This window comes from Vigna angularis, chromosome 6, assembly GCF_016808095.1.
Source record: "Vigna angularis cultivar LongXiaoDou No.4 chromosome 6, ASM1680809v1, whole genome shotgun sequence".
NCBI lineage: Eukaryota > Viridiplantae > Streptophyta > Magnoliopsida > Fabales > Fabaceae > Vigna > Vigna angularis.
Genome location: NC_068975.1, coordinates 9,657,165 through 9,729,253, shown reverse-complemented (window position 1 = coordinate 9,729,253; position 72,089 = coordinate 9,657,165). Strand labels below are relative to the sequence as shown.

The 72,089-nt window shown below is 34.5% G+C and overlaps 1 protein-coding gene across 1 annotated transcript; it reads left to right on the top strand.

Moving 5' to 3' along the window:
* The first annotated feature begins 28,466 nt into the window (after nucleotides 1-28,466).
* Nucleotides 28,467-29,111, top strand: LOC108341395 (uncharacterized). Its single transcript, XM_052879543.1, has 2 exons — nucleotides 28,467-28,862; nucleotides 28,956-29,111. Exons 1-2 carry the CDS (start codon nucleotides 28,467-28,469, stop codon nucleotides 29,109-29,111), a joined length of 552 nt encoding a protein of 183 aa, XP_052735503.1.
* Nucleotides 29,112-72,089: the final 42,978 nt, after the last annotated feature.

Here is a 72,089-nt window from a genome sequence, read left to right as displayed (position 1 = left end):
ACCTATACTATAAACTTCACTCCCCGCCTTCAGCTGCGTCAACTGAAAAAACTACATCCCTAAGCTCACACCATTAAGGTGATCATCGTGAAAGAGAAGCAACATAGAAAGACAAACCATAGAAAAACAATGGTAAGCTAGAGTATCAAAAGATTTTAAATACTATTTTGATCAATAACAACATACATGCATATGATGAATCAAACAACACAACAACTTGTCCAATCCACTTGAAACACTTTTTACTATCCGAATAGATGCATTGATATCGAACTCATAAGGAACCTGCACTCTTGTATTGTGGAGCAACCTAGCTCAGAAATAATAACAATAACCACATCCTTAACCACCATTGATAATACCATACACCAAGGTTAATCCGTCAAACATCTATGGCCCTAACCAGTGACCATAGACTAGGACCTCCTGCTACTCTCCACGACATAATTACCCCTCTCTACATGAAATGGAGTTATTGAGAGTGTCAGGATCATTCCCCAATCTAGGAGCCCCTACATCAATACATAACACCACATAACCAACTTAGGATATTCCTCCTTGGAATTCCTTTCTCACATGATACTTGAACAACATCATCACATCACATCCACAATCATTTTTATAACTTTATTTTCATACCACATTTGCATACTATCACTGCTCATATAATCTCATGAATACTTATACATCACCCATAATGAATTAGAACATAACTCAATTCTAATCAAAGACTAAGAAAGAAAACGTGAACTAAAACCTGGACCATTCGCTCAACGCCTACACTCGCTGAGCGACAATAGAGTTCTTTCGCTCAGCAAGCTGGGTCGCTGAGCGAATCCAAAGACAACACTCCCAAACTTCAACCATTTGTTGAGCGCACCCTCTCATTGAGCGAACGTCCTCAAACAGAAACCCCTTTCTACAACCACTCGCTAAGTGAATCCAAGTCTACATAATCTACAACACCAATTATGCAGAATTACGCAACCTATACTAATTTTTACCAATTCTAATTATTTTTCCCAAATTCTAACTCTCCTAGATTGTTTTATATACTTAATTATACTTAACTAAGTGTGTTTAAACCCTTCTAACATCAATCTAAACAAGTAGCCTCAAGATCTCACCCAAAAACTTACAAAAACTCAACTTATAGACCCAAATTGAATTCTACCATTTTTGACACAATTCAAATTAACTTAGGGACTCTAATAAGTCCCAAATGACTTACCAAACCTATTCAAACTGACCATTTGCACCCAGAACTCCCAACTCAAGTTTTCACCATTCCACTTCCTAAAAAAAAAAGCTCTAAACCAAACTGAAATCTACATATTCACCACCACACACTCCTAACTCAACTCTCTCATAATTAAAATGTTGAACATGTCCTAAATCAGTTCATAACCAACCCCAACTGCAACCAGCAAGTTCACCAAATTCTTTTTCACCATTTCACCATTTAAGACCTCATCTTTTAGACCAAAATGACCTACAACTAATGGTAACCCTTTCTCCACAATTAAATCAACACAATTAACTTCATCAATACACAATTCAACATCAAAAGCACACACAAGCAGATTTTACATGTTCTAAACCATTCATCCTCACACAAATGATCAATTAACTCATTACCACAAAATACAATCAAATTCTCATTTTTTCAACCTCTTCATACATACACACCTATGCATTCTCACTTCATTCAACATAATCACAATTAAAAGTAAAGATTCTAGCTTCCCTTACCTCGACTCAACAGCTCCAAAACCTCTAAACGCTCCACAAATTTCTTGCGGCACAAGGAACTTCTAGAAAACCTACAAATCACCGATTGGTGATTGGAGACCAACCTTAGAACCATAAACAGACTAAGAATCAAGGGAGAGAGATTCTTGATCCATGCAAAACAAAACCATTTTTCATGATCAAGAACCCTAAACATTAATGAAAAAGGGGTTTAACACTTACTTGTTCAAATCAACCAATTGATCAATCAAATAGGTAGCCTTCGACACAAGGATCGCCTAGACACTTTTTGATCGTCGAACAAATGATCCAAGAATAAGAAATTGTAGAGAGAAGCGAGAGAAAACAAAGAGAACGAATTCTAGAGAGATAAATTGTATTTTAGATAATGAGACGAGCTTAAAAAATTTTATTTATATTATAAGGTTATTTTATAATAAAATACTCGGTCTCATTATTTTAATATATCTATCAACTCTATTATTCTATTTTTTAGACTTTTACATAAAACTCGTCTTGAATTATTATTGGAATTCAAATAAAGTTTATAAATTTAAATTGTTTTATTAAAATTATAATTTGTTTTATACTAAAACAAAAATATCAAATACTAAATTATTTATTATTATCATTATTTTTTTTATATTATTATAATTATAATGGGTAACACTCGTAACAACCTAACACCATTTAACACTCATACACTTTCACGTTTATCAGCACTCAAAAGAAGTTTAGTTGTGAAGACTTGGTCCCAATCACCACAATTTAGAATAAATGTATGATTGGACAATTTTTTTTTCCAACTAGACTTTTAAGTTAATTTGTAAGAGATCTCTCGCATACTTTTTATGAACTTTTGTTTTTAATTTATATATAAATTAGCCCAAAAAATTAATCTAGACTAATTAATATAGACAACCTTGTTTTTTTTAAAAAGATTTAGTTTAATATTTTGTGTTATTGTCATAATTATTTTTTAATTTTGGTTTACTATTTTAAATATTTTCAGTTTAATGATACATCTTTTCATTAAAGACTGAGTCAATATAATATATTTTTTTTGTTAAATTGATAATAGTGATTTTATAACAGCTACACGAATGACACATTATTGGTTACGATTGACTTGCTGATAGAATTGAAGTGTATCACGTGTTATTGAAGTGAAAGTGTAACTCTGAATTTCACAAACGAAGCTACATTACTTCATTTTAAAAACAATAGAATAAACTTAAAATATTTCAAACCGAGGAAATAAAATTAAAAATATAATAATAAATGACAAAAGAATATTAAACCTAAAAGAAGTTACCTTTTTATATAAAAATATTTGCATAGAAACTTATATAAATAAATAATAATAATAATAATAATAATAATAATAATAATAATAATGATAATGATAATGATGCAATGTCCTTTTGTGAATACTTTATCTTCAAGATTTTTTCTGACAGCTCTGCGCATAATCGCAGAATTGGTACGAATTGATTATGGCATTTGTCAATCAACTCTTACCAAAACCATCTAATCAATTGTTTTTACGAAGAAACACTTTATATAATTTGATTTTATATTATTTAGTTTATATTAAAGCAATGGTAACAAATAGATATATATTATTTATTTTTTATTTTGAAATACATATGTACTTTTTATTTTAGAAAATTATTTTGGTATCATTTAGTTTTAATTTCTCTTATAATTTTTTAGTTGTTTTAAAGATCATAAATGATGGTGTTTTTAATCTTGTACTTTTATTTCGTGTATTGGAATTACTAGAATTGATTTCGGATTTAAAAAATCATATTCTTTATTACTCAAATATACTAGAGAACATTATCATCACTATCAATGAGATATTTTCTTAAACAAGTATATGTTTAACTATCTGATAGTTTTACAATATACTCAAATATTCTTTTAGAATAACTACTTTTTTTTATATGAAATAATTGATTGACGTTCGTAATTACTTATTTCTTTTCTATACATATATTTTATTATAATGGTTTAAAATATTAAAAAGATATGAGTTTCTAAAAAATTGTATTTTAGAATTTGTAACAGTGAGGTTTAATCATTTTAATATTAAGTATAAATAGTATTTTTATAAAAAAAGTTTTATCTTTTTAAAAACATACTACTTTAGAATTTTTTTTAATCTTTCTTCTTTTTGTCTATATTTTCTAATTTTTTGTCTATTTGTTTAAAGATTGGATACCATTTGAGTGATTTATATACCGAACTCTCCATTTTTTGTTGATGAATTTTTTAATTTGATTAAGTTGGTTTTCTATAGGTTCAAGTTGGTTCTTCCTTTACATGTGAAAAAAATCTTACTTATATGTTTCTTTAGAATTATTTATAAGATTTTTTGGGATAATTCTAATGACATACATTGACGATGTTTATGTTGTTCGTAGGAAAAAATAAGGTTTCTTGTGAGTTTGAGAGCGTTATAAGGATTTTTGAATTGCTATAAGAGGTAAGGGAAGTTAGTTAATTTCTTATGTGTGAGTTTGGTAAATCAAATATTTTGCATATTAAATGAATCTAACTAATGTGTATGACTAAATTGATTTATAAGGTTTGGATGATTGTTTCATGTTTGACTATTGTTTGAGTTTGTGTGATTGAGAGAACATAAAATTTAAGATATTGAGTAAATTGATATGAGTCTTAATGTGTAAAAAATGGTTTCAACCAACTCATTGAGAAAGATGTACTAATTTGAGCAATTGGCTAGGTCAAAATTCACTTGAAATTATAAAATGTGTTTGATGTCAACTAGTATAGCACTAAGCGCCAACTACATATGGGAGCATTTTAGATCCTGTATCCTAAGCGCCAAAAAGTATTATTGATCACCCATTTTGTTACTGGTTTGACATTGAGTATCACTAGGGTATTGTGGAGCATCATTTTTGTATTGCAAGTCTGGAGCGTTTTAGCTTTAGGACATTGAGTTCCTTTTTGCAGGAAGAACGATGTTGAACGTTAGGACTATCGTTGAGCGCAAATTTTTGTGAAAGGTTTGGCGTTGAGCGCCACCTCTAAAGCGCTAGTTTGAATGTTGGATTTTGTTTTTCCTATTTGGCTATTTGAGATCGATTTTAATGGAATATATTTATATTTATGAGTATTATAGCGTTTTATTAATTAAAGTAAGAGAAGGATATGTTGTGTAGAAGTGAAGTGTATCACAAATGGTTAGAGTTCCTTTTTATAAGTTGATGACCATGAGTTCGATTCTTGTTGGGTACATTATGCATGTTTTATTTTCTTTTATTAATTTTTTTCTATGAACGTGTGTGTTCAAGCGTTGGCTAGATCAAAAGTATATTGTTTTTGAATTTAGGAAATAAACCCAACGAGACTAGGTATGCCTCTTATTTATATTATGCTAAGATAGACCTTGGCCATCAAGAAAAGAGGCCCGAAATTTGAGTGTGCTGTGAAAGTAAGAGGTTGATTGTGTGAAGGCCCGTGAGAGCTCGGGAGTGCAGTAGAAGGTCATTGTTTATTATAGGCTTACTGGAAAACCAAGGTAAGGGATGTTGACCTTTTTTCTTATTCTTGGTAAAATTCTATTGGCATGTGTGGTTTCTTGAACGAGAATTTTATAGTACTGTATGGTAGTATTTTGTCATGCGTATTATCTTCAGAAGAAAATACATTGGTGTAGAGTGGAATATTTCCAGAGTTGTTGGGTGTAGGTCTTCACGCTATATTTGGTTTTTATTAAGTAATATTCTTTTGTTTTCTTATTCTATGCAGTGTAGTGCAACCAATGACCATTTGTTAAGAAGGGAAGTTTAAACCTAACTCAACCTCACAAAATTGGCTTGTATGGTGAGGTTTGCACCCACTTATATACTCTAAATTGGCCTAATCTCTAGTCTATGTATGGCTTTCAACACACCTGTTGATAGGGGGAGCACATGTGATAGTTGAACCCAATCTTTGTTATGTTGGTTTTTGATGATGACAACACACTAATAATAACAACACATGAATGTTTTCAAGTCACAAACAGAAAGGAGTTTCTGTGTGTTATATCAATGCATATGTTGATTTGAAACTGCATAAAATGTGTGATGAATGCATATGTTGAACATACTATTATGACTGCATACTATGATACTATCAAGTTTATGATGTGATTATATCTGTGTATGCACAATGTATGATTCTGTGTTATGAATACCACATGCACAAAAAGCATATCTGAATGACAAAATCGATTACAGTGTTGTAGTAATCAACTAAGGTCATTAGATAACTTATGGCTTTGAATTGTGGCAAAACAACTAGTTTGAATCGATTACATTAGTTGTTGAATCGATTAAAGTTCGTGTGTTTGCATATATCATTTTCAAATGTGCTATGATGAGTCTTTGGAAAGAAAAGTTTTCAAAATTTTGTTAAGTGTTGAAGCTTAATCGATTATATGCTTTTTGTATTCAATTAAGTTTGTTATGTTTGAAAACTGATTTCTCGCTAGTCATAACTACTATAACGGTCCTATTTTTAAATGTGTTTGACCAGCATTTAATGAGAATCGATTACTTTAATTGTGTATTCAATTAAGAGCTAAGTTTGTTATAATTTTATTACATATGTTTAAATGTAACCGATTAAATAAGTTTAGTAATCAGTTGTTTTGCGTCAGGTCTAATATAAAATATATATTGACACACTGTTTGAAAATATGTAAATATAGATCATAGTTACATTTTTCATATCTGATTGAATTCATTTGAGAGGTTTTACAGATTACCCAAAAACTCCAAGAATCAAGAACGTGAAGAATTGGATCATCTTGAAGCATTCTTGAGAAGCTACTGACTAGACTACATTGACTGATCGCTTTAGCACATCTGAAGGTTCATCTTGATTGATCAGGAGAGAAGACTTAAAATCTTTAATTTGTTGTTTCCCTAGACGTGCGTGTCAAGAAGAAGAGTGAGGAGCTCTTGACTTTGAGAGGGGATTCTCAAAGGGGTTTTCTTGAATAGGGACAGGTGGTTTTGTGTTTGCAGGTGTTATTGTTTCTATATTTGATTAAGAGTTTGCGGGGTGTTTACATTTGAGAGTTGCTCTGTAAAGCCTTGACTATAATACTCTGATCACTATAGTGAATTACTCACCAATCTAAGGTTGATTGGGAGGGTGACTGGTGTTAAGACTACGACAAGTGTACCGAATCGTATCAAGCAATAATAAAATGGTAAGACCAAGTATCGTTTCCCAAAGGACTCACGACACTAAACAGTTATGTGATTACTCAACTAATAAATACTTAAGAAAAACAATTTTTGGGGTTTTGAATGCAAATGCAATAAAAGTAAACATGAATGCAATTTGATCAATTGAGGCTAAACACTAGAATGGATGGATGAAGTAGATAATATGAGATGAATATGTTGTTGGAGTTTAGATTTCACCAAGTTTACTCTCATGTATATATGAATTCTACTTCTTCATTAATGTCAATGTCACTATCTAAAATACTTAAAACCCGATTCCTCGGAAAAGAAAGTTTATCCTTAATTATTAGTTCATACGATTCCTAACATTCCTAATAATTAATTCTGAAGATCAGAAGCTTAAGACAACCAGAACTCATACCCCAATTCCTGACCAATACTGCTTTTGGGAATAATTCTCCAGAACAAGAATTGTAAGATACCTTCCGGTACTCATGCAAATCATAAATCATGCTAATGAATGAGTTAAACAAAAGCAAGCAATAAGCGAAGAACAATTACCCTAACAATTAATGAAAGAAGCATAAATAATCAAGAATCAATTCAATACATGAGAGTTTACAAATGTTACATCTTTCCCCAAGAACAAATAAGGTTTAGTTCCCCATCATCATCGAGAACCTAGATGAACAATGAAAGAATGAAAGAGATAGAAAAATCCTAGCAAGAGAAGATGAGAGTTGTCACACCCCCAAATCTACCCTCAAGGAAAAGGAGAGCTATCACATCCCCAAATCTACCCCCAAGGGGTGAAAAATGTGTTTATGTGCTTAAGCCATCAAAAGATACAATCCCTAGGACGTCCAAGTCCTTAAATAGAACATAAAAATAATAGAAAACAGGTCCAAGCCCACGAAACTGGCGCTCAACGCCCTAAGTGGGGCGCCTAGGCATGCTACGGGTCAAAACTGACACTCAGCGGCCCTGAAAGGGGGCTCGGGCGTGGTACGATGTAGAATGGTACTCATCAAATGTACAGGACCGATCAGTTTCACTTTGTTGACCGATCGGCCTGACTCTTTAACCATTCGACCAATCTTCTACCACATCACTCGACTTCTCCTTTCACAAATCGTTCGGTTTGTCTATCTTTTTCTCCAACAATTCGGCCATCGTTGCACCGTTCGGCCTAGTTTCACCACCTTCACACCGTTTGGTCTGTCTTCTTAACCGTTCGGTCTGGTTTCTCCTCCATCATACCGTTCGGTCTGGTGCTTTTTCTGTCCTTTATGGGTTCCAACTCCTTGGTACTTTTGCTCTTCTTCTAAATCATATCAATAACCTATAAAATTAAGGGAATTTAGTGATAAAATCCTTAAGTATATCCTCTACTCACTTATTCACAAAAAAAAAAACTAAAAACATGAGTTCAAGCAAGCTTCTAAGTAACAAGGGTGGAGTTAATATCAAAATTGAATCATAGATGACGATATTTTCAACCGTTATCACAACCCCAAACTTGAAACTTTGCTTGTCCTTAAGCAAACTATAACTTGGCTTAAACAAAATAATCATACTACAATGGTCCAACATATAAAAAGCATTTTCTTTTTAGACAATAAATCACTCATGAATGCTCATCATAGAAAGATATAATGATGCTTTATCCAATCAAGCTTCAACTATGGTGCTCGCATAATCAAGACATACACAACATATGCAAACCTCATGATTAATCAACAATCAAGGAAGAATGTTACCCTATATGCATTGAACTATTCCTCACCAAAGATATTGTTTCGCTCAAGCACTCAAAAGTAATTCACTCAAACTCAAAGGTGAATAGTGAGGTGACACACTTACACTTTACCATCACAATGTCACATGAATAAACTTTGCCTTTCATTTAACCATATACCAAACACATTCACAAGCAAGTTATCATCACAAGGGCTTTTCAAGGCTTGTATTGAGGCTAGACTAAGAAGAAAATTGGATTTTCTAGACAACAAAATCCTTGAGTTAAGAGAGTCCACAATTCATTTATTCTCATTAAAAATCTCTCTTTCTCCTTTTATGTGAGAAACCAAATCTTCAATTTAGTCCCAACTTTCCTTTCATTGAGGTTAACCTTTCTTTTCTTTCTTTTTTTTTTTTACTTTTGCTCTTTCTTTTGCCCAATGCTCTTTAATGAATTTCACAAAGTTCTTTTCGGTTTCTCACCACCCCAAACTTGAACCATTCTCCATTACCACAAAAACATACTCTACTTAACTCAAGGTAAGGATATCAAAAAGGGTTTTTTCACTTTCAACTTTAAGCTCAAGGTTCAAAGGGTAAAGAGAAACATTGTTCTTTGTTGGGTTCACCTATTGGCATTAGCTCTAAGGGAGAAGAAAACATGGCCTTGATCATATGTAACAAGCAAGCAAGTGGTTCAGTGATAGAAAATTAGGCAAAATCAATCATGCTTCCAAAGCAATAGCATTCAATCAATCAAAAACTCTAGAGCCCAACCTCTCACAGGTTAACTCAAGTTCCGTAATTTGATAAACATCTTGCCTAGCATATTAATCACAATTGAAATCATGCATCTGTTTCAAATAATTATGAGCAACAACCATATGTGATTAAGAGCTAAACAAGCATTATCTCAACATGAATCATAGAACAATAGAGCAAACACAAGAATATTACTCATCACAAAACAGTTTATCACCAAACCATTGCAACAACTATTCATTCAACCAAGTAGTTAAGCAACTAAAATTAAAAACAAAATAAAATAACCAAAGTTCAAACAATCATAAAGTAAAACAAATCCTGATCTAATAGTATCCATCAGTAGATGCTTTCACCTATCGTCAGCCTCTGCTATAACAACATCCATCAGTAAATACTGTCATCTCAATCTTCATCATCATAGCATCCATTAGTAGATGCTTTCAGTAACATCTATTAGTAGATGTCTAATCACATAGCATCCATTAGTAGATGTTAATCTTTCTCATCTTTATCAATATCCATCAGTATATGTCTAATCATAGGGCATCCCTCAGTAGATGCTATCATTCTCATCTTCATCGGCATCCATTAGTAGATGTTGATCTTTCTCATCTTCATCGGCATCCATCAGTAGATGTCTACTCACATAACATTCATAAGTAGATGTTGTCCAACATCTATCAGTAGATGTTGTCATTACTGCAACACAAAATCAAATCCAAACCACACAAATAATCAATTTAAAAAGAAAAATCAGAAATTGGGTTGCCTCCCAATAAGCGCTTGTTTAACGTCAAGAGCCTAACACCATTAAGCACAATCTGCATCTATGATGTTGGCGTTCCTTTTTCTTTCATCACACCAACTTATCTGCAACATCTTCCTGTTGACCATCTTTACCCTCCTTGAATAAGGAGCCTCAATCTCAATAACTCCATTCTCTTTGATATCTTTAACCACTTCATGCACAGAGTCTTGGTGAACACGACATTTGAAGGCTGGCGCTCAATGCCCTGAATGGGGAGCCCAAGCGGCGATACGTGACTCTTGCGCTAAGGGCCCTTAAAGGGGCAGTTAGGCGCCCTGCGACCTTCTTCAACCTTCTTCTCTTGATGATCTTGTGCTCCTAGTAAAGATTTTCGGATTTTATCCTGCAAACACTAAAGAACACTACACTAGAGCACCCAATTAACACAAAAAGAAAAAAAAAAGATAAAAAGATACAAATATAAAGAGATAAAGACATAAAAAGATAAAAAGATAAAAAGATAAAAAGATAAAAAGATTAAAAGAAAAAAAGATAAAAAGATAAAAAGATAAAAAGATAAAAAGATAAAAAGATAAAAAGATAAAAAGATAAAAAGATAAAAAGATAAAAAGATAAAAAGATAAAAAGATAAAAAGATAAAAAGATAAAAAGATAAAAAGATAAAAAGATAAAAAGATAAAAAGATAAAAAGATAAAAAGATAAAAAGATAAAAAGATAAAAAGATAAAAAGATAAAAAGATAAAAAGATAAAAAGATAAAAAGATAAAAAGATAAAAAGATAAAAAGATAAAAAGATAAAAAGATAAAAAGATAAAAAGATAAAAAGATAAAAAGATAAAAAGATAAAAAGAAAAAAAGATAAAAAGATAAAAAGATAAAAAGATAAAAAAAAGATAAAAGGATAAAAGGATAAAAAAGAAGATAAAAAGATAAAAAGATAAAAGGATAAAAAGATACAAAGGTAAAAAGATAAAAAGATAAAAAGATAAAAAGATCAAAATTAGAGATAAAGTATAATCAGTTAAGAATCACACAAATAGAATAGTTTAAACCACGAGTCCCCGACAACGGCGCCAAAAACTTGTTAAGACTCCGGCAAGTGTACCGAATCGTACCAAGTAATAATAAAATGGTAAGACCAAGTATCGTTTCCCAAAGGACTCACGACACTAAACAATTATGTGATTACTCAATTAATTAAGACTTAAGAAAAACAATTTTTGGGGTTTTGAATGCAAATGCAATAAAAATAAACATGAATACAATTTGATCAATTGAGGCTAAACACTAGAATGGATGGATGAAGTTGATAATATGAGATGAATTTGTTGTTGGAGTTTAGATTTTCACCAAGTTTACTCTCATGTATATACGAATTCTACTTCTTCATTAATGTCAATATCACTATCTAAAATACTTAAAACCCGATTCCTCGACGAAGAAAGCCTATCCTTAATTATTAGTTCATACGACTCCTAGCATTTCTAATAATTAATTTTGAAGATCAGAAGCTTAAGACAACTAGAACTCATATCACCATTCTTGAGCAATACTGCTTCTGAGAATAATTCTCGAGAATTGTAAGATGCCTTTCAGTACTCATGCAATTCATAAATCATGCTAATGAATGAGTTAACAAAAGCAAGCAATAGGCGAAGAAGAATTACCCTAACAATTAATGAAAGAAGCATAAATAATCAAGAATCAATTCAATACATGAGAGTTTACAAAGTTTACATCTTTCCCCAAGAACAAATTAGGTTTAGTTCTCCATCATCATGGAGAAACTAGATGAACAATGAAAAAATGAAAAAGATAGAAAAACCCTAGAAGGAGAAGAGGAGAGTTATCACAGCCCCAAATCTACCCCTAAGGGGTGAGAAAAGTGTTTTTGTGCTTAAGACATCAAAAAATATAATCACTAAGATGTCCAAGTCCTTAAATAGAACATAAACATAACAGAAAACAGATCCAAGCCCACAAAACTGGCGTTCAGCGCCCTAAGTGGGGCGCCTAGGTGTGGTACTTGATAATAGTTGAAAAAATATTATTTTTATAGTTAATTTTGACATAAAAAACAACCTTTATGACTTAGAAACTAGCTTGTAATCATGTTTTTGCTTATGTTTTGGAAATAAGAGAGTTAGATGGGTTTTATGCTTGGTTTTCCTTGTTTTTGCAGATTTTAAGATGAATTGAATCGAAGAAGTGAAGTAGCCATAAGTTGGAGTCAGAAAAGGAAGAAAAAGGGCATAAAAAAAGAGCCGCAAGTACCGCTCAACGGAAATTACCGCTGAGCGGCACTCTGAAGTCTTACAGTCACCGTTGAGAAGCGAAACTGTAGCTGAGCGTCAAATAGAAGAACCACACTTACCGTTGAGCGGTAATTACCGCTGAGCGCCATTTTAATAGGCCTCGGGCCACTTTTCTGTAATATTTAGGAGTCTATATAAGGTTTTAGTCAACCTAGGGTTAGTATCTTTTGGCAGAACGAAGCAAAATCACACTTTCTTCACCCCTTGGAGGAGGATTTTGGATGCTCAAGCTCCACTCTTCAAATTCTAGGGTTCTATCTTTCATTCTTTCATTATTTTTCATCTAGTTTCACCATGATTATGGTGAACTAAACCTTCATTGTTGTTGGGGAATCAATGTAATCCTTTGAAACTCTCATGTATTGAAATGGTTCTTTAATCCATATGCTTGCTTTCGTTAATTGTTAGGGTTTTTCTTCTATACTCTATGCATGTTTTCGTTAACTCATTCAATTGCATGATCATTGATTTTATTTGTATGGACACATATAGATAAATCTAGACATGAAGAAATTCTCCCAATAGTAATACTGCCTAGACATAGGGATAGGAGGATTGGTTGCCTTTAAGCTTTTGTGCGAGTGTAATGCATGAATAATTGCTAGGGAGACAAGACATTGTAAACTAGTGATTAGGATTCATATTTACTTTTTAGTATTTGCATTTAAATCTACAAGACTTCATTCACAAGTCTAATTGAATCAAAAAATCGCATAACTATTTAGGTCGTAAGTTCTTTGGGAAACAATACTTGGTCTTACCATTTTATTATTACTTGATACGATTCGGTTACACTTGCCGAGGGTTAATAGTACCACTAGTACAAAAACAGCGTATTACATCGGTTATTTTTGGCTTTTAACGACGTATTCGAGACTGACGTCATAGCGGGTGACGTAAATTTTACGTCAAATATCACTGGGTGACGTTAATAGGACAATTTGACGTCAAGTGGATCGAGAATTAATGTAAGTCTAACGTCAATTTTGAGCAATGACGTAAGGTTACGTCCATTAGTAAAGAGAATGACGTCCAATATTTGAATAAATATTTATATTTATAGTAAGATTTTTCGTCTTATGTACGAGAGAAGCGACGTAAAGTTAACGTCGTTATGGAAGATAACGAACGTAATGTTCATGTTGAAGTTCAAAGAGGACGTCAATTTTTGAGTAATATTTGAATAAATATTTATATTTAAAGGAATACTTGACGTCAAGTACAAGGGGATGGACGTAAGGTTAATGTTAACGGTTGAAAATATCGTTATTTATGATGTAATTTTGATACTAAATACACCCTTTTCACTTGGCAACTTGCTTGGACTCATGCTTTTTCATTAAGTTGTGTGAATAAGAGACTTGAGGTTGAATTTGATGATTTTATGACTAATTTCCTTTGTTTTAATAGGTAATGAGAGAATGCGGAAAGCAGAGATGAATTGCTAAGGAGTTAGAGCTTAGAAAGACCTGGAAAAGAACCAAAAAGATGAACCGCACGAAGCTTGGACGCCTTATCTAGAGTCTTGAGCCTTGGAAAAACTACGTCCACTGCCCGGGCGCCCTCCTAGGCCGCCTGAGCGGCGGAACCGAAAGCCTGGGCGACCAATTGAAGGCTCAAACCCTACATGAGAACCGTTCATCGCCCGGGCGCCCTAAATGGGGGGCCCGAGCGTCGTGTGTCGCATATCCAACCCAGTTTTTGCTCTCTTTCGACTCTTTTGGACCGGGCCTGTTTCTACTCTTTTCCGACTTTATTTAAAGGAGCCAGGCGCTATAGGTTTTGTATCTCTGGCTGGAGCAACACAAAAACACACTATTCTACTCTCTGAAGGTGGATTTGGAGGCGGGACCTTCCTCTTGTACTTTTAGGGTTTCACTATCTCATGCTTTTCCATTATTCATCTAGTTTCTCCATGTCTACGGGGAACTAAACTCTATTTTTTGTTGGGGGATGATGTAACCTTGTGAACTCTCATGTATTTGAATTGATTCTTAGTTTATATGTTTTTTCATTAATTGTTAGGGAATTCATTTGTTTCAATGCTTGCACTATTTAACTCATTTAGTAGCATAATTTATGAATTGCATGAGTGTCGGGAGGTTCCTTACATTTCAGGTTCTTGTTGAATTCTCCCAAGGGTAATATTTCTCAAGGATGAGGGTATGAGTACTTGGTCGTCTTAAGCTCTTGATCTTTAAACTTAATTTTCTAAGAACGCTAGAAATTGCACAAACTAGGAATTAAGGCATGCTTGTTCTAGGTAATTTAGTGAGCGACGTTAACGTTAATGTAAAATGAAGAATTCTTATATACATGAGAGTAAACTTGGTGAAATTAAACCCTAACAACATATTCATCTCATATTAAACAACATCCATTCATCTTTGTCATATTAAACAACATTCGTTCATCTTTGTGTTACTCTACTATTGATCAATTTGCATTCATATTTAATTTTATGTCTTTGTATTTGAAACCAACAATCTCATTTTATTTAAGTCTTAATTAATTGAGTTATCACACAACTATCTAGTGCCGAGAGTCTTCAAGGATACAATACTTGGTCTTACCATTTTATATTACTTGTGTGATTTGGTACACTTGCCAATCCATCAAGTTTTTGGCGCCGTTGCCGAGGACTCACGGTTTAAATTATTCTATTTGTGTGATTGTCAATTAATTTCGACTTTATTTTTATCCTTGTTATATTTTTATTTTTTTTTTATTTTTTTTATTTCATGTTTTTGTGTTGTTTATTTTTGTTTTTGTGCTAACAATATTTTCTAGGGTTTTGTGTTTAATGCTTGCAGGATGCAATTCGGACAAGAAAATAATTATATGGTCACTCAATTCCACCAAGGTAATCTCAACCATTAGTGGGAACCTCACTCAAACATGGGATCAGGTCAATTTGGACAAGCTACCGGACAACAACAATGGCAGCAACAACCCTCTCTATCAGAAAGATGGGCTAAGATGGATGACACACTTTAACAGTTAATACAGATGTTTGATTCTCATCATAAAAGAAATCAGGCGGCATTCAGAAGGATAGGAAGCCAGCTTGATCACATGATTTAGAAGTTGGACGATCTTGGGAGTAACATGAAAGCTAACTCCTAAAAGGAATGCAAAGTTGTTATTACTAGAAGTGGCAAGATTTTAGATGAGGGAAAAATAGAGATAAAAGAAAAAGAGAGATTGAATGAAAATGATGAAAAAGAGAGTGAGAAAAAAGAAAATAAGAGAGAAAAAGAAGAGAGAGAAAAGCAAAAGAGAGAGAGGAAGAAGAGAGGAAAAAGAAAGAATCTTATGAAAAACCCCTTCCTTACCCAAAGAATTATTCCAGGAAGGAAAAAGAAAAACAGTTTGACCGTTTCATGGAAATCTTCAAGAAATTGGAGATTAATATACCCTTCTTTGGGGCTCTGCAACAAATGCCTTCATATGCTAAATTTTTGAAGGAGCTCCTCACAAAGAAAAGGAAGTACATTGAAGAAGAAACCATTGAAGTTCAAGGAAACTGCAGTGCTATCATACAAAAGCTCTTACCCCCCAAGTTTAAAGATTCAGGAAGCTTCACTATTCCTTGCACTATAGGGAATATCTCTGTTGGGAAAGCACTTATTGATCTAGGAGCCAATATTAATCTCATGCTGCTATCCATGTTTGAAACGATTGAAGGGTTGGAACTTAAGCCTACTTGGATGACTCTTTAACTTGTAGACAGATCTTTGAAATACCCTTATGGGGTAGTTGAAGATGTGCTTGTGAAGGTAGACAAATTTTTTTTCCTGTGGACTTTGTCATCATGGAGATGGAGGAGGACGTGAATGTGCCTCTTATTCTTGGGAGACCTTTTATGAAGACAACAAGAGTTTTGATTGATGTGGAAAATGGCAAACTGAAGGTGAGAGTACAAGATGAAGAAGTAAATTTTGATGTCTTTAAAGCCATGTCTCATCCAAAAGATGATAATGAATGTTTTCATCTTGATTCTCCTGATGAAATTTGCATGATACAAGAAAACAACACAAGTGATACTCTTTCTTTGGAGGAGATACTAGTTGACACTTGTGAAGAGTTAAATGAAAAAAGAGAGGAACTAATGGATTAGTGCTTGACTAATTTGGAAGAATTACGAAAGGTTCCTTTGCAAAACACAGAAGAAAAAGTCAAAGGAAGCAAAGTGGAGCTGAAGATGTTACCGCCACACTTAAAGTATGTGTTTCTAGAAGAAGGTGGAAACAAACCAGTTATCATCAGCAACTCTCTCTCTCTCTCCCAAAGAAGAAGAAAAATTGGTAGAAATACTCAAAGCCAACAAAGGAGCTATTGGATGGTCAATTTCAGATCTCAAAGGCATAAGTCCAACATATTGCATGCACAAAATATTTATGGAAGATGACTACAAACTTGTTGCTCAACCATAGAGAAGGTTAAATCTAGTGATAAAGGAGGAGGTGAGAAAGGAAGTGCTAAAGTTACTTGAGGCTGGCATTATTTACCCTATTTCTAATAGTGCATGGGTAAGCCCAATATAGGTGGTACCAAAGAAAGGTGGGATGACAGTTATTTATAATGAAAAAAATGAGCTCATACCCACAAGGACTTTTACTGGATGGAGGATGTGTATCAACTAAAAAATTTGAACAATGCTACTAGGAAGGATCACTTTCCCCTTTCTTTCATGGATCAGATGCTGGAGAGATTAGCAGGTCAGGCTTTCTATTGTTTTCTAGATGGATACTCTGGATATAATCAAATTGTGGTGGATCCAAAAGACCAAGAAAAGACGGCTTTCACTTGCCCATTTGGAGTTTTTGCTTATAGAAAAATGTCGTTTGGGTTATGTAATGCTCTAGCTACTTTTCAGAGATGTATGCAAGCAATCTTTGCAGACTTGATAGAAAAATGCATTGAAGTTTTTATGGATGATTTTTTAGTGTTTGGTAGTTCCTTCCATGAGTGTTTGTCTAACCTGGATGTTGTACTTAAAAGATGCACCCAATCCAATCTTGTTCTTAATTGGGAAAAATGTCACTATATGGTAAAGGAAGGCATTTTTTTGGGTCATAAAATTTCATCCAAGGGAATTGAGGTTGATAGAGCCAAAGTGGAGGTTATTGAAAAACTTCCACCACCAACCAATGTGAAGGGAATCAGAAGCTTTTTGGGTCATGCTGATTTTTACAGAAGATTCATCAAAGACTTTTCAAAGATTGCCAAACCACTGAGCAATCTCCTTGTTAAAGACGCACCATTTGTGATGGATGATGAGTGCCTTAAGGCATTTGATGTCTTGAAGAAAAAGTTGATTTCTGCCCCAGTAATTGTACCTCCTGATTGGAGCCAAGATTTTGAGATGATGTGTGATGCCAGCAATTATGCTATAAAAGTTGTTCTTGGCCAGAGAAGAGAAAAGGTATTTCACACTATTTATTATGCAAGCATGGTTTTGAATAAAGCCAGTTGAATTATGCCACCACAGAAAAAGAATTTCTTGCTATTGTGTATGCCTTGAAGAAATTTAGACCTTATCTCATTTGGTCTAAAGTGATTATCTACAGAGACCATGCAGCTATAAAGTATTTGCTGACCAAGCCGGATTCTAAGCTACGGTTGATTAGATGGGTTCTTCTGCTACAAGAGTTTGATGTGGAAATCCGTGACAAAAAGGGAAGTGAAAATGTAATTGGGGATCACTTATCTTGGTTGGTTAACAATGAAGTTACAAGCAAGGAAGCAGAAAAATCTAGGAATCCTTCTTGGATGAAACACTCATGTATATTCAACAAAGGTCGTGGTTTGCTGATATGGCCAATTTAAAAGCTGTAGGAGTAATCCCAGAGGATCTCAATTGGCAACAAAGAAAAAAGTTTTTACATGATGCCAAACAGTTTATTTGGGATGATCCTTACTTGTTCAAAATTGAGGCAGATAATCTTCTAAGGCGTTGTGTTACTAAGGAAGAAGTGAAAGGAATTTTATGGCACTGTCATGACTCAGCTTATAGGAAGCATTTTAGTGGAGAGAGAACAGTTGCAAAAGTACTTCAGTCAGGATTTTTTCAAGTTCGGGTGCTATATCAAGAAAGAATTCTACTTTTTTCTTTGAAAATAACGCGATGACCATGGATTAAGTTCGGGAATGGTAGTTAGTGCTATCGAGAATAAGAGAAACAAGGGAGATATAAGGGTTTTTATTGGGAAGTAACTGTAAGTAGCTTGGTGCAGTAGTTTTAAGGGTTTATGTTTGCTCCATAGCTATGACATAAAGGCAAAGAAAAAACAAGAATAGAGATAAAGAAAAAACAAAAGATAAGAAGACAAGAAGAAGGAGAATAATCAGAGTGAGGCGTAACAAAGCTCTTCTAGAAGAACAACTCGAATACCATGTTAAGAAGTGAACTTTAAGCCTAATTCAATGCCACAAAATCAGTTCGTAAGGTAAGGTTTGCACCCACTTATATACTTTAAATTAACCTTATCTCTAATTGATGTGAGACTTCCAACACCATTATTTGATTTTGCTTGATGTAGCATTCAAATAAATATGTCATTTCTCCTATATCTTTGAGTTATGTAGCGCAATATTTTATTTTATATATTGTTTGGTCATTGTAGTTTTTGTTTTTGTTTTTGAAAAAAAAAATGGTGTATTATTTTAAATCATTGACACTAAAAATATATGATTTCATTCATTCAAATTATCCTTGTGTTGCCATGCTTACCATTGACCTCCGTAGTGAAATTTTTTTCATTGTTAGGTCATGGGAATATTTTTTTTGTGTGTGGGGTAGCCATGACAAGTTCATCCATCACGTTAATTATTGTGTTATGGCTGTATAATAATTGGATAAACAAGAATTATAAGTGGCATTAGTTGGTGCAGTCACGTTTCTAAATTTTGAACGAATAGCAATTTTGATTGGATGCCTTTAGTATGTGTAATTCGGTGATCGGTGGTTGGCATAATTAATTGTATGAGAATGTTAGTTAAGTATAAAAAGGGAATAAGTCTTGGTGTATACGTGAATCATAGGTTTAAGTTAGAATTGGTGCAGTAATGGTCATGTCACATTTTATTATGGTTTAGTATTGGAAATTTATTGATTGTTTAAATGGTTAAGTTATAGTGGCTTTTTGTTTGAACAAATTATTTTAGTAATTATTATGGGTATTGGTATATAATAGTTTAAGTTAAGCATGCGAAAATCACTTTGAGTTTAAGCGTGAATTTGGTGCATGTGCAGACTTAAAATCTAATGTTAATGGTTATTAAGTTGTCAGAATATTTTTGTGTTGTTTATTAAGTTTCAAAATCTATTTTGAATAGTATTATTTTGTTTTTTTAGTATGGGTAAAATTGTTTATGATAACTACGATGTTTAGGATGGTTTAATTGTTTTATAATTTTATTATGTTGAGTTGATGTTAATGTTGTTGAAATTTAATTTTGTTGTTTGTATTTTAAATTGAGTTCTCAGATTATATTGTTTTGTTGAATACAATTGATGTGTTATTGTTGTAGTTGGTTGAGTTCTTTGTGACTTGGATGGATTAATTATGTCATTTGATTAAGATATGCCTATTGATTCGAAGTTATGCATGTTGTGCAAGTTATATTTGTTGCTTATGAGTTGAGCATGATTGTTTTCTAAGTTGTGTAACTTGATGGTTGAATTTTATTAAAGTATGACTCAATTGTTGCTGGATGAGATGGTTGAGTTGTTTGGTGTGGTTAGGTGTGTTATGTCTTTTATTGCCAAAACGGTAAAGTCGGGTTTTGTTTCTTTCACCTGTGTGAGGTTAGGAAATGGGTCTTTTTTCCCTATGTGAGGCAATGGAAAAGGGAGGGTATGGTGTTGTTTCTCTATGTGAGGTAGTGGAAAGGGTTTTTTTTCGCCTATGTGAGGCAGTGCCAAAGGGTTCCTTTTCGCCTATGTGAGGCAATGGAAACGAGAGGTTATGGTGTTGTTTCTTTTGCTTGTGTGAGGTAGTCAAAATGGGTTCTTTTTGCCTGTGAGACAGTGGAAAATGGGAGGTTATGATGCAGTTCATTTCGCTTGTGTGAGACATGGGAAAGGGGTCTTTGGTGTGATAGTAGGTTACAAAAGAATGACATATTATTGATATTTCTTGATAGTAATGTGTGTTCGTGTAATGTAAATGTGATTTGAATTCATGAATGAAATTGTTGGTCTAAGCAATGTGGGTAAGTATGGTTATATTGTTTATTATCTTGCATTGTTTTATGAGTATCTCACCCTTAGTTGTTTGTGTTCGTGCGATGATCGTATAACTTGTGTTGTTACACGAGAGCATATGATATTATAAGATGATGTTGATGTCTAAAGTGAGGAGACACATGAGGAAATCTTATGGGAAATTTTGAAATGTATTTTCAATAGTGATTTGACTAATTTGTAATTTTCGAACAATATGACATTGGAATAATGATCACTTCCACATGGTTTTCTTTTCGTCACAATAAATGAAGGAAGTTTTTTTATTTCATTATTTTGTGATGGTATTTGATGTTTTATATCTTAATTTAATGAAGATTTTATAAACTACATGTCGCATCCTAAAAGAGGTGCTACAACTAACATATGGGAGATAAGTACATAGGTATCATGATATTTTACCAACAATTTAACACATAAAGAGAATTGTAGGAGGTCCTAACCACTATATTATTTTGGTCCTATGCGCGAAGGTGAGTAGTAGAGTGATAACCTTTATATTTATGACTGTGCAAAGTGTAAATACTACAAAAACTACATGCCTAAAGTGAAGTCCAATGTCAAAGACATATATTCGAATAATTGAGATAATGTCAATTCTTTGGGTGAATATATGACTTATTTGACGTTTATACATGTTTATTTTATAATTGATATATTTTTGACTAATTTTGGATAATTCTTTTTCACATTAGATTACTTTTATTTTTTTATTTAGAATTAGTGTTAATTTTTCTAAATATACACTTTACTAAATAAAGGTACACCTTTCTTTATTTTGAAATTTGGTCATATTTTATTATTTAAAAATTCTTCTGCTGAACAATAAATAATAATTAATTTTACTTACGTATAATCTTAATCTTTAATTTTCTAAGATAAGATAAATTAACTTTTCTTTTTTCTCTTGCATACTACAGTACCTAAACATTGTACGAGTGAAAGAAAATATAAAACGACTACATTTTTTTATAAATAATTAACAATTACATTATATTAAAAGAAAAAATATTAGATGTGATGAATGAGACTCAGACTCTTCATCCCTAAGATAAATAATATAATAAGATTTCTTTTTATTTTTTACTGAATGATTATTTGGTCAGTCACAAATTGGATAGTCAACTTTGACTTAAATCATCGAATGAACTACTAACGAGAATGGTTGACCTCGAAACAAATTGATCCGTTAAAAGTTAGCACAATTAACTTTAATGTTAATCAACTTAAAGTAAAGTTTGATTACTCACAATTGAGTCGTGATTAAGTCGTTGTTTATACTCTGAAACCTATAAATACAGATATAAGGTAAGATCATTGTTAACACTCTAAAACCTATAAATATATATTTAAAGTAAGTAGATAAGTAATTTATATTTATTGTATCTAATTGTCCACGTTGAACTAATTTTGACAATAAAGTTCCTTTTCCTAATACCCTTCGAACACCTATTATAAACTTGAAAATAATGAGATTTATATAATATAGAAAACAATATATTAAACTTCGAAATAATGAGATTTGTATAATATAGAAAACAATATATTAAAGGAATTAGTATTTGTTTTTTTAGTTTTTATATAAATATTTGGTTTTGAAAAAATATATTGAAAAGTTAAAAAGTAATTTCTAAGAGTGACTGGTCAAGATAGAAGACCACACAATTGATGCATCAGTTGTTGTCATGAACCACCGACCTTAAAAAAGCACGAAATTCAAAGGATGCCACCGACTGCGTTTATGCCACAGGCATTTCCTTCAACTTGCCAATGATCATAATTTCCTTTCGTTACCATGTTGCTCCCTACTTTCATTTTAGTTAGCTTAAAATATCTCACAATTCTTAAAACATTAATTATATACACGTGGAAACACATGTATGTATTTTTTTTATCATAAATAATTAATTTAGTTACAAATTACTAAATTTAATAAATAATAATTTTAAAAAATAAAATAATATAATTATTATTTTATCTAAAATATAATTAAATTTAAATTAGTAAATATTAAAAAAAATAAAAGTAGAAATATAACTATTTTAATTTAAAATAAAGATTTCTTTATACACGAAACAGACAAATTTTCTTAATATATAGATATTATTTTGTTCTATTTCTTACATCTTATTAGTTATTTATAATATTCTAATTTTAGAAGTCATATATACATGTAAAAATTAAAGCGTTATTACAACTTATTAAACTTTTACATAAGTAAATTTTTATAAAACTCTAGTAGAAGATCTTATCTCTTGTCAATTACATAGTTCCAAAAAGTATATGTATATCTATATACTCCGGTATAACATATACGTTATACGATCATCGTCACATAAATAAATATAAGTTGTATAAACGTCAAAACACTAATACAACATTTATATCTCAGTTGTCAAGTTCTTACCATGATCCTATCACATGAAATGTCATCAATATATAATAACACTATAACAAGCAATAGAATAACATCCCCTACGTTGCCTTAAAAGGAATCATGAGCAACCCATGCTAATACCATCTATCTCTATAAGCGTATGCCTTCTTCCAAACTTCATCGCACCATTCCTATTTTCCAAAATAGGACAATTTGGGTAGTCCTCCGTCGTAGCTTCGGACCTATCCCCATTACTCCTCAAGTTGCTCACAAAATCTCTAAACTCAACACGAGTCGTAACCCTACAGGCGATACATCCATCCCTTTCTATCCCCTCGTAAGAGAAAAGGGAAACACTTGATTCTTAGTCTCTTTTACTCTCCATCATGGACGAAGAGAATCATCTCGTCCACTGTGTCTTAAAGACAAAGAGATCAATCTTTCTACCCCCTTGCAAAAGGAAAGATTACTACCTTTCTACCCATTAAAAGAGGAAAGCTACAACCCCAGATTAATAAAGTATAGAAAAAAGACATACTAAAAAGAAACATGACCACCATTACACCACATGGTTGGTTCCACAACGTGACTCTCCCATTAAGCTAAACAATGATTACGGAAACCACTACCCCACACCATGTAACCCATCTTCTTTCCACTACATCGCATAGACAAAAGAGAACCCACGAAAACACTAGGTATTGCCAAACCTCATCATTGACCACTCGTTACTCTTACGCAATGACAAGAATAACACTCTACATATCTCACGACACAATATCACTCATCCCAACCAGTTATATTAACACAAATGATAATCTTGGACTCGTACAACCCTTATTATCCTTCATCCCATAAGACAACCGAACATAATTTACTAAATTAATTTTACAATCAAATAGCCAGATTATGAGTGCAACAACGTCAATTAATAATATAGTTATATCATATATCCAAGGCAACAACGCAAATGATCAAATCATTCCATAATTTATCATTACAACACCCTAAATGATCTACACATTCAACAACCATTAGTACAACAACATAATTGATTAAGACAGTCTGAAGAACACACAAAGAGGCTTTACCAGCCCACGATAGTAATTTGTCAAATCATTAATCAATGAACACATGCATAATACCTTGAGCATAATAACACATGAGAACGCATCAGCTACTTACTTTGAGCATAAGACCTTCTTTCCATACTATTGTGGGTTCCTTGGGATTTTAATCAATAATAACATTTCAAAGACCAGCATTCTCAGTATTAGTTCTATCATACCATAACACATCATCCTTCTTACTCTTATACTCCTTTCAAATTAAACCCATTATGAACGAAAAAAAAAGAACATACCGAGATTATGAATAAACCACTCACAAACATAATAAGATAATAAATTAATTAAATTCATTCAATCAATTATAACCCACTTGACATTCCATCAACTTACAATTTCAAATATTCAACAAAGGTATTGCAAGTCCCCCAACAATAAACCAATTCATGTGCATTTTGACAAACAAGAGTTAAACACACATTCATTTATATAAGCATACATTGCAATTCAAACATGGTTAGCTCCCTATACCTAACCCTGTTCCTATTTGCTAAACCTCCTTCCACAGTTTCTTTATTCCTCTTGTTCAACACCCATTTGTTCGCCCTTTGTTTTACTCCCATCTTTGGGTCCTCCAAGCTTGCGTTTCCAGGAACTCACCACATTTTTCTTTCTGCCTTCCATGTCACTCAATGAACCCTACAATAATCCCTTTTTTTGAACACTGCTCTTAAAAAAAATACAAGGAAAGAGAGAGATGAGGAAGAGAATGGCATTTCTGGACAAAGTCTTTATTTTCCCTCACGACTATAGCCCTATTTATCGTCTTCTAAAAAACAAGAACAAAATAAAAAAAGGCACAATATAAAATCACTTTTGTTACCATCAAGTATTATTACCACTCTTTGTCTCCTAGTCAATCTTGACTAGTTCGGATTTAACCACAAGTTTATAAGTATTCTAACCACTTATGATCCCTTAGTTAATCCCGAGTAGTCTGAGTAATCTTACACCACCCTTGGTTTACCTAGTCAACATGTCTAGTCTTAGTTTGCCTACTTTTGGTTGTTGAGTATTATGACCACTCTTGATACCTAAGTATTGTCAACCACTCTTGGTTCCCTAGCATAACATAATTAGTCCGAGTTTAACCACTCATAGTTTACAAGTGTTTTATTACAAGAAGGAAAATAAATTTCATTGAGAAGATATTTAATCAAAACAATACATTAATGTATTCTTGTAATTGCTCTCTCTCACTCTTTTTGGTTGAAAGCATTAGTCGATGTAAGCTCGGAGCAAAGCACTTGAGTTTTCTTGACTCTCTAGTTTTCTCTCTTTTTTTCCTTAACCATTTGTGTTTACACGCTATGGGCACATAGACAAATGGAAAAGTAGATATTAAACAAAAGGCTCTCTTTTCTTTTCTCTCTTTCCTTTTCTTTTCTTCTTTTCTCTTCTCTGAAAGCTTCAGATGTTGTAGGCTTAAAGATAGCGTAGCAAAATAGATATGTGATGATAGTTCTTTTCTATTTTCTCTTCACTCTTTCTCATTACTCTTCTCATTCTCTTTTGCTAGAGCATGCTTTCATTCATTCTCTCATATCTTCATCATTTTTCTTAGGTTGAACAGCATTAGAATATATAAGCATTAAGGTAAAGTAGAGTTGATATTTTATGATCTTTCTTAAGATTGCTCTCTCTTCATTTTCCACTCTCAGTTTTGTTTTCATTGTTCACTTCTTCTCTCTTTTGCTTCAACAACACCTTTCTTTAGTTGGTCTTCTTTATATAGGATTTCTTGAGAGATGATTGTTTGACAATGAGTTGATTTCAAAATAGGCTTCATAGCCTTTTTAGGTAGCTTGATCAGACTTAGGTCTACGTTGTAGAGTAGTAGTGCTTTTTCGTGTAACTAGCTTGTATGATCTTCCTGGCCTAAGAGCTTTGATTAAACATTCTAAGAATGTCTTTTATTTGTCAACGTCTTTTTATCGTTTTTATAGAGCTTCTGGGTTAAGTAGGTGTTGTTATTTCCAAGCATGCAAGCACAAAATAACTTTTCTATAGTGCATTAAAGGTTTTATCCGTTGATGATTGTATTAGACATCTCGTGTTTAGAGCGTATTTGCATATGTCAACATCCCTTAATTAATGCATCATTTATTATCAAGTTAACTTAGATGATGTAGATGATATATTCTTTAGACACTTGTCTTATAAGAATGTTTACGTAATCTTGCGTCTTTGGTTGAGCGAGGTTAATACTTAGATGCTTTATCATTAGATCATACATATGTTATTTAGTTCAGACACTAGAGAGTATATGTACATTGTTAGGAATTCTATATCATTTGGCGCAAGTCTGAGCTAGCATATTACTTAATGGGATTATTATTGTTTATCCTGACACGCTATGTTCTTGTGATGTGTGATATATATATTTTCAATAACGTTTAGTGCATCTTTTTAGTCATCACATACGACTTACTTTCTTAGACGCTTGGTGACGTAACCAACTTGATTGTGAATGCATAAGGGTTTAGCGTACCATTTGTATGTGTTAGAAATGATGAGCTTTGTTTCTCAACACCAAGAGGGGGGGTGAATTGGTTTTTTATAAAAATACTCGCTTTTCAAATCTTTTTCGCAAATAGAATGAATCTTTAAACCTTTCTTGAACAGCAAGCGATATGTATGCAATATAATAGTATGCATATTCGAATGAAGACAATAGTTAATCGATTAATGCAGAGAGATAGGGAGAAGAAAAATCAAAATCTGAGGTTTATCTTGGTTCGGCCTCAATGCCTACATCCAGTGTCCTTTCAATCGACCTGAGATTGAAATCCAATCATATGAGTTTAGCATTTTTAACATTTGAACCAACATATAACTGTATACAATACTCCCCCTATCATTATGCATATCAAATTTCATTATTACAGATGCATAACAGAGATAAAGTATGTATCATCCAAATACGTTCAAGCAATGTACCATACAAAATTACATTTACAGTATTAGAGCAACTTAGATACAACGTGAAACAATTAAAGCTAGTTTAATTACTCATAATCTCATTTCAGATTCATAGCGGATTGAACAAATTGAGATGTATGATGAAGAAACAGATCACAAATCATTAGTTCAGGTTTAAAGTATAAGAATCAAAAGTTTAGAAACTTCAAACCAATTGACGAATCATAATTGATTTTAACTTGCTCTTAATCGATTTTATTCTGCAGAGTAATGTCGAATAAGAAGTTTAGAGACTTCAAGAATAGTCCACCACTTCAATTTCTTGTTTCTTGGAGCGTTTGATCACCTTTCTAAAACTTTTACCACAATCTAAATCAGATATGAAAATGTTATTCTCAAATTGTCTTATAGAAATCCAATCAATGCGTCTATATATATTTTTAGTCAATTCAGAAGCAATTTAATCGATTACTCTCTTAATCTAATAAGTTACATTAAATACTTATAACAGATTTATAACCAATTAAGCTCCTTATTTGAATTCGCAATTAATGCAATTGATTTCCATTTAGTGCTTAGTCAACACATTTAAAAATATGATCGTTGAAACAGGTATGACAAGCATGAAACAGTTTTCAAATCAATAACAGAGTTAATTGAATACATAATCCATGTAATCGATTAAGCTTCAACACTTGGCACATTTTTGAAAACTTTTTCTTTCTAATTCACAACACAGAACATTTGAAAAAGATATGTGCAAACACACCTATTTTAATCGATTCACCAATTAATGTAATCAATTCAAAACAAGTTGTTTTGCCTCAGTTTAGAAACATAAGTTGTCTGATGACCTGAATTGATTATCACTCCTCTATAATCGATTTATTTATTCAGATATGCTTTAGAGAACATGATTTCCTTATATCCAAAACATACAGTATGAATACACATATATGATCACTTTACTAACACAGTATGCAACAATCAACATATTATATGTTAAACACATGTGACAATCACAATATGTGTATATTTCAGAATAATCATAAACACATACAACATATAACATATACCATAGTACATATTCATGTGTTTTTATTATCAATGTGTTGTCATCATCAAAAGAGAGGAAGAGGATGAGAGAAAAAAGAAAGAATTGTATGAAAAACCTCTTCCTTACCCAAAGAATTATTCTAGGAAGGAGAAAGAAAAACAGTTTGAGCGTTTCATGGAGATTTTTAAGAAATTGGAGATTAACATACCTTTCTCCGAATCCTTGCGACAAATGCCCTCATATGCTAAATTTCTGAAGGAGCTCCTCACTAAGAAAAGGAAGTACATTGAAGAGGAAACCATTGAAGTTCAAGGAAACTGCAGTGCTATCATACAAAAGCTTCTACCTCCCACGTTGAAAGATCCCAGAAGCTTCATCATTCCTTGCACTATAGGAAATATCTCTGTTGGAAAGGCACTAATTGATTTGGGAGCCAATATCAATCTCATGTCGCTCTCCATCTTTGAAAAGATTAAAGGTTTGGAACTCAAGCCTACTCGGATGACTCTTCAACTAACAGATAGATCTCTGAAATATCCTTATGGGGTAGCTGAAGATGTGCTTGTGAAGGTAGACAAATTTATGTTTCCTGTGGATTTTGTTATGATGGAGATAGAAGAGGATGTAAATGTGCCTCTTATTCTTGGGAGACCTTTTATGAAGACTGCAAGAGTTTTGATTGATGTGGAAAACGAAAAACTGAAGATTGGAGTAGAAGATGAAGAAATAAATTTTGATGTTTTTGAAGCTATGTCTCACCCAAAGGATGACAAGGAGTGTTTCCATCTTGACACTCTTGACGAAATTTGCATGGTTTAAGAGAAGAAAGCAAGTGCTATTTTTCTTTTGGAGGAGACGTTAGTTAACACTTGTGAAGAATTGAATGAGAAAGAAGAAGAATTGATTGATGAGTGCTTGGATGATTTGGAAGAGTTGAAAGAAGTCCCTTTGCATAAGATGGAAGAGATCAACACAGACGAAAAAGTCAAGGAATGCAAATTGGAGCTGAAGATGTTACCACCACACTTGAAGTATGTGTTCTTAAAAGAAGGTGGGAATAAACTAGTTATCATCAGTAATTCTCTCTCTCCCAAAGAAGAAGAAAAATTGGTTGAGATACTAAAAGCCAACATAGGAGATATTGGATGGTCAATCTCAGATCTCAATGGCATAAGTTTGACGTATTGCATGCACAAAATATTTATGGAGGATGATTACAAACCACTTGCTCAACCACAAAGAAGGTTAAATCTAGTGATGAAGGAAGAGGTGAGAAAAGAAGTGCTAAAGTTACTTGAGGCAGGTATTATTTATCCTATTTCTGATAGTGCATGGGTAAGCCTAGTACAGGTGGTACCAAAGAAAGGTGGGATGACAGTTATTTATATTGAAAAAATGAGCTCATACCTACAAGGATTGTTACTGGATGAAGGATGTGTATTGACTACAGAAAGTTGAACAATGCTACTAGGAAGGATTACTTTCCCTTTCCTTTCATGGATCAAATGCTCGAGAGATTGGCAAGTCAGGTCTTCTGGATGGATATTTTGGATATAATCAAATTATGGTGGATCCAAAGGACCAAGAGAAGACGACTTTCACTTGCCCATTTGGAGTTTTTGCTTATAGAAAAATGTCGTTTAGGTTATGTAATGCTCTAGCTACTTTTTAGAGGTGTATGCAGGCCATCTTTGCAGATTTAATAGAAAAATGCATTGAAATCTTTATAGATGAATTTTTAGTGTTTGGTAGTTTCTTTCATGAGTGTTTTTCTAACGTGGATGTTGTACTTAAGAGATGCACCCAATCAAATCTTATTCTCAATTGGGAAAAATGTCACTTTATGGTAACGGAAGGTATTGTTTTTGGTCATAAAATTTCTTCCAGGGGAATTGAAGTTGATAGAGCCAAAGTGGAAGTCATGTAAAACCTTCCACCACCAACCAGTATGAATGAATCATAAGCTTTTTGGGTCATGCTGGTTTTGTTAGAAGATTCATCAAAGACTTTACAAAAATCGCCAAACCACTAAGCAGCCTCCTTGTTAAGGATGCACCATTTGTGATGGATGATGAATGCCTTAAGGGTTTGATGTTTTGAAGAAAAAATTGATTTTTGCTCTAGTAATTGTAGCTTCTGATTGGAATCAAGACTTTGAGCTGATGTGTGATGCAAATAATTATGCCAGAGGAGAGAGAAGGTATTTCACACTTTTTATTATGCAAGCAAAGTTTTAAATGAAGCCCGGTTGAATTATGCCACCACAGAAAAAGAATTTCTTGCTATTGTGTATGCTTTGGAGAAATTTAGATGTTATCTCATTGGGTCTAAAGTGATCATCTACACGGACCATGCAACTATAAAGTATTTGCTAACCAAGTTGGATTCCAAGACGGATTCTAAGCTACGATTTATTAGATGGGTGCTTTTGCTACAAGAATTTGATGTGGAAATTCGTGACAAGAAGGAAAGTGAAAATGTAATTGTTGATCACTTATCTCGGTTGTTTAATAGTGAAGTTACAAGTAAGGAAGCAGAAATATGGGAATCCTTCTCAGATGAAACACTCATGTACATTCAAAAAAGGTCGTGGTTTGCTGATGTGGCTAATTTCAAAGTTGCAAGAGTAATCCCAAAAGATCTCAATTGGCAATAAAGATTTTTTTTTTACATGATGCCAAAAAGTTTATTTGGGATGATCCTTACTTGTTCAAATTTGGAGTAGATAACCTTCTGAGGCGTTTTGTGACTAAGGAAGAAGTGAAAGGAATTTTATGTCACTGTCATGACTCACCTTGTGGGGGCCATTTTAGTAGAGAGAGAACAACTGCAAAAGTGCTTCAGTCAGGATTTTATTGGCCTACTTTGTTTAAAGATGCTCATAATCATGCCAGGAACTGTGATAAGTGTCAAAGGACGGGTACTATTTCCAAACGCCATGAAATGCCACTGCAAGGCATATGAGAGGTTGAAGTTTTTGATTGTTGGGGCATAAATTTTGTTGGACCTTTTCCACCATCTTTCAATAATGAATACATATTGGTGGTAGTGGATTATGTGAGTAAGTGGATGGAAGCTCTGGCCTGTCCCAAGAATGATTCTAGCACTGTTATTAAATTTCTGAAAAAGAAAATATTCTCCCGGTTTGGAATGCCTATAGTACTCATTTGTGATGGAGGATCTCATTTTTGCAATTTTCAGCTTGTAAAGGTACTCAAGCACTATGGTGTGAGACACAAGGTAGCTACACCATATCATCCACAAACAAACGGGCAAGTTGAGGTTTCTAATAGGGAGATAAATAGGATTCTAGAAAAGATAGTTGCTTCATTAAGAAGGGATTGGTCTCAAAAGTTAGATGATGCTCTTTGGGCATATCGAACCGCAATGAAGACAACTATTGGATTATCTTCTTTCCAAATGGTCTATGGAAAGGCATGTCACCTTCCGGGGGAGATGGAACATCAAGCTCTATGGGCTTTAAAATTCTTGAATTTTGATCCTTGTGACTATGCAGAATAGAGGAGAAGGCAAATTATTGAGCTTGAGGAGATGCGGCTGCATGCCTATGATTCTTCTAAGAATTACAAAGAAAAGGTGAAATTTTATCATGACAAGAAGTTGGTAAAAAGGGTCTTTAATCCAGGACAGCGGGTGCTGCTGTTCAATTCACGACTAAAGCTTTTTCCTGGAAAGTTGAAGTCCAAGTGGTCTAGTCCGTTTATGAACAAGAATGTCCTTCCACATGGAGCAGTTGAGTTGACAGATCCAGCCTCTGAAGACCCACAAAGAAGTTGGGTAGTCAATGGACAACGTCTCAAGCATTATCTGGGTGGTGAGGTGGAACGCCTTTCCACAATCATGGAGTTGGTTAATCGAGATTGAGTTTAATGGTGTCAAGCTAGTGACGTTAAAGAATCGCTTCCTGGGAGGCAACCCAGCTTTCTAAACTTTTCCTTTTGATCATTTGTTTTGTTATTGTACTTTGCTTGAATGAACTACATTGCTTTGGTTCAACTATTCTGTGTTTTGTGATAAGTTTTGCTTTTTGATGCTCTAGTGTATTGATTGATGTTTAGATGATGTATGATGTGCTAATATACTAGTGATGGCTCATAGTGTATGAAACAGGTGCTTGAGGTAAAATTTGTTTGAGATACTGAGCATGGTGTTTTTCTGAATTCTGGGACTTGAGAGTTTACTTGTGTGAGTTTTGGGCTTCAGAGTTGTTGTGAATAATTGCTATTAGTTTAGAAGCATGAATAATTTTTCCAAAATTTTCTGTGATTGATATACTTGCTTGCAGTTTTCATATGATCAAGGCCATCGTTTGTTATCCCTTATTCTTTTAGCCTTTACATGATTTTGTCCACTGAAAATAAAAACAATTTGTTTTACCCTTTGAACCTTGAGCCTTATGCATGTTTTGAAAACCCTTTGTGAAAATCTTTACCTTGAGTTAAGTTGAGAACAATTGTGAGGTATTGATAAAGGTTCAAGTTTGGGGTTGCTGGAACGATTGAGAAAGGAAAAAGAAAAAGCATTGAGCTAAATAGTGAGTACATGAAAAGCAATAGCAAAAGAAAAAGAAAAATATAGAAAATAAAAGCACAATGCAAGGAAAAGCTGGGAAAAAGAAAGTGAGTTTGTGCTTGAATGATGAAATCATAAATGCCTCTCTCAACTCCAGGATTTTGCTGACTAGAAAAAACCAATTTCCTTCCTAGCCCAGCCATGTTACAAGCCATGAAAAACCCTTGTGATGAGAACTTGCTTGTGAGTATGTTTGATTGTGGTTAAATAAAAGGCAAAGTTAATTTGTGTGACATTGTGATAACAGAGTGAAAAAGACACCAACACCTCACTATACACCTTTGAGTTGAGTGATACACTTTTGAATGCTTGAGTGATACACTTTTAAGTGCTTGAGTGAAACACTTTCCTTGGTGAGGAGTAGTTCTTTGAATTTTTTATTACATCTTTGAGTGATTGATTGATCATTCTTAAGGATAGCATCTGTTAAATTATATGAGCATCACATTGATTTTCATTGAATTAAGGCATCTGCACATCTTGACTGACATCTTTATGCTGAGTTGATAAAAGTGATTCTTGTCCTAGAAGGAAAAGTTTTGAAAAATGTTGAATCATTGTAGTAATTGTTCTGAAAAGCTGCGTTACATTCTGTTTTGCTTGAGGACATGATGGGGAAGTCCATACCTAGAGAGAATATACTAAATGACATTTAAGAGAATGGGAAAGAAATTAAAAATGGAAGAGATTAAGGAAAAGGAAACTTAGGAATTGAAGATGCGCCACTTGAACAAGCTTCCAAGATAAGCATCAAGAGGAGGACCGCCACTTGCTTGAACAAAATAAGGTCTGCCCAAATTTTTGACTTTAGAGACAGAATTCTATCTCAAAGAGGATTGCAAAAGTGCAAATCAACTCAAATTCATTGAATCAAGGTAAGGTGTACAAAAAGGAGACCCCTAAGCCTTCTTATATAACCTTTGGAGTGAGCTAAGATGCAAGATCTAGGAGATGTGGGACTTTTGAGGGTGTAGTCCGTCCAGCAGCTGCTGCAGGTCTTCTAGGGACTTTTGAGTCCCACATTGATCAATTATCTCCACTCCAAAGGGTTTATAAGGCAACTAGTTCTCCTACAGTTCAAAATATGACAACTAGCTATGCCACTAACTCCTACACGCCTAGAATGCTCACTTTCTCTTCTCTTCTTTTTAAGATCAAGCCATGGATAGTCCCACATTGCTTGCTCTTAAAGAGAAAGAAGAGTTTATAAGCAATTATTCACAAGAACTAAGAGAAAGAAATCAAAAGGCAAATACACGCCTAAAGGAAACCTATTCTACTCTTTTTTATGCTTGTTGTCACTTTGAAAGCTCTTCATTGTTTCCCCATTTATGATCATATCATCCCCCCAGGTTGGAGAGGATTCGACCTCGAATCTTGAAAAACCTGCAACAAAGAGAGATTAGTGACTTATTTCGTGTATAAACCAAAGGAACTCCTCCGGGATCAAATGTTAACCTACAAAAAACATCAAACATTTTGTGAATAAATTGATGTTTACCAAACAATGTATATGGAAAAGGAATATTGAAAGAATGGGTCTTTGAAATTTGATTTATTTGTTTAAGGAAAACTAAAAATCCTTCTTTAGAAAAACTTTTATTTTTGTCTTGAGTTAAGTGTAAAAAAGAATACATTAAATCAAGATGTGGGTTGGAAATGGTGTGTGTGAAGAAGTGGTAATAAGAGATGAGAAAGATGGGATATTTTCACAAAAGATTTTAGGAAAAGAAGAAAGCTTAATATTTGGAGAAAAGTGGAAGCATGGAAAAACTCCCCTGTCATAGCTTGGATCCAGTTGAATGATGGGAGGGGAAGGTGCCTGCAATAACACTTCCTTTGTGATTAGGACATTTGCCTTCTCCTTTTCTCTCACAATTTCTTCTTTTTCTTTGCTTGCTTTCTCCTCTTTTTCTTTCCTCTCATGTTCTTCTTTTACTATCTCCTCTTGGTTATCTTGAATGTCCTTATTTAAACAATGAAGCATAACCTTCTCTTTTTCTTCACTTGGTGAGGAAGAAGAGCTATAAGTGTGTGTAGGTGAGGAAGAGGTAGACTCATTAATGACAACTTCTTCTTCCCTAATGCACACTACCCTTTTATTAGGACAAGAAGATGCTATATGACCATGCCCTAAACATTTAAAACACTTAATATGGCTAGGTCTAGAAGGAGATTTAGATGGGGAGGAGGAATGGGTAGAAGAAGAATGGTTAAAAGAAGAATGAGGACAAGTTTTGTTAGTGGGTTCCTTAGAAACATTCTTGGCTTTATCCTTTGATGATGAAGATTTGTAGAAAACATCTTTTGAAATTTTGTTGTGAAAAGCCTCTTTTTGCAAGAGTTTCTTCTCAACTTTCATGGCCCTATGAACCACTACATCTAAAGTCTCATCATCATGGAGTTTCAAAACATCTTGGATGTTTCTATTGAGTCCACTAATAAATCTAACTATTTTTGCATGATCATTTTCCTTAGTGTTAGTATGATATAGGAGCACTTTGAGCTCGCGAGCATACTCCTCCACACTTCGTCTACCTTGAGTAAGCCGTTGGAGCTTAATCAAGAGGTCCCTATGGTAGTATGGAGGTATGAAACGTTGGTACAAAATGTCTCTGCAATGTTCCCATGTACTCGCGGGTGAGGCCATGGTTAAGTATCTCCTATTTAGCCATTGTTTGGCGTATCCCTCTAAAGCTAAACAAACTAACTTTACACGCAAAGGTCCATTTACACTATACAAATCAAAAATTTGGTCTACTTTAGCTATCCAATCTAGAAAAATGGACGGCTCGGCTTCCCCTTTGAAAGTAGGCAAGTTCAACTTTGGTAGTGTAAGGCCTTGGTCCATAGCTTTATCTTCTGGATGCTTCTTTGGCGAAGGAAGGTATACATTTACGGTTCTAGCTTCTTGCTTCTTCTTGTAGAAACCATGATCATGACCATGAGGTTGCTCCCTTTTTGCTTTCGCGTCCTTGTCCAACCGTTTACTAATGGAGTCAAGTTGATGTTGCATTTGTTGAAAGGCCTTTATCCAGTCAAGTTTGCTAGAGGCACTTTCTTGATGGCTACTTCCAGTGGAAGAAGAATTGCTTGAACCTGCAGACATGGTGTTCTAATGCAAACAGCAGCAACACTTTCAAAACCAAACAAGTTAGAAACAATATTAAAACAACAACAAAAGTCGGCAAACAGCAGCCAAGGTTCACTCCAATAGCACCAAAAATTTAGGCTCAAGACTCACGATTTTAGTGAAACAAAGCAAGATCACTCTACTCACATGCACTCTTCTTTCAAAATAGTAATGTCTCACAAGTCCACTTTGAGAGCACCAACTCAAGTCCAAAGCAAATGGAAAGATTTACAATCCACCCTCAATGCAAAGAAGCCAAATCAAGACAGCACATGGTAGAAGCCAAAGAATGAATGAAAACTACAAGACAAATGATGAAAATGGAACCTAAAAAATCAAGAAACTTGGCACACAATAAGGAGGCAGCAATCTAATGATTTTATGAAGACAAAACAGCAAGAAAAATGGAGGCAAAACAGTGGCACAAAATGAACAAGACAGCAAAGAAAATTAACACAACTAAGGAGCAAAATCACATCAACATGCTACGCATACATGAAGAGCAAGACCGAATTAATGCTGGAAATAATTTTGGCAAACCTCAAACCAAAATATTTTGTATTGGAAATGAAAAAGAGGCTCTAAATGAAGAATTCAAACACACCAATCAATGAGAAAACTCTCGGCCAAGCACACCAAACAGCAACCAATTTTTTTGTTGATTTTATTTTGATACAGCAAACAGCCCTTGGTAAAATGTCTCGGCCAAGCCACTTTAATGAAGAAAATGTGTTTGATTGGAAGCACAATTGTAATGGTTTATAGCCTCTATTTATACAGAACAAATAAGCAAGGTTCACACGCTTAAATCCAATGATGATCAAGCTCAATTCATCATACAAGCAAGGAGATGTAAAAATACTCTTAGCTATGCAATTTCAGAAAAATACTCTAGAAAACTCCTAAAGAGGAACAAACATATGACTCAATTCAAAGCTAATAAGCAAGAAAAGACACATACAACCAAGCCAAGACAAGAAATTAAAGCTGGAACAAACAAACAAAACGAAATAGGACACCTACTTGTTGAAGACCTCCAATAGCATTGTTGTTGTTTGATGAAATGTCAGCATGGATAAGGCTCTGGACAGCCACGGGACTCACCTCCAAACTGTGATATGAAGTGTTGAATCCTTGCTTAAGAGTGTTGGGAGGTCTTAGCACCGTCCAATGATCAATTCCAGCCACCACAAGTACCAAACAGCAAGCAAACAATGCAAACAGATTAGAAGTCACACAACAGTAAGCACTGGACTGACATAGTGGAGAAAAAATTTTAATGGGAACAACACAGAACGAATTTGAACAAAGTAAAAATTTTACATGAAACTAGACATCCAAACGAAACTTTGAAAAAAAATTGCATGGAAAACGGACTAGAAATGAAGCTAAACTAAATCATACAAGTTGACTGTATTTTCACGCAGAGGCTGGGCGAGACAGAAAATGGCTCAGCGAAAATGAACATATCTAAGCTATTCTACTCTAGCATACAATTCCTAAGAGATCAAAAACCTAAGGCTCATGATACCACATGATGGGGAAGTGCATACCTAGAGATAATATACTAAATGACATTTAAGAGAATGGGAAAGAAATTAAAAATGGAAGAGATTAAGGAAAAGGAAACTTAGGAATTGAAGATGCGCCACTTGAACAAGCTTCCAAGATAAGCATCAAGAGGAGGACCGCCACTTGCTTGAACAAAATAAGGTCTGCCCAAATTTTGGACTTTAGAGACAGAATTCTATCTCAAAGAGGATTGCAAAAGTGCAAATCAACTCAAATTCATTGAATCAAGGTAAGGTGTACAAAAAGGAGACCCCTAAGCCTTCTTATATAACCTTTGCAGTGAGCTAAGATGCAAGATCTAGGAGATGTGGGACTTTTGAGGGTGTAGTCCGTCCAGCAGCGGCTGCAGGGCTTCTAGGGACTTTTGAGTCCCACATTGATCAATTCTCTCCACTCCAAAGGGTTTATAAGGCAACTAGTTCTCCTATAGTTCAAAATATGACAACTAGTTATGCCACTAACTCCTACACGCCTAGAATGCTCACTTTCTCTTCTCTTCTTTTTAAGATCAAGCCATGGATAGTCCCACATTGCTTGCTCTTAAAGAGAAAGAAGAGTTTATAAGCAATTATTCACAAGAACTAAGAGAAAGAAATCAAAAGGCAAATACATGCCTAAAGGAAACCTATTCTACTCTTTTTTATGCTTGTTGTCACTTTGAAAGCTCTTCATTGTTGCCCCATTTATGATCATATCAAGACAAGCAAAGTTCTAAGTTTGGGGTTGTGATAACGGTTGAAAATACCGTTATCTATGATGTAATTTTGACACTAAATGCTCCCTTTTCTGCTTAGAAACTTGTTTGGAATCATGTTTTTCTGTTAAGTTGTGTAAATAAGAGAGTTGAGGTTGAATTTGATGGTTTAATGACTAATTTCCCTTGTTTTGGTAGGAAATGAGATAATATGAAAAGCAGAGATCAAATGCCAAGGAGATGGAGCTCAGAAGGCCTGGAAAAGCACTAGAAGGGAGGAATGTTTGAAGCTTGGGCACCCTTTTTGGAGGCTTAAGCGTAGAAGAGTGTCGTTCATCGCCTGGGCGACCCTTTTGGGCGCTTTAGCGTCAGAAGCATGAAGCTTGGGCGCCCCTTTTTGAGGCTTAACCGCCAGGAGCCACTGTTAACCGCTCGGGCGCCGTAAGTGGGGCGCTTGAGCGCCAGCGACACGGGCCTGGGCCTTATTTTTGTTCTGTTTTCGCTCTATTTAAAGGATCCAAACGCCCTAGGTTTGGTATCCTCTTTGGCAGGAGGAGCGCAGCAACACACTTTTTCACCCTCTAGAGGCGGATTGGGATGCGGGAGCTTCCATCTTCTATTTTTAGGGTTTTTCTATCTCATTCTTCTACATTATTCATCTAGTTTCACCATGTCTATGGTGAACTAAACTCTAGTTGTTGTTGGGGGATAATGTAACCTTTTGAACTCTCTGATAACGGTTTAAAATACCGTTATATGTGATGTAATTTTAATACTAAATGCACTCTTTTCTGCTTAGAAACTTGCTTGGAATCATGTTTTTCTGTTAAGTTGTGTGAATAAGAGAGTCGAGGTTGAATTTAATGATTTTATGACTAATTCCCTTTGTTTTGATAGAAAATGAGTTAATATGGAAAGCAGAAATAAAGTGCTAAAGAGATAGAGCTCAGAAAGGCACAGAAAAGACACCAAAAGGAAAGAAACTCGAGGCTTGAGCGCCCATTTTGAGGCTTAAGCGCAGTAAGTGTTGCTCACCACCCGGGCGCCACGTTTTGGGGCGCTTCAGCGCCGGATGAAGAAGGCTTGGGCATACTCTGGAAGGCTTAAGCGCAAGAAGTGCCGCTCACCGCCCGGGCGCCTCTTTTTGGGGCGCTTGAGCGTCGGATGAAGAAGGCTTGGGTGTACTCTGGAAGGCTTAAGCGTAGGAAGTGCCATTCACCGCCCGGGCGCCCCTTTTGGGGGCGCTTGAGCACCGAATGTAGAAGGCTTGGGCAACCTCTGCGAGGCTTGAGCGTGGAAGACCACCGCTCGTCGCCCGGACGCCTTAAGTGGGGCGCTTGAGCACCGGAGACTCAGGCTTGGGCTTTGTTTCCGTTCTACTTCTGTTCTATTTAAAGGACCCTAGCGTCCTAGGTTTGGTATCTCTAGCTGGAGCAACACAACAACACACTCTTCTACTCTCTAAAGGCGGATCTAGAGGCGGGAGCTTCCTCTTCTACTTTTTGGGTTTCACTATCTTATGCTTTTCAATTATTAGTCTAGTTTCTCCATGTCTATGCGGAACTAAACTTTATTTGTTGTTGGGGAATGATGTAACCTTGTGAACTCTCATGTATTTGAATCGATTCTTAATCATATATGCTTTTTCATTATTTGTTAGGGAATTCATCTGTTTCAATGTTTGCTCTATTTAACTCATTTAGTAGCATGATTTATGAATTGCATGAGTGCTGGGAGGTTCCCTACAATTCAGGTTCTTGTTGAATTCTCCCAAGGGTAATATTTCTCAAGGATGAGGATATGAGTACTTAGTCGTCTTAAGCTCTTGATCTTCAGACTTAATCTTCTGGGAACGTTAGGAATTGCAAGAACTAGGAATTAAGGCATGCTTATTGCGCCAAGGGATCGAGTTCTAAGTAATTTAGTGAGTGACGTTAACATTAATGTAAAAAGAAGAATTCTTATATTCTTAAGAGTAAACTTGGTGAAATCAAACTATAACAACATAATCATCTCAAATTATAAACAACATCCGTTCATTGTTGTGTTCTTTGCTATTGATCAATTGCATTCATATTTAATTTTCTATCTTTGCATTTTAAACCAATGATCTCTTTTTATTTAAGTCTTAATTAATCGAGTTATCACACAACTGTTTAGTGCCGAGAGTCCTCTAGGATACGATACTTGGTCTTACCATTTTATATTACTTGTGCGATTTGGTACACTTGCCAATCCATCAACACTTTCATGTATTTGAATTGATTCTTAATAATATATGTTTTTTCATTAATCGTTAGAGTAATTCATCTCTTACAACGCTTGCTTTGTTTAACTCATTCAATAGCATGATTTCTGAATTGCATGAGTGCCGGGAGGTTCCTTACAATTCAGGTTCTTGTTGAATTACTCCAAACAGTAATATTTCTCAAGGATGAGGGTATGAGTCTTGGTCATCTTAAAGCTCTTGATCTTTACATTTAATTACTAAGAATGCTAGGAATTGCATGAACTAGTGATTAAGGACAGGCTTATTTCACCGAGGGATCGGGTTTAAGTGATTTAGTGAGTGACGTTAACATTAATGCATAAAGAAGAATTCTTACATACATGAGAGGGAACTTGGCGAAATCTAACCCCAACAACATACTCATCTCATATTAAACAACATTCGTCCATCATTGTGCTACTCTCCTATCGATCAACTTGCAATCATATTTAATTTTTTGTTTTTGCATTTGAAACCAATGGTCTCGTTTATTGTATTAGGACAGAAAGTGTGCAAACACATAAATGAAGCATAGATACAATATCAGTCAACAATCTCAATATTATCTCAAGTAATTTCAATCAATTATAGAACAGAGATATATTGAAAAAGAATAATCAACTGAATATGATCAATAAACTGAATAACCAAATTCTAAATCATGAAATTTGTAACCCTTGTTAAACAGTAATCGATTGATCCACTGTTGCAATCGATTTCATTGCTTTCCATTTTGAATTGAATCTCCAGTTGTTCATCCAGAAGCAATGTTCCTGCAAAACCTTTCAAGATCTTTTCTAGATCAAGCATTTTAGAATCATTGTAATACAGGAATTAATACAGGTATAATCTGTGTGTGTAAATGTATGAATGTAATTATAAACAGTAAAGTAATCAACTTCATACATAGCACAATCGATTTTAATTAGATACTATTAGTTACTCAATATATAATAAACGTTTGATTTCATTAATTTTAAACTCGAATTACAATCAGAAATAATAAAAACAAAATGGCATAAAAAGCCATTAACAAAACAAGAACTCAAAACAAACAAAACATCTAAATACATAAGCTATTTATACTTTCTTCTTATTCTTTTTCAAATATGTCTTAAGGAGAATGTCACTATTACTCTCTTCAGCAATATCGTCCTCTTTACTTTCATCTGCATTCATTCTGGTAGATTCATCGGGTGTACTTCCCTCTTCACCTGACTCATCTTCATTATCATCCTCATTAGGACTGTTCCACTTGAGATCCTCTTTTATTTCCAATATATGATCTCTTGTAGCTTGGCACATAATTTTGAGAGCTTTAATTTCCCTCATAATTGTCCTGTCAAATTCAGAACGAGCTTTATATGAAATAGAAGGCTGCTCTGCATCATCTTCATCTTATGCAACTTTTGACTGCCAACCCTCAAGTGTGTGTTGCATGCCCATCATGTGTAAACCAACTTTGTTGATCAGACTAGTACGACTATAAGATTCACTTGATTCATCAATATAATTAACACCAAAGTGAACAAGAATCGTGGATATAAACACACATTATGGTAGTTTTGCAGACTTACTTTCAACATGTTATCAGAGATAGCAGCAGGCTAGTCAACTTGAATGTTCTCTTTCAAAGCTTTCCGCAAGAGTAAGTCTTCATTGGTAGCTTGAGGAAGATTACCCCCTTTAGGCAAGAGTATCCATGAAATGATGAATACAGCTAGTCTATCGTTCTTCTTCATACCCCTAGCTTTGTAATGAGAATAATCCTGAATGTCGTCAGGATTCCTTAGACTGTCTTGATAAACTGAGATTTTTTGGAAGCCATCGGTGCCTAAATGACATCTTTCTCCTTCCATTTTTAGGCCAACGATATTAGTCCAAATCTCTTTAGTGAGCTTGATATCTACCCCTTCGACTTTGGAACAAAGTGTTCCGTCACTGATCTATAGGGTACTATAAAATACCTTCACAAGCTTCGGATACCACGGATCTGCCATCTCCACAAATTTCTTTAATCGCTGTCGTTTGAGCCAATTCTGGAATTCAAAGCCTTCATTCCAGAAAAAGCATAGCTTTAAATATTTATGCGTTATCAGACTACGTAGTTTCCAGCAATCGAGGAACTTTGATTGCACTTTACCATCACTAATTCATCCATCAATTTCTGAAGGACGCCTCATGTTTTTCTGACCAATTGTCTTTACCCTTTTGCGTTGAGCAGAACTAGAAGCCATTGCTAAAGTGAATGAGAGTGTTGATTATTGATAACGGTTTAAAATACCGTTATCTGTGATGTAATTTTGATACTAAAAGCAACCTTTTTCACTTAGAAACTTGCTTGGACTCATGCTTTTTCATTAAGTTGTGTGAATAAGAGAGTTGAGGTTGAATTTGATGATTTTATGACTAATTCCCTTTGTTTTGATAGAAAATGAGTTAATACAGGAAGCAGAGATGAAGTGCTAAGAATATAGAGCTTAGAAAGGCCTAGAAAAGCACCAGAAGAGGGAACTGCACAAAGTTTGGGCGACCTGTAGGAGGCTTGAGCGTGGAACCCAAGGCCGCCCAGGCATCGAATCCTCGAAGCCTAGGCGAAAGTTGAGGCTCAAGCCCTACGAAAATCGACATCCACTGCCTGGGCGCCCTAAATACGGCGGCCGAGCGTTGTGCGTTGCTGATCCGACCCAGTTTTTGCTCTGTTTCGACTCTTTTGGACCGGGCCCTGTTTCTACTCTGTTCCAACTCATTTTAAAGGACCCTGGGGCTCTAGGTTTTGTATCTATGGCTGGAGCAACACAACAACACACTTTTCTACTCTTTGAAGGCAGATCTGGAGGCGGGAGCTTCCTCTCCTACTATTAGGGTTTTACTATCTCCTGCTTTTCCATTATTCATATAGTTTCTCCATGTCTATGAGGAACTAAACTCTATTTGTTGTTGGGGAATGATGTAACCTTGTGAACTCTCATGTATTTGATTTGATTCTTAATCATATATGCTTTATTCATTAATTGTTAGGGAATTCATCTGTTTTAATGCTTTCTCTATTTAACTCATTTAGTTGCAAGATTTATGAATTGCATGATGGTCAGGAGGTTCCTTACAATTCAGGTTCTTGTTGAATCTCCCAAGGGTAATATTTCTCAGGGATGAGGGTATGAGTACTTGGTCGTCTTAAGCTCTTGATCTTCAGACTTAATTTTCTAGGAACGCTAGGAATTGCACGAACTAGGAATTAAGGCAGACTTATTGCGCCAAGGAATTGGGTTCTAAGTACTTTAGTGAGTGACGTTAACATTAATGCATAAAGAGGAATTCTTATATACATGAGAGGGAACTTGGTGAAATCTAACTCCAACAACATATTCATCTCATATTAAACAACATCTGTTCATCTTTGTGTTACTTTACTATTGATCAATTTGCATTCATATTTTATTTTATTGTTTTGCATCGCAAACTAATGATCTCGTTTATTTTAAGTCTTATTTAATTAATTTATCACACGACTGTTTAGTGCCAAGAGTCCTCCAGGATACGATACTTGGTCTTACCATTTTATATTACTTATGCGATTTGGTACACTTGCCAATCCATCAGCAAGTTTTAGGCGTCGTTGTCGGGGACTCACGGTTTAAACTATTCTATTTCTGTGATTCTTAATTAATTTTGGCTTTATTCTATTTTACTTTATTTTATTTTATTCTATTTTATTTTATTTTCATATCTTTTATTTTTATTTCTATTTTTGTGCTAACAGTATTTTCTAGGATTTTGTGTCTAATGTCTGCAGGATGCAATTCAGACAAGAAATTAATTATATGGGCACTCAAATCCACCAAGGCAATTTCAACCACTTGTGGGAACCTCACTCAAGCATGGATCAAAGTCAATTTGGGTATGCTTTCGGAAAATTTTATAGAGAACCACAACAACAATGGCAGTAACAACCCTCTATATCAGAAATATGGGCTAAGATGGATGACACACTTCAACAAATAATGCAGATGTCGGATTCTCATAATAAAAGAAATCAAGCAACATTCACAAGGATAGGGAGCCAACTTGAGCACATAATTCAGAAGCTGGACGAACTTGGGGCCAATATGGAAGTTAGCCCTAAAGAGGAGTGCAACGACGTTATCACAGAGAGTGGCAAGTTTTTAGATGAGAGAAAAGAAGAAGAAAGTGTGAGTGAAAAAGACAAAGATGTAGAGGAAAAGAAATAAAAAGAAGAGAGTGACGTGAAAGAAAAAGAAGAGAGTGAGGTGAAAGAAAAAGAAGAGAGTGAGGTAAAAGAAAAGAGAAAAAGAGAGGAAAAAGATGAGAGAAAAATAGAGAGAAAAGAAAAAGAAAGTTTGAGTGAAAAAGAGACAAATATAGAGAAAGAAAAAGAAGAGAGTGAGAGAGAAGAAAAGAAAAAAGGAAAGGAAGAGGATAAGGAAGAAAAGAAAGAATTATATGAAAAACCTCTTCCCTACCCAAAGAATTATTCTAAGGAGGAGAAGGAAAGATAGTTTAAGAAATCCATGGAAATCTTTGAGGAAATGGAGATTACAATTCCTGTGACTAGGACATTGCAACAGGTCCCTAGTTATGTTAACTTCCTGAAGAAATTCAATAAAAAAAGATAAAGTCTAGAGGAGGAAACAATTGAGATACAAAGCAATTGTAGTGTGATCTGGCAGAAGGCACTTCCTCCAAAAGCTAAAAATCTGGGAAGTTTCAATATCCCCTGCACTATTGGGAGTCATAAAAGAGGGAAAGCCTTAATTAAATTAGGGTCTAGTATCAACTTGATGCCCTTATTTGTAGTTTAAAAGATTGGTGGTCTTGAAGTCAAGCCTACAAAGACGAAGTTGTTGAAGATAACTTGGTGTGGAGACAGAAAAGAGAACACCAAGATTAAAGTTGGAAATGGGTGATCCAGATTGAGCTTAATGGTGTCAAGCTAGTGACGTTGAAGAAGCGCTTGCTGGGAGGCAACCTAGTTTTTTGAACTTTTCTTTTTAAATTGATTTTGATTTGTTTTATTATTTGTGTGATTTGGTTTTGTTTTTTTTATTGACGTTAATTGATATTTTTTTCTTTATGTTCGAGTTTTTTTTTAGGTTATAAGCATCTACTGAGGGATGCTAAGCGGATTCAGAAAACAACATTTACTGATGGATGCTGCTATGTTGAAGAACCTAGTTATATGTTGCTTCTGATGGAAGTAATGACAGCATCTATTGATGGATGCTTCTACAACATCTACTGATGGATGTTGTTATAATGAGGATGCTGAATGATAACATCTACTGATGGATGCTATTATGGAAAAGGACGTTGACTAGACATCTACTGATGGATGTTAGATGATTAGGCATCTACTGATGGATGCCGATGAAGATGAGAAAGATTGGTGTCTACTGATGGATACCAATAAAGATAAGAAACATTAGCATCTACTGATGGATGTTACTGATAGCATCTACTGATGGATGTTATGATGATGAAGACTGGGTCAAGCTAGTGACGTTAAACAAGTGCTTACTAGGAGGCAACCCAACTTTCTAAACTTTCCCTTGTTTTTATTGTTTTTCTGTAGTATAGGAATGATGTACTTTGCTCTATCTTATTGCAGTAGTTTAGTTCTTCTAATGTTGTGTTTTGATGAGTGTTACTTTTTTAGGCTTATTGTTTGGATTGAGGTTGAGATGATGCATGATGTAAAAATACACAAGTGGTTGCTTCTAACATGTGAAACAAGTGCTTGACGTAAAACTTGATTGAGATGCTAAGTAGGATGAATTTCTGAATTCTGGAACTTGAGAGTTTACCTGTGTGAGTTTTGGGCTTTAGAGTTTTCTTGTGAATACTTGCTAATACTTTGGAAGCATAAATGATTTTGTCCAAATTTTCTGTGATTGAACTACTTGCTTGAAGGTTTCATATGATCAAGGCCATCTTTTGGTTTCCCTTATTCTTTTAGCCTTCATAAATTTTTCCACTGAAACGAAAACCAATTGCTCTACCTTTTTAACCTTGAGCCTTAAGCATGTTTTGAAAACCATGTTTTAAATTCTTTACCTTGAGTTGAGTTGAGAATATTTGTAAGGTATTGAAAAAGGTTCAAGTTTGGGGTTGCTGGTAAGCAACCCCACTTTTCTTAGCAGTGAGCAATTGAAAAGCAACAAAAAAAGAAAAAGAAAAATCAGAAGGAAGGAAAATGAAAGGAAAAAGGAAAAATAAAAAGAAAAGAAAGTAGAGCTCACTGCAAGGGAAAAAGCTTGGGAAAGATCTTCTTGAAAAGAGAACCTATGAGTAATTGATAAATTCATAAATGTCTCTCTTAACTCAAGAAATTTTGCTGACCAGAAAAACCAATTTCATTCTAAGCCAAGCCAAGCTACAAGCCATGAAAAACCCTTGTGATGACAATTGGCTTATAAGTCTGTTTGATGGTGGTTAAATGAAAAGCAAAATTAATTTGTGTAACATTGTGATAGCAAAGTGAAAAAAGTACCAACACTATACACCTGTAAGGGAGTGAGACAATTTTGAATGCTTGAGTGATACACTTTAGAGAGCTTGAGTGAAACACTTTCCTTGGTGAGGAAAAGTTCTTTGAATTTCTGATTACATCTCTGCTTGGTTGATTGATTATTCTTAGGGACAACATCTGTTGAACTGTTTGAGCATCACTTTGAATTATTTGAAAAAAAAAAGCATTTGTGCATCTTGACTGATATTCTGATGATGAGTTGTTTGAAGTAATGATTTGTTTTGGGAAAAAGATTGTGAAAAAAATGTTGAACCACTGTGATAATTCTTAACAGCTGAGTTACATTTTGTTTTCCTTGAGGACAAGCAAAGTTTTAAGTTTGGGGTTGTCTTAACGGTTTAAAATACTGTTATCTGTAATGTAATTTTAATACTAAAAACAACCTTTTTCACTTAGAAACTTGCTTGGACACATGCTTTTTCATTAAGTTGTGTGAATAAGAGAGTTGTGGTTGAATTTGATGATTTTATAACTAATGCCCTTCGTTTTGATAGAAAATGAGTTAATTTAGGAAGCAGAGATGAAGTGATAAGGATATAGGGCTTAGAAAGACCTAAAAAAGAACCAGAAGAGGGAACTGCATGAAGCTTGGGCGACATGTAGGAGGCTTGAGCGTGGAAAAATCGACGTCCGGTGCCCGGGCGGCCTTGGGCGCTCGAGCGTTGCGCGTTGCTGATCCGGCCTAGTTTTTGCTCTGTTTCGACTCTTTTGGATCGGGCCCTGTTTCTACTCTATTCCAACTCTTTTTAAAGGACCCTGGCGCTCTAGGTTTGGTATGTCTGGCTGGAGCAACACAACAGCACACTTTTCTACTCTCTGAAGGCAGATCTGGAGGCGGGAGCTTCCTCGTCTACTCTTATGGTTTTACTATCTCATGTTTTTCCATTGTTCATATAGTTTCTCCATGTCTGTGGGGAACTAAACTCTATTTGTTGTTGGGGAATGATGTAACCTTGTGAACTCTTATGTATTTGAATTGATTCTTAATCATATATGCTTTATTCATGAATTGTTAGGGAATTCATCTATTTTAATGCTTGCTCTATTTAACTCATTTAGTTGCATGATTTATGAATTGCATGAGTGTTGGGAGGTTCCTTACAATTCAGGTTCTTGTTGAATTCTCCCAAGGGTAATATTTCTCAAGGATGAGGGTATGAGTACTTGGTCGTCTTAAGCTCTTGATCTTCAGACTTAATTATCTAGGAATACTAGGAATTGCACGAACTAGGAATTAAGGCAGGCTTATTGCGCCAAGGGATTGGGTTCTAAGTACTTTAGTGAGTGACGTTAACATTAGACTCCGGGGAATTAGGTTTTTAATCTAATCAGAATTTGCTTTTGGAGGGAACAATTCGTAGTCAATTTCGCACCAAAATATTAACCTAATCGATTCAAATAAATTTTGAATTTCAACAGCATAGAAACATCCATTCGATTTTATTATTTGCAAAGTTGACTTGTGTATTTTAAAAGGTTTTCACAAAAATAGAAACACACATACAGTAACATAATCGATTCTACACTTAATACAATCGATTAAAAGTCGTAAAAATTGATTTTAAAGAATGCAATCTCAATCAATCAATCATCAAACAATCATTCAGATACATATCATTCATGATGCAATGTGAAAATGATTATTACCGCTTGTAGATACTTAAGAAATTTGATGTAATCAGTTAGCTCATCCTTGAGTTTTGTACTGCTATAGCAATTACTGTTCCTTTCCTTCACAATAGTTAAAAGGTTTGGACGTTGGTACCCATTTGAATTTGGGTCCTGTCTTGTTAGTAGGAGGAAGTTTTTCTTTGGGAACCTATTTGTATCTTCCCTTTGGAACACAAACACTTCTAAAATAGCAGTTTCTTACTGTGTGACCAAGTGTATTGCAGTAAAAGGATGCATTAGTAGTAGGTTTACTCAGATCAATAAATTTCTTTGAGTTTATCCTATTACTTTTAGCCTTATAACCAATACCTTGTCTATAGATTACTCTTCCAGATGATCACAACACAACATCATGATTTTCTTTGCCTTGAGTGAATTTTGCCAATGTGCTAGTTAAGTACTCAATTTTCTCAACATGTAGAGGACATTTCTTACACTCTTTCTCAATAATTTGTGCTTCAATCTCTACTGTCTTTGTAGATTTGAGAGCTTCTTAGAGATCTTTTTCATGCTTTTCATTATCCTGCACAAGATTATCAATTCTGTATTCATAATCTCTTCTCTTAGATGATAATTGATTGACCTTGTACTAAAGTCGCATGGCCTCTACATGAACCTCTTGAAATGCATCAAGTAGCATGTGGTACTTGACTTCTATTGGTTCATTTTCAAATTCTTCATCACTATCATGTAAATTTCTACCTCAGTCCATTCCCCTCTGATTTCTGCTCGGATGATTGCCTTTATCCATGACATGATGTAGTAGCCACATGCCCAGGAATCATTCTGCTTATTTCACTAAACATGTGAAAGAACTTAGTCAAATGTAATGGTCTAAATTTGACTACGAGACTTAAAGGTTAATGATCAACGAATTCCAACTTTAGGATATATAATTTCAAGTTGTTGTCCTCTAGTCCTAGTCACAACTCTAAACAAATTTGAAACATTTGAAACATTAGAAACATAAGTTAATATATTAATATCATAATGAATTGATAAGAATGAACGTAATACTTACGTTTGTATCAAGGAATTCAACTCCGATTTAATCTTCCTATGAAGAGAACAAAACCATACAACATGTGCTTTTTTTGGAATGATCACCATGAGTTGCCAATGGCCCCTATCATGTACCAACAACTAGTGAGTTAGCTTATTGATTAAAATTTGATAAAAGTTGACAATATTGGGAAACACATTCGCATCAATGTATGGCGCGATATATATATCTCTCCATTAGACTCAGTGATAACGATTTAAAATACCATTATCTGTGATATAATTTTGATACTAAATGCACCCTTTTTGACTTAGAAACTTGCTTTGACTCATGTTTTTGCTTTAGTTTTGTGAATAAGAGAGTTGAGGTTATACTTAATGATTTTATCACCAAATTACCTTGATTTTGTAGGCTATTGGAATGATTTGAAGGAAGAGTTAAACTACCAAATAGTTGGAATTCAGAAAAGTCAACCAGTATGCAGAAAAGTCAACCGCGAAGCTTGGGCGCCCAAGAGGCTTGAGCGGCCAGAAATTGACGTCCACCGCCCGGGCGCCCAGAAAGGGGCACCCGAGCGGCGTGCGTCGTGGATTAGGCCCATTTTTTGCTCTATTTCGACTCTTTTGGACTAGGCCCTGTTTCTACTCTTTTCCAACTCTATTTAAATGATGTTGGCGCTCTAGGTTTGGTATCTCTCTGGCTGGAGCAACAAAACAACACACTCTTCTACTCTCTAAAGGCAGATCTGGAGACGGGAGCTTCCTCTTCTACTCTTAGGGTTTTACTATCTCATGTTTTTCCATTGTACATCTAGTTTCTCCATGTCTATGGGGAACTAAACTCTACTTGTTGTTGGGGAATGATGTAACCTTGTGAACTCTCATGTATTTGAATTGATTCTTAATCACATATTCTTTATTCATTAATTGTTAGGGAATTCATCTCTTTTAATGCTTGCTCCATTTAACTCATTTAGTTGCATGATTTATGAATTGCATGAGTGCCGGGAGGTTCTTTACAATTCAGGTTCTTGTTGAATTCTCCCAACGGTAATATTTCTCAGGGATAAGGGTATGAGTACTTGGTCATCTTAAGTTCTTGATCTTCAGACTTAATTTTCTAGGAATGCTAGGAATTGCACGAACTAGGAATTAAGGTAGGCTTATTGCGCCAGGGGATTGGGTTCTAAGTACTTTAGTTAGTGACGTTAACATTAATGCATAAAGAGGAATTCTTATATACATGAGAGGGATCTTAGGGAAATCTAACCCCAACAACATATTCATCTCATATTAAACAACATTCGTTCATCTGTGTGATACTCTACTATTGATCAATTTGCATTCATATTTTATTTTATGTTTTTGCATCGCAAACCAATGATCTCGTTTTTAATTAATTAATTTATTACATGACTGTTTAGTGCCGAGAGTCCTCTAGGATACGATACTTGATCTTACCATTTTATATTACTTGTGCGATTTGGTACACTTGCCAATCTATCAACAAGTTTTTGGTGCCGTGGTCGGGGACTCACGGTTTAAACTATTCTATTTGTGTGATTCTTAATTAATTTTGACTTTATTCTATTTTACTTTATTTTATTTTATTTTATTTTATTCGATTTGAGTTAATTTGGACAAGCTGCCAGACAACAACAATGGCAACAACAACCGTCTATATCAGAAAGATGGGCTAAGATGGATGACACGCATCAACAACTCATACAAATGTCTGAGTCTCATCATAATAGCACTTAAGCAGCATTCAGAAGGGTGGAGGCGCATTTTAGGTTCAAAATTCAAAAGCTGCATGATTTTGGGGGCAATATGGAAGTTAGCCCTAAAGAGGAGTGCAACGCCGTTATCACTGAGAGTGGCAAGTTTTTAGATGAGAGAAAAATAGAGATAAAAGAAGAAAGTTTGAGCAAAAAAGAGACGGATGTAGAGGAAAAAAAAGAAAAAGAAGGGACTGAGAGAAAAGAAAAGGAGAGGGAAGAAGAGGAAGAAGATGACAGAAAAATAGAGAGAAAAGAAAAAAAAGTTTGAGTGAAAAAGAGAAAGATATAGAAAAAGAAGAAGAAGAGAGTGAGAGAAAAGAAAAAAAGAGAGGAAGAGGATAAGGAAAAAAAGAAAAAATCATATGAAAAACCCCTTCGTCACCCAAAGAATTATCATAAGAAGGAAAAGGAAGAGCTCTTCATGGAAATCTTCAAGAAATTGGAGGTTAAAATTCCTAGGATTGGGGCATTGAACAGGTTCCTGGTTATATTAAATTCCTAAAAAAATTCAACAAAAAAGAAAATATCACGAAAAGGGAACAATTGAAGCATAGGGCAATTGTAGTGGGTCAAGTCATTTCTTTTTATCTTTCTATTTTTTATTTTTATTTTTTATTATATTTTCATCTTTTTATCTTTTTATCCTTTTTAGCTTTTTATTTTTTATTTTTTTATCTTTGTATCTTTTTATCTTTTCAATTTTTTTTATCTTTTTATCTTTTCAATTTTTTGTTATCTTTTTATCTTTTATTTTTTTTATCTTTCTATCTTTTCATCTTTTTATCTTTTTATCCTTTTTAGCTTTTTATTTTTTATTTTTTATTTTATCTTTGTATCTTTTTATCTTTTCAATTTGTTTTTTTTATCTTTTTATCTTTTCAAAAGTTTTGTTATCTTTTTATCTTTTATTTTTTTATCTTTTCATCTTTTTATCTTTCTATCCTTTATCTTTTTATTTTTTTAAAGTTTTTTATCTTTATCTTTGAATCTTTTTTTTTATCTCTATTTTTTTTTATCTTTTTATCTTTTTTATCTTTTTTATCTTTTTATTTTTTATCTTTTGATTTTTTATTTTTCTTTTTATCTTTTTATTTTTTTTCTTTATTTTTTTATTTTTTTTTTCATTTTTTTAAAAATCTTTTTACCTTTTAGTGCTAATTGGGTGTTCTAGTGCAGTGTTCTTTAGCTTTATCAAGCAGAAAAGTCAACTGCGAAGCTTGGGCACCCAAGAGGCTTGAGCGGCCAGAAATCGACATCCACCACCCGAGCGGCGTGCATCGTGGATTATGCCCATTTTTTGGACCGAGCCCTATTTCTACTCTTTTTCAACTCTATTTAAAGGATCCTAACGCTCTAGGTTTGGTATCTCTGGCTGTAGCAACAAAATAGCACACTCTTCTACTCTCTATAGGTGGATCTGGAGGCGGGAGCTTCCTCTTCTACTCTTAGGGTTTTACTATCTCATGCTTTTCCATTGTACATCTAGTTTCTCCATGTCTATGGGGAACTAAACTCTATTTGTTGTTGGGGAATGATGTAACCTTGTGAACTCTCATGTATTTGAATTGATTCTTAATCATATATGCTTTATTCATGAATTGTTAGGGAATTCATCTGTTTTAATGCTTGCTCTATTTAACTCATTTAGTTGCATGATTTATGAATTGCATGAGTGCCGGGAGGTTCCTTACAATTCAGGTTCTTGTTGAATTCTCCCAAGGGTAATATTTCTCAGGTGTGAGGGTATGAGTACTTGGCCGTCTTAAGCTCTTGATCTTCAGACTTCATTTTCTAGGAATGACTTGAAATTGTGTTTGTCCTCAAGCAAAATGTATCTTGGCTTCAACAAAATAATCATACTACAATGGTTTAGCACACAAAAAAGCATTTTCCTCTAGGACAAGTAAATCAGTCATGTTTGCTTATCATAGAAAGATTAGTCAAGATATAATGATGCTTTAGCCAATCAAGCTTCAACTATGGTGCTCACATAATCAAGACATACACAACAGATACAAACCTCATGAATAATCCACAACCAAGCAAGAATGTTATCATAAAGTGCATGGAACTATTCCTCACCAAAGATAGTGTTTCACTCAAGCACTCAAAAGTGTTTCACTCAACTCAAAGGTGTATAATGAGGTGACACTCTTACACTCTACCATCACAATGTCACATGAATCAACTTTGTCTTTCATTTAACCAAATATCAAACACACTTACAAGCAAGTTATCATCACAAGGACTTTTCAAGGCTTGTATTGAGGCTAGGCTAACAAGAAAATTGGTTTTTCTAGATACAAAATCCTTGAGTTAAGAGAGTGCATAATTCATTTATTCTCATTAAATCTCAACTCTCTTTCTTCTTTTATGTGAGAAACCAATATTCAACTCATTCCCAAACTTTAATTACATTGAGCTTAACCTTTTCTTTTCTTTCTTTTCTTCTACCTTTGCTTTTTGCTTTCGCTTTTTGCTTTTTCCCAATGCTTTTTAATGAATTTCACAAAGTTCTTTCTGATTTCTCACCACCCCAAACTTGAACCATAAACATTGGCTCTAAGGGAGAAGAAAAACATGGCCTTGATCATTTGTAACAAGCAAGCAAGTGGTTCAATCATAGAAAATTAGGCAAAATCAATCATGCTTCCAAAGCAATATTATTTAATCAATCAAAAACTTTGGAGCCTAATCTCTCACAGGTTACCTCAAGTTCCAACAATTAGTAACATCCTGCTCAGTATCATAATCACAATCACAATTCATCATGCATCTGTTTCACAATATTGAGCAACCACCTGTGTTATTAACATCATGCATCATCTCAACATCAATCAATATAATTAGCATCATAAAGCAACACTCATCACAAAGATAACATCATCATCAAACCATTGCATCACAGATTAAATTTTAAGCCAAGTACATCATAACTTATTCTAGAAACAGAAGCAAATTAAAGTTCACAAAAATAAAAAGACAAGTTTAGAAAACTGGGGTGCATCCCAGGTAGCGCTTGTTTAACGTCACGAGCCTGAACCAAAATCCTTCAGCATCCTTCAGTAGACGCGTATCTTTATCACCAACACCCATCAGTAGGTGTATACAAACATAATATCCTTCAGTAGATACTCTTCCACTAACATCCATTAGTAGATGCAAATCCTTTTCATCAACACTCATCAGTAAGTGTCTGATAAAATAGTATCCTTCAGTAGATACTCTATCACCTAGCATCCATCAATAGATGTTGTGCTTCTTCTCTTGATGATCTTGTGTCCCTAGTACAGATTTTCGAATTTTATCCTGCAAACACTAAAGAACACTGCACTAGAGCACCTAATTAGCACAAACAGATAAAAAATTAAAAAGAAAAAAAAATGAAGAGATAGAAAGATAAAAAGATAGAAAGAAAAAAAATAAAATAAAAAGGTCAAATGATAAAAAGATAAAAAGATGAAAAAATAAAAATAAAAATAAAAATAAAAAGATAAACAAATAAAAAGAAAAAAATAAAAAGAGAAAAAGAGAAAAAAAAATAAAAAGATAAAAAGATAAAAATATAAAAAGAGAAAAAAATAAAAGAGAAAAAAATAAAAGAGATAAAGATAAAAAGATAAGAAGATAAAAAGAAAATAAAAAAATAAAAAGATAAAAAAAATAAAAAGAGAAAAACGTAAAAAGATAAAAGGATGAAAAAATAAAAAGAGAAAAAGATAAATAGATAAAAAAACAAAAGGATGAAAAGATAGAAATATAAAAAGAAATAAAAAGATAAAAATTAAAGATAAAGTCTAATCGGTTAAGAATCACACAAATAGAATAGTTATACCACGAGTCCTCGGCAACGACGCCAAAAACTTGATAAAAAAATTTTTGATCCCCAAAAACGGAGTCAAAAACTTGTTTTAAGACCTCGGCAAGTGTACTGAATCGTATCAAGTAATAATAAATGGTAAGACCAAGTATCATTTTCCAAGAGACTCACGACACTAAACAGTTATGTGATTACTCAACTAATTAAGACTCTAAAGAACAAATTTTGGGGGTTTTGAATGCAAATGGCATAAAATAAACATGAATGCAATTTGATCAATTGAGGCTAAACACAAGAATGAATGGATGAAGTTGATGATATTGTTGTTGGGTTTAGATTTCACCTAATTTACTCTCATGCATATATGAATTAATCTTTTTCATTAATGTTAATGCCACTTTCTATTTACCTTAGACCCAATGTCTCGATGAACAAAGCCTACTCCTAATTACTAGTTCACAATGTCTTATCTCCCTAGCAATAATTCATGCATTACATTCGCACAGAAGCTTAAAGGCAACCGATCCTCCTATTCCTATGTCTAGATAATATTGCTTCCGGGAGAATTTCCCCTGTTCTAGATTTCCCTGTATGTGTCCATATCGAAAAAATCAATGATCATGCAATTGAATGAGTTAAACAAAGCATGCATAAAGTGTAGAAGAAAACCCTAACAATTAATGAAGTAAAGCATATATAATCAAGAATCAATTCAATACATGAGAGTTTAAGAGGTTACATCTTTCCCAACAACAAATAAGGTTTAGCTCTCCATTATCATGGAGAAACTAGATGAACACTGGAATGAAAGAATGAAAGAGATAGAAAAACCCTAGAAAGAGAAGAGGAGACTCCCGCATCCCCAAATCTACCCCCAAGGGGTGAAAAGTGTGTTTCTGTGCTTAAGCCATCAAAAGATACAATCCCTAGGACGTGCAAGTCCTTAAATAGAACATAAAAATAACAGAAAACAGGTCCAAGCCCATAAAAATAACAGAAAATAGGTCCAAGCCCACGTTGTCGGCGCTCAGGGGCAGTTTTGGCGCTCAGCGGTAACTGCGACACTCAAATGACGCATGACCGTTCAGTTTCACTTTTGACCAATCAGTCTTAACTCCAAGACAAATTTTTTAAAGGATTCATACATAGTTTAATGATGAAGTTGAACAAAAAATTTTTACATAATTATTTTAGATCTCAAAATTTTTTCAGCATTAAACATATTGTCAACCATATTTCTTTTTCTCAAGCACTTTCCTTTCAGTAAGATAACTTAATCATTTATGTACTATAAAAAGAATTTTGTTCACTTGAATTTCAAAGGGCACCTTCATATGAAATGAGACATGAATGAGGCACTTTGAAATTCAACCGAGCAAATTGCAATTTAAAGAACATACATGTTTCGAAATATAAGAAAAGGAAAATGCCAAGGAGATAAAAAACATGAATCCGAATATGATCAATACGGAAACAAGAAGCAAGGGATTACATGATGGATGCAATATTTATAGATGAATTGATGACGTACATCGTGTAATTATGCTTACTGTCTATCTTGTCTAGACGTCGAAGCCCCTCCGAATTCAACGTTCAAACATCACTCAGAAATAAAACAACAAATTTGAGTTTGATTCATATAAGAACAAATTGACGTCCCGCCCCCAAAAATTGTCTACTTTTGAATCACCCGCGAAGAAGGTGAGATTTAGAGGGCTTAAAGTTAAAAAGTTTGATGTGCCCCTCTATATTCATATAATTCCACTCTCAATTTTGCTAAGTTATAAAGAATCTATTCAAAGCGTTATAAATTAAGAAATGCAAATAATGTTATTCATAGTATTTTCCTAATAATGTTATTGATAGTATTTTTTTATATCATAATCATTTATACTAATAACTAATTATAATTATTAAATTATTCAAAATAATTTATCTCAATGTGGCCAATAAAAGTTGTTCTAAGAGTTCATTTGATCTTTGATCGTCGTCGACTTTTTAAATCATAATCATTTATACTAATAACTAGTTATAATTATTAAATTATACAAAATAATTTATCTCAATGTGGCCAATAAGAGTTGTTAAACATATTGTTGGTCCCTAAGAAAATTTTTGTCGTTCCTAGAATTCTGACAAATCTCTTTAATGACCTTGCTCGTCCGTGGCGACTTTTTTTTTAATTTTACTTATGGTTCATAAGACAAAGATGGAAATGCCACAATATAGGTATAAATGTTTAAGGCACCTAAGAAACCCTAAAAGAAATATTTTCCACAAAGATGTTAATCTTTGATAAGAATCAGAGAATTAAAGAACCAAGAACCAAAAGAATCATCTCTCAACATTGCAAATGCAAATTTATGACTTCCAAAATGTCTTTATATGTATTTGGTTTCCCTATATATAGGTATAAATGTTTAAGGCGCCTAAGAAACCATAAAAGAAAGATTTGCCACTAAGATGTTAATCTTTGATAAGAAAAATAGAATTTATTTTATTTCCTATACTAATTATTAATCAGGAGATAGTCCTCTATCCTACCTTTTGCTTGGGTCAGCGCATCCCGACCTTCAACTTATGTTAGTTTGTTTCGAGATAGTCTTAATCTCCGAACATTCATTTTGGGTCAACCATTCTCCATCGTCAAACCTAATCTGCCTTAATCTTCGACCCAACCCATTATGCTTAATTTTTGGTCTAGATTTGTCTGACTATTCCCCATACACGCTGTCTCTTCTCGATATTTGACCTGGTGCGATGCATCTCTGTTGTTAACTTGTCTAAATATTTTTGGATAATTATACTTTGACAACAATTTTTTGACAATATTTTTTTCTAATTGACTTATCTTACTTTTTGTCCACAATATTCTATCTTAACACCTTTAGTTTATCAGTCAACTTAATTTTTTCTCAAACTTAAGGTATTATAATTTAAAAATCAATCAAAATCTTTTAGTATAATAATAGCTATCTTTAGCCTAAAACATTCATTTTAAATTACTTTAAATAATATAATAATATTTATTACGATTTTAATTATTGTGATCTATAACTAAATTGAATTCTCATAAAATATTATTATTGTTATTTTCTATATGAAATTAAATTAATATTTTAAACAAGTAAAATTTTATTCTCTTTAAATTTCATTGACAAAAGGACAGAAAAAGGGCGAGAGGCTGAAGAAGAAAACCTCGAATATCGGTAACGTTGCATTTCTAATGGGAGGTTATCTTAAATGTAAATATTATATTGAAATATAATGGTAATGGGAGCTTATGAGCGGTTTTATAAAGGAAAAAAGAAAAATAGGAGGGTAGGAGGATGAAGAAGAAAACGTCGAATATCCCTAAAATTTGACGTCTTTTTCTAACTTTTTGTCTTCTGGTTGACAATTAGTACGTCGATGCCCTCTATAATTCGACGTCTCCTTTGTACTTTTTAAGCTGAGAAGTTATGAAGTTAAGAAGTCGAGATTGTGAAAGACGTTCCTAGAATTCTATTCAGAAATGGCTTCTTCATCGTCATCATCAAGAGGAAAAGAAAAGGTTGTCCAGGTTACAAGAAACGCAAGCCCATCTAGATGGATAAGTGATCCAGACATGCGAGGAAAGTTTTTATACTGGACACATTTCAAAAATGTATTTCCTCACAAGTATTTGGACCTGCAATTGTTCAAGAAAGAAGGGTTCCTTTTTCAAGAATGGATTGCATATCAAGGACTTGTTGATTTTGTTCAGATGAAAGGACATTGCTATCCAGATTTGATAGAGGTTTTCTACACAAACCTGAGGGTTGTAAATGGGGTCATTCACTCAAGGGTCAAAGATGTTAACATTACTATTGACGATAATGTTTGGTCACATATTGTTGGACTGAAAGCTGAAGGTTTGGATTCTCATATCCGTGATTCTAAATCAAACAGATGGCTAACAAAGAGAGCTATATATATAAACTGCTTAAGATATCCACGAAGGTACACGGTGGATAAGAAGTACCTACATGATGGGTTAAACAATGAGGAGAAACTTATTGCTTATGTTCTAACTTGGCTACTGTTGCCTGGAAGATTTGTCGAGGACAGAATGTCAACAAAATATGTACTTATGTTGAATGCTATCAAGACTAGAATCCCAACCAACTGGGTTGCGGTACTAAAAGACTGTATGATCGCTGTAGGTCATAGATATGCACACAAATTGCCATATGGAGTATTTATTAGCCAGGTCCTGATACTCCAAGGAGTAGATGTATCTCAAGAAGTCAGACTTGTGTGCAACAAGTCACAAGAAATTGGTATACTAAGTTTGGTTTCTATTGGGGTGGAAAGGATTGGGAATGGATGGTTCTTCAAAGATGAGCTAACTTTTGGAAGTACACCTACTCCTGTTGCAGATCATACTGCCTTCATTCCAAAAACTGATTTTGAGAAATATGTTGTTGATCAATTTAGGAAGAAGTCTGAAAGGGATGAGAGAGTTGAAGATACTCTTTTCAGATGGGAGAAGAAGGGAAACAAGAATGGCATTGGCTTTGAAACTGAAGATTCTGATGATGAGTCAACTAATGAAGGTTGAATGGAATCTTCTTTGTAAGAATAGGGACTACTTTTCTATGTGGATTTTTTTTTTATATTTTGTAATCATGGCATTAAGTCACCTCTAGTTTTATGTACTGCTTCGGTTATATTTTGAAATGAAATGAAGATTTATTTCAGTAAACGATATATGAATTGTGAATGTTGATTGCATTGTATGTGGACTAACCCTCAATCTATTTGAGAAGAGAAGATTATGCTATTCTGATATTGATCAAAAAACTGATCACTGGTTAAAAGTGCAAATTTCAGTACACTACTAACTTAAATCGATTAAGGAAGAAGTAAAAAAGAAAAAATTTCATGTCTGATTTTAAAGAAAAAAGAATCATAACAGCGCCACATTTTGCTATTGTCAGAAAAAAAAAACGTCGAAGCCCCATCGAATACGACATTCTATTAAACACACAATTAATGCTCTTAAGTACTTCAATTCCCTTCACGTTCCAGCCCGGCAGCCTACGACGTTCTATGGGAGGGCAAAAAAGAAAAAAGATCCGAAAGTATGGTACTTTTTAGCGGCAGAACAAAATGTCAAATTCCAACAGAACTCGACGTTTTATTAATGCTCTCGTGTTTAAAAGAAAAAACTAAAAAGAAATAAAAAGGTAGAAACTTTTGGCTTCCAATACTACGTCTAAGCCCCTTCAAATTCGATGTAACCTTTGCAATTTATAAGAAAAAGTTAATAAAAAAAGTGCGCTATTTTAAGAGAAAACGTCGTATGGTTTGGGACTTGGACGTTATTTTTAAACATAACGTCCAATTTTTATTGTATACGACATGAAATTTTTTTATTGAATGTAAAAACAAAACACAGTCTCACTGTTTATTCGCGGTTCCATTTCTACTTGAACTTGCTTCTTGGTGGACGACTGCGATAAAGAAAGAAGGTTATTTTTAAGTCGTTTTTGTCTTTGTAATGTCATTTGGTTCTCATTTCTAAGGTTGACCGATTGTTTTTCGTTTATCTTTAGGTTGTTTTTCGTACGGGGTCAGCGAACTTCATCATTTTTTATGGAGACTAATCCTAGCTGGAAACATGTAGGCAGAAGCTCCAGACCAAAAGAAATCAGTAGTGGAAGAAGGTGCAGCGGAATGATGAAAACAGTGAAGTGTTTTAAGTGTTTTAATGGAGGAGAGGTGTATGGGTGAAGCCTCACAGCTCAGAGGGCCTTCCTACAGAGGAAGTAAGCTTGAGGAAGGAAGAAGAAGTACACAATCAGAGGTGACTTAAGAGCACAAAAGCTGGAAATCAAATTCTGCAGCATATCATTAAGCTCAAAAGTGAGGAAATACAAAGAGGAGGCCCTCTTATTTATAGGTGAAGAGGAGCCTAATTTCTAATTTAATTCCCTCCCAAATTCAAATAGGATGCACGTCCATTTTGATCCAGCAAGGTCCATGCCTCATTCCAGCTCAGCTAACAAGATTCATGCCTCATTCCAAGTCAGCCAAGTCACGTGAAAAATTATGGTGCCTTTCCCATTCCGCAAGCACCTCCCTTTTTGGCTCCTTTGCTTTCCTTTATTGATTTAACTTCTTGGATGACTCAATCATGGTCTCCAAGCTTTATTAGTCCCTACAAAACAAAGTATAAGTGCTTTAGTTAAGAGAAGAAGGATTTTTATAAGTAACCTTCCATAGAATTAAAATGTTAGGTGATCCTTCTTCTTCTTGAATCTTCCTAGCCATGACTCTAGTAAGAGGTCCAATGTTATTTCTTGATGGTCTTCCATCAATCTTCTCCAGTGAAACCATTTGAAGTATGTTTTTTTTTTTCTTAAAATACTCTTACGTATGATGTATGTGCTCATTTTTGTGTTGTGTTTGTCGATTCTGAACGTATGATATCTATATGTATAACGATACTATAATAGTTTCTTTTTTCCTTCAACGTATGATGTTTGTGTTCGTTCGTTGTCAGCGAACTTCGTCATCTTCTCCAATGACACCATTTCAAGTTTGTTTGTTTTTTTCCTTCAATATCTCTTACGTATGATATATGCATTCGTGTTTGTCGATTCTGGACGTATGGTATATGTATAACGATAGATATTTGTGTTCATGTACGTATACTATGATAGTTTATTTTTTTCCTTCAGCTTATGATAGGTATTTATTTTTGTTTCTCTACGTAAGTTAGTTTTTTTTTTCTGTGGATTCTTTTGGTTTAGTGTAGTAGTATGGTTCGAAGCTAGATTCATCAACGTCGTATTAGTGAAGAGTATGAGCGAGGGGTTTTTGAGTTCATACAATATGTTAAAGAACATGCAAAACCAGTGAACGAGGCATATTTTTGCCCTTGTGTTTGTTGTCTCAATCGAGTATATGAAGACTTGGACAACATCCATGATCATCTGTTCATCTATGGAATAATGAGAAGTTATACAGTTTGGACTTGGAATGGGGAAGTATTATATAAGCCAACAACTTTAAGAGGTTCGGAATACGTCGACGAATGGATGAGTGATCATTTAGACGAAATGGTACGTGACGTTGGCGAAGAAAATTTTGGAAGAGCTCATTTATACGATAGTCTTAAGAACAATTCAGAGCAAGAGTTGTATCCAGGATGCATCAATTTTACAAGGTTATCTGCTACTTTGAATTTTTTTTTGTTTGAAAGCAAGAAACGGATGGACTGATAAAAGTTTCACGGAATTGTTGGAGTTGCTGAAGGAGATGCTACTAGAAAATAACACATTACCTATCCGTAATTACGACACGAAGAAAATTCTATGTCCAATGGGTTTGGAATACCCCAAAGATACATGCATGTGCCAATGACTGTGTATTGTATAGAGATCAATATGCTTCAATGAAGGTGTGTCCGACGTGTGGTTCGTCACGATTTAAGAAGAAACTTGATGGAAATAATGATGAACACAATGAAGGTCCACCGGCTAGGGTCATGTGGTATTTACCTATAGTACCTAGGTTGAAATGATTGTTTTCTGTTAAAGAAGATGAGAAGAATCTTATGTGGCACGTTGATGGAAGAAAATGTGATAATCTTCTTCGACACCCAACTGATTCCCCACAATGGAAGAACATTGATGGCACATTTCCCGAATTTTGTGCAGAGCCGAGAAACTTAAGACTTGCACTTACTACCGATGGTATGAATCCTTATGGCAACTTAAGTAGCAAACATAGTTCATGGCCAGTTATTTTGATGATTTATAATCTATGTCCTATGTTGTGCATGAAGAGAAAATACATGATGTTGTCGATGATGATATCGGGTCCTAGACAACCTGGAAATGACATTGATGTTTATCTAAAACCGTTAATTGATGATTTAAAAATGTTGTGGGAAGAGTGCGTCGAGGTCTTCGATTCATATTCAGAAGAAAACTTTCGTTTGCGTGCAATGTTGTTTTGCACCATAAATGATTTCCCAGCATATGGGAACTTGAGTGGTTGCAGTGTTAAAGGTCATTTTGCATGTCCGATTTGTGAAGAAAATACTAGTTATCTTCAACTGTGTACACAAGACACCGAAGATTCCTTCCTCGAAATCACCCTTACCGTAGATTGAAAAAAGGGTTTAATGAAAGTCCTGAGGATGATGTAATGTGCATACCACGTAATAGGGAAGAAGTATACAACCAGGTGAGGAACATTGATGTTGTCTTCGAAAAACATAAAAAGAAGACCGTTGAGAAAAACATTTGGAAAATGCGATCAATATTCTTTAATCTTCCAAATTGGTGTAAACTTGATGTGCCACATTGCATAGACGTGATGCATGTTGAAAAAAATGTATGTGATAATGTTGTTGGGACTTTACTAAACGTTAAAGGAAAGACAAAAGATGGAGTGAAAGCACGACAAGACTTGGTTGACATGGGAATCCATTCTGAGTTACATCCGCAATCCATAGGAAGACGCACCTATCTTCCTCTAGCTTGTCACACTCTTTCAAAAAAAGAAAAACAAATATTTTGTCAATGTTTACATAGTGTGAAGGTTCCACAAGGTTATTCATTGAATATTACTAGCCTTGTTTCTATGAAAGATTTGAAGTTGGTTGGTTTAAAGTCTCACGATTGTCATGTCTTAATGCAACAACTTTTACCAGTAGCTATTCGAGCCATATTACCTGCCCCTGTTAGAGGTATCCTCACACGTTTGAGTTTGTTATTCAATGCCGTTTGCAAGTAAGTTGTTGATCCTCGACAGTTAGATGATTTGCAAAATGAGGCCATTAGACTATTGTGGCAATTGGAAATGTATTTCCCACCCTCATTTTTTGATATCATGGTTCATTTGATTGTCCATCAAGTGAGAGAGAATCGAATATGTGGGCCGGTTTTCTTGAGGTGGATGTACCTGGTTGAAAGATACATGAAGATCTTAAAGGGATATGTTAAGAATCAATTGAGACTGAAAGCTTCGATTATAGGGCGCTACATTGCAAAGGAAGCCATTGAATTTTGCTCAAGTTATATGCCAAGTTATGACCCAATAGGACTTCCAAAGAAAAGACATGAAAACATACATGAAGGAAAGGGAGTTCAAGGAGTAAGGATTGAAAGTGTTAGTGGAAAAGAAGTTAATCAAGCACATTTGTACATTTTAAACAACACAGAGGATGTTATTCCTTACATTTCACAACACATTGATGAAATTAAGTCAGCACATCCACGTATGAGTGAAAAGTGCAAACTTAATGAACATAACAAATCCTTTTTAGCTTGGTTTAATAAAAAGATTTATGCGACTCCAAATGTTTCTGAAGATCTATTGAGACTAGCTCGTGGACCTAACACTGATGTGATCACTTTCGGCGGCTATTACATAAACAATTACTTGTTCTATTCAAAGGAGGAAGACGATAAAAGTAGAGTTCAAAATAGTGGAGTTACCCTACATGCTGAGGCTGTACACTTTTCCAGTTCCAAGGATAAGAATCCAATTAAAGCATCAATAAGTTATTTTGGAATAATACAAGAAATTTGGGAAATTGATTATGTCACTTTTAGAGTTCCAGTTTTCAAGTGTAAATGGGTTGATAGTAATTCTGGTGTGGTGACAGAAGACCTCAGATTCACTTTGGTGGATCTTAACAAACTGAGTTACACGTATGAACCATTTATTAGGGCTAGTCAAGCAAGACAAATATTCTATGTCACTGACCCAGTGAATCATAAATGGTCAGTGGTATTGGAAGGCAGAGCCATGCACACAACTGATGATGAAGACTCTCTAGATATACTTAAGATAAGCTCCTTCTCATCAAGAACCATTGAAAATAAGGTTGATGATGTACCCGATCAAATACATGCGACTCGATGTGATCACAACGAAGGCATATGGGATAAATAGGTGTCTTAACATTGTTTTAATTACTTGTACAATTTATTTATTTTGTCTGTTCTAACTATAATTTACTAACACTTTGTAAACAAGTATGACGAGCATTGGATCAGGTTTGACGGGAGGAGGGGGTATCTCTGTGACTCGGATGCCTGATGTCATTTCCCGTCGGGTTAATGCAAACCAGTGACGGTGGAGTTTGATCCCCGAACATTTGTGCCTATTGGGGCACATGCACCATCGTTCAGGAGTTACTTGGGCGTGATGGAAAAATATCATGTCCCTATTGTCGCTACCTGTTGGGATGATGTCCCACAGGTTGACAAAAATCTACTATGGCAGGATATTTTGGTATGTTTAAGATGTTTTACTTCCATCATTGACTTATTTTTGTTGATCATGCTTTAACATTAATTTTGTTTTTAACATGAAAATTGGGATATCCCTAATGATGAGAGGATAAGGAAGAAGATTTTATCCCACATTGCAGTCTGGTAGAGGGACTTCAAGACGAGAATGACACGTCAATACGTCTTTGGCTCTAAACAGAACGACACTCCTTGTAAAAAATATAAAATAACTAAGGAGGATTGGGTGCAGTTTAAAGAATCTAGACTTACTCCTAAGTGGCAGGTATGTTTTTTAATATTTTGCTCTAGTCACAAAAGATGTTAATTTGTGATTTATGCTTAATGATTTTCATTTTTTCATAGGTGAAAAGGATACCCGCCTAGCAGAGGAAAAGATGAGAAAACGTCGCGTTGAGGAGTTAGGTCTTGAGTCACCTGATCTAGCACCTCCACCAGCCAGACATGAATTGTGGAAGGCTACATGGAAAAATTCCAATGGCCAGTTTACATCTGAGTCTGCTCAGGAGATATCCTAGGTGGAAACTTTTAACTGATTACCATATTTCATAAAAAAATTATGTATCAAACTTTTAAATGGAAAAGCACATTTGTGGCACAAGGTAGCGAGGACCTCCTAGTAGCATCCATAGGTCGGCTAAACCGTCCAAGTCGTGTGCTTGCTGTTGGAGGAGCTATTGGATTGAGGGATTACTTTGGCCCTAAACCAAGAAGCACAGAAGTCGTGACTCAGGAATTGGTTAGTAGCATCAGGCAACAGGTGCAAGTCGAATTAGAGGAAAGCATGGGTGAACGCTTCAGAATGCTCGAAGAAAAACTTGTGATGATCACCCAATAATAGCAACAACAACAACAACAAGAGCAACAACAACAAGAGCAACAACAACAGTCACAGCAGGAGGACGCCCCTACAGATGATCCTACTGCACCTCGTGTGAGCACCAAAGGCTCATGCTGTACTACAGATCGTACTGATTACAATATTCAGTATGAGTTTTTGGTTGATGAGGATCCTCCGCGCTTAGTGGCCATGGGACGACAGATTGTAGGAGGCCAGACCATTCATGGTGCTCCTTTATTGCCCACTGACACGCGGGTAATGATATATGATCCAAGAGACCCCCAGGCTTGAGCACCAGTGCCTACATCTGAAATCCAATTCGTGGGGAAGGCCTTAGGCACATTTATAGCTTGGCCTAAGGCTATGATCTTGTCATATTTTGGCCCACTAGCGATATTATATTCTTCTTTTTATTATCTTAAATATTTAAGTTATAATTAAATGATTCCTAACTTTTGTAAATATGAGTTGCAGGTCTACCGTCCTAAGAAATAACTAATTGTTCAACTTGTGAATGAGGCTCGTGAGGAAGCAGAAGACCATGATGCTATATCCATATTGACCTCCAGATTAAATAAGTTGAGAAAAGGACCGGTAGAGATGTTGTGGGAGTTAAGAACATTTGACCTCGAGTGCCATGTTCCATTGTATATTAATTTCGATGATGCATATGAGATCATTGGTGGAGAAAAAATGCTCAACATTGCATGCATACAACTATGGTGCATGTAAGTTTTTATTTGTTATTTTCCAATTTGTATATTAGTATTATTACTTCTTAATAAATATACCTAACTTTATTCTTACAGGTACATGGTCACCATCGTAGTTGAGTCAGGTCGGGCGTCAGTTTATGGCTTTCTTGAACCTCATACCATTCAACCATCTGGAAACACATTAGATTTTAGAAAATCATATATTCAAACATGGATGACTAAGTGTTGATAGATTGGCAAGTGTACCAAATCGCACATGTAATTTAAAATGGTAAGACCAAGTATCGTATCCTAGAGGACTCTCGGCATTAAACAGTCATGTGATAAATTAATTAATTAAAAACGAGATCATTGGTTTGCGATGCAAAAACATAAAATAAAATATGAATGAAAATTGATTAATAGTATAGTAACACAGAGATGAATGAATGTTGTTTAATATGAGATGAATATGTTGTTGGGGTTATATTTCACTAGGTTCCCTCTCATGTATATAAGAATTCGTCTTTATGCATTAATGTTAACGTCACTCACTAAAGTACTTAGAACCCAATCCCTTGGCGCAATAAGTCTGCCTTAATTCCTAGTTCGTGCAATTCCTAGCGTTCTGACAACGGTTGAAAAACCGTTATTTTTATACTTAATTTTGATATTAAAAACACCTTTTATGACTTAGAAACTAGCTTGAAATCATGCTTTTGTTTAAGTTTTGGAAATAAGAGAGTTGGATGGGTTTTATGCTTGGTTTTCCTTGTTTTGACAGGAATTAAGATCAATTGGTTGAAAGAAGTTGAAGTACCAAGGAGTTGGAACCCAAAAAAGACAAAAACAGTACCAGACCGAATGGTAGGATGCGGGAGAATCCAAACCGAACGGTTAAGAACCCAGACCGAACGCTTACTAAGACTGACCGAATGGTCAGATAGAGGAGAAGACAAAGACCGAACGGTTCATAACAGAGACCAAACGGTGTGAAGGTGGTGGATTAAAGTTATACCGTTGACGTCGATTGTTGAGTGCATTCGATGAAAAAGTCTGGAGATTTTGTCAAATATTTGTGATTGATGACATTTTATATCATTATCCATCATAGAAATGTCTTCGTTAAGTCACAAGGAGTTCATATCAGAATCCAAAGAGATTTTTTACTTTTTCAGTGAATGATGTTTGAACGTCGAATTCGGCGGGGCTTGGACGTTCATACAATGTGGCAGTTACTAATCATAATTACACGATGTACTGCTTTTATAACGATTTAATTTTCGTCAGCGGATCATCTAATTTTTAATATTCTTTTGTTTTTAATTTTTAATCATTCAATAGCACGTCCGACTCTATGGAGTAGTGGAGTAGTGGATCATCTAATTCACGTCATTTGTTTGGGGCTGGACGTCAATTAGTTCTTATCTGAATCAAAAGAGATGTATTACTTTCCACTGAATGATGTTTGAACGTCAACTGCGGCTGGGCTTCGACGTGGCTACAGATGATGGACTCTGGCAGTTGTTAAGCATTATTCATGATATAATGTACGTCTATTTCTTAGACAGTTTGACGTCATCATTTCATATATAAATATAGCTTAAATTTCATGTAATCCCTGCCCTCCTGTTTCTCTGTTGAACATATTAGGATTCATGGTTTTTATATCCTTTGTGTTTTCTTTTCCTTGGATTTCAAAGGATTTATGTTCCTCAAATTGCAATTTGCTCACTTGAATTTCAAAGTGCCGCATTCAGGTCTCAATTCATATGAAGGTGGCCTTTGAAATTCAAGTCAATAAAATGCTTTTTATAGTACAAAAATGATTAAGTTATCTTACTGAAAGGGAAGCACTTAGAAAAAGAAAAATGGTTCACAATATATTTAATGCTGAAACAGTTTTATGATCTAAAATAATTATATAAAGAAGATGTTCAACTTCATCAATCAACAATATTGAATCATTTTTTAAATTGTCTTGGAGTTGTCTTCTACCATTAGATTCCAGAGCTATTTGATTTCTTATGGTGGAAACAACTCCAAGATAAGTTAAATTTATAAAGTTGATGTCGAATATTGAGTGCATTCGACACAAAGGCCTGGAGATTGACCTCTCTTTTTGGGATCAACAACGTCCTATATCTTAGAGGATTTCAAAAAGAAATCTCGTTTTACAAAACACTACATCTAAAATGAAGACCAAAGATGATGGAAGACATTATAACCAAAACCAGGAAGTCAAAAAAAAAACCAAAGGAAAAAGTTAACATCAATTTGGTTGCGGAAGAAATGTACGATAGGTTTTGAAAGGGTCTACTTGAAATTCATAAGTGTTCACTTTTTCCTGTGTTTTCCCCTCATGCCTTCATGGTTAACAAAGAAATGTCTTTGTTTAGTAAAGGAAAAGAAGAAAAACACAGGAGACAAGTTAACATGAATTTGATTACCGAAGTTATGTAGGATAGGTTTTCAATGGGTCTACATATTTATCAACGTGAAGGGCATTGGAGTGGTTGGGAAGATTAATTGTGTGACCAGAATGTTACGTCAAATTCGGATGGTATTGGACGTTTTAATCTTCATCCAAAAGCCAAAGTTCGCTCCCTTTTTTATTATTTTTCCTTTTTCCTTTTAAACTCTCACTATAACGTCCAAGCCTCATAGATCTTCGACGTTTTTTTCGTTAGAAGCACCAGAGTTTTTTTTACTTTTTCACTGAATGATGTTTGAACGTCGAATTCGGCCGGGATTCGACGTTCATATTAGATACTGAGCATAATTACACGATCTAATGTACGTCATCAAATTTCTTATGGTGGAAACAACTTCAAGAGAATTTAAATTTCGAATCTAGTTACACAGTTGATGTAATACTTGAAATGAAGAGATCCACGTCCAGTATTGATACCACTCGACGTGGATTGAATGAATTTATTTACAATAATGCCACCGGTTATTGTTAACGTTGGTTATTATGTTATTTGACGTTGAACGCGTGACGTTGTGCACCCTTATATACACTTCATTTGAAAATCTTTTGTACGTTGTTTTATATTGCACGAGTGACTTAAGATACCAAACCCTAATACTGAGGAAAATTATCTGGTATCCAAATTCAAATGGCTTCTTCATCACATCCTTCAAGAGACAGAGGAAAGGTTGTTGTGGCTGCAAGAAATGATGATCTCTTCGGGTGGATCAGAGATGAGGAGACTCGTCTAGAGTTTATGAGGTGGACGAAGTTTAAACATATTGTTCCTCACAAATATCTGAACCTCGATTTAATTGAAAAAGAGGGATTTCACTTCCAGGAATGGATTGAAACTCAAGGTCTCTCTACACTTGTCCAGATGAAGGGTGATTGATACCCTGACTTAGTAAGGGTCTTCTACAACAATATGAGAAACATAGATGGTGTCCTTCATTCTTGAGTAAAAGGAGTAAATGTTCACATTGACAATGATGTCTGGTTTCAAGTTGCAGGATTAAAAGTCGAAGGGTTATTCTCTCACTTACGGTACTCAGAAACAAATAGATGGCTGAAGAAAAAGGACGTGTACAGTAACTGGTTAAGGTTTCCTGGGAGATACACAAATTGAAAGATTATATGTGCATGAGGAACTAAATAAAGAAGAAAAGATAACAACACACATTCTTGCTTGGGTGATTTTACCTACTAGACCTGTACAAGACAGAATGACAACTGAAGATGTTTTTCTGTTGTATGCCATCAAGAATGATGTTCCTACCAATTGGGTGGAAGTAATAAAAGATGATATGATTGATGCAGGAACCAAACATGCACGACATCTACCATATGCTATGTCAATCAGCAAAATCCTGACCATTCAAGGTGTGGATGTTAGTGGTGAAAAGAAATGCTCTTGTAACTGCTCAAATGTTATAAATCGAAACACCTTGACTTCCATTGGCCTTGTGAAGACCACAAAGGGATGGTTCTTCAAGGATGAAGGCAACATGGTTGAAAGTTTTGGAAGCACACCTGCACTAAATGCAGACCGCAACAACTTCATCCCTGAAACCAATTTTGAAAGATTTGTTGTTGAAAAACTCAGGAGACTCGAATAGAAGATAGACGTGAGAAAAAGAATAAAAATGATTCTCCAACTGAAGATTCAAGTGAAGAGTCTAGTGAGGAGGATTCAATGGAAATATTCTAAATTAGAATAGAGGCTTAGAATTTTAGTAGGATTCAGTTTTGTGTTTCTGTTTTGTGTCTGTTTTGCTTCTAATCTGATTGTAATCACTATGAATATGAATGAAATTGCACTACTTGAAATGACATCCAAATTGTTAACTTATTTCTTATGTTTTCTATAGCTCTTCCCTGCGTCACCCTAACTTTTGTGATGACCTAGGAAGAGCTATGAGGAAACATAAAAAAAATTATATTAGAGTGACAAGTTACAACTAAATTTTATAAGTGGAGGACCTGATCAAGGATCCACAATTGTATTTATAGAAATGGACTTGATCTTTGACGTCGGCTTTTGCAATATGCGACGTAACATTCGTTTTTTCCTATTTTTAACTTTTAAAACGTCGACATTTTTAAGAATTCGACGTAATAAAACTTCAAGGATTTAAAAAAAACAACAAAAACATTAAACAAGGAAAAATATGAAAATATAACCACGAAAAGTACATATTAAAATTTCAAATAGAGTTCAACATCCTTGATCCACAACAAATCTTTCCAACTCAGTCTGTGGAATGAAGGTACAAGGAGCTTCGTCAACATCCTTGAACACCCAGCCATCTTTTGTTTTCTTTAGACCATTATGTCTCAATGTCGCTTTTCCTAATTCATTTGATTCGGTGCACCAAAAAAAATTTTCACAGGTAAGATCAACTTGG

Excerpts from the sequence above, each read along its gene's own strand:
- LOC108341395 (XM_052879543.1), top strand. The coding sequence starts at position 28,467 with ATGGAGATTTTTAAGAAATTGGAGATTAACATACCTTTCTCCGAATCC. Across the intron at positions 28,863-28,955 it reads CTGAAGATGTGCTTGTGAAG|ACTGCAAGAGTTTTGATTGA; the intron begins GTAGACAAATTT and ends CCTTTTATGAAG.